Source organism: Poecilia mexicana, unplaced genomic scaffold, assembly GCF_051168715.1.
Source record: "Poecilia mexicana isolate PSO_F unplaced genomic scaffold, ASM5116871v1 scaffold_4, whole genome shotgun sequence".
Taxonomy (NCBI): domain Eukaryota; kingdom Metazoa; phylum Chordata; class Actinopteri; order Cyprinodontiformes; family Poeciliidae; genus Poecilia; species Poecilia mexicana.
This window is the reverse complement of record NW_028263373.1, coordinates 9,528,990-9,601,078: the sequence shown is the minus strand read 5'-3', so window position 1 is coordinate 9,601,078 and position 72,089 is coordinate 9,528,990. Positions and strand designations below refer to the sequence as shown.

At 39.5% G+C, this 72,089-nt stretch overlaps 4 protein-coding genes across 4 annotated transcripts; 2 read left to right on the top strand and 2 right to left on the bottom strand.

The window, feature by feature from the left end:
* Positions 1-2,236: 2,236 nt before the first annotated feature.
* Positions 2,237-4,497, bottom strand: onecut3a (one cut homeobox 3a). Its single transcript, XM_088004908.1, has one exon. It carries the CDS (start codon positions 4,367-4,369, stop codon positions 3,323-3,325), a length of 1,047 nt encoding a protein of 348 aa, XP_087861034.1. The 5' UTR covers positions 4,370-4,497; the 3' UTR covers positions 2,237-3,322.
* Positions 4,498-38,669: 34,172 nt separating this feature from the next.
* On the bottom strand, positions 38,670-40,500 carry foxq2 (forkhead box Q2). Its single transcript, XM_014983670.2, has 2 exons — positions 40,009-40,500; positions 38,670-39,296 (listed from the first exon to the last, which is right to left on the bottom strand). The coding sequence occupies exons 1-2, from the start codon at positions 40,498-40,500 to the stop codon at positions 38,916-38,918; spliced, it is 873 nt and encodes a 290-aa protein (XP_014839156.2). The 3' UTR covers positions 38,670-38,915.
* A 4,281-nt stretch (positions 40,501-44,781) lies between these two features.
* pias4a (protein inhibitor of activated STAT, 4a) lies at positions 44,782-55,920 on the top strand. Its single transcript, XM_014983675.2, has 11 exons — positions 44,782-44,865; positions 47,374-47,755; positions 47,834-47,918; positions 48,004-48,045; positions 48,184-48,274; positions 49,140-49,268; positions 50,156-50,261; positions 50,387-50,460; positions 50,556-50,716; positions 52,246-52,403; positions 52,785-55,920. The coding sequence occupies exons 1-11, from the start codon at positions 44,839-44,841 to the stop codon at positions 53,057-53,059; spliced, it is 1,530 nt and encodes a 509-aa protein (XP_014839161.2). The 5' UTR covers positions 44,782-44,838; the 3' UTR covers positions 53,060-55,920.
* Positions 55,921-58,298: 2,378 nt separating this feature from the next.
* map2k2a (mitogen-activated protein kinase kinase 2a) lies at positions 58,299-70,814 on the top strand. The gene is made up of 11 exons (XM_014983676.2): positions 58,299-59,109; positions 59,444-59,654; positions 60,927-61,073; positions 62,034-62,111; positions 62,593-62,644; positions 66,840-66,964; positions 67,558-67,771; positions 67,874-67,938; positions 68,038-68,099; positions 68,849-68,894; positions 68,983-70,814. The coding sequence occupies exons 1-11, from the start codon at positions 59,021-59,023 to the stop codon at positions 69,091-69,093; spliced, it is 1,200 nt and encodes a 399-aa protein (XP_014839162.1). The 5' UTR covers positions 58,299-59,020; the 3' UTR covers positions 69,094-70,814.
* The last annotated feature ends 1,275 nt before the right edge of the window (positions 70,815-72,089 follow it).

Below are 72,089 nucleotides of genomic sequence, written 5' to 3'. Positions count from 1 at the left end.
AAAACAACAAAAAAAAACAGCTGTCCCCTCTCCCACAACCTTTTCCAGCTCCCACCTCCCTCCTCCTCTCTCTGCTCCAGGGGAGAGACCAATGGGTGAGAGTGCTGAGGCGGGATAATTGATAGATGCACTGGCTATCCTTATCGATCAGGGCTGTATTGACCTGACCAAATACATTGAGATGGAGTGTGGAATTCAACACAGATGCAAAGACGAATTGTTTTCATCGTTAATGCGATCTTTAAACGCCTTCCAAACCTCACCTCTTCCTGTCTCTCTCTCTCTCTCTCTTACACGTACAGCTTTGCAAATAAGCTGTTTGTTTTTATGCTGTTTACACTCCAATGCTCCGAGTATTATGGAAACAGTCACACCGTTGGTATCTTTTCTAAAACTGCGAGGCACGTCTCTCCCCTCGCAGATTCAATGTGAAGGACACGAGATAAGCCCCCCAAACAGTGCCCATATCTCTGTTCTGTTTTCCTTTCAGGAGTGGATTGTCATTTGAGTGTGTGTGTGCAGACACTGGCATTTTCACATTAGCTAAGCAGGGCAGCTGTATTGATTTGTGTGACTGTGATGAATTTGGAATAGTAATTTGAATTTATTGATTGATGTGGCTGAGCGAGTATGGCCCAGCCTCACTTTCAGCAACACAACCCCGCCTCCCCCCTTCCAATCCCCACTAACTCCCACTCCCAGCCCACATGTGCTCTGAGGATAATTGTGATTTTAAATGCAGTAAGTAACATGTAGCTCCAGACATTTGCATAAGAGTCATTTGTCATTTCGCCCAACTGGAGTTTCCCTGAGATCTGCTGTGGTGGCAGGGTGATGCACAATAGGGTGTACGCTTAAAACGTGCAGCAGATCAGGAGGGAAGTTTGAGGGGAGATAATTGATTACAAGCATAGCCAGCGATCACATTAAGCTCATAGAGAAGGCCACATGTATGGAGGGTCAGATGTGCCACAATTCAGCACAAAGATATTCCACAATACTATATTAAATAACCCATTAAATAGGATATTTGTTGGATTTGGAAACAAAGACATATATGTGACATGTTTGATATGTGCTAAATTACAATTTACTTAAAAAAAACAGTATTAATTATTTAAAAGACTCCTTTTGTAGCAGATCATATACTTATTTTTTAATTGTAAGCCTTACCCATTCAGTCGATGGGCAAAATTAGCATTTGTCTAATTAAAATGATTGACCAAAAGTAGATTTGTTGGGCAGGTTAACCAGTCAATTGTTTCAATCTGTTGACAAGCAGCAGAAATTATTTAATTTCCTTCTTAGAAGACACGGGGACATCTCCTGAAAGGTTTTGCAAGGGGCAGGTAGATTGAATTGGAGAAGGGGGCACCAAAACCAAATGCCATAAAAGCTTTCAAAAATTTCAGGAGTATTTTTTATGTATGTTGCTATTGGCAGCTCATAAAATTTGGGCGCATTAAAATAAAACACTTAGTCTGTTTAGTATTTTTCCAAGTACAGTTTTTGTGTTTATGTCTTCAAGAACCTACTTATCAAAAACAAAAGAATGAATATGTTAGTGCATAATTTCTCACCTGCTACAAAAGAATTTAAAAGAGTACTGAAATTCGTAATCTCTTAAACATGTTGTTCAGGTATTATTTTAGTTGATTAATGTGAGTTGATTATTGATTGATGTTGGGGCATTTACTTAATCTTGGGGGGGAAAGGGTGGTAGCATACCCAGTTGCACACTTGGGTATATTGCAGCACAAGTGCTGTAAAGCAAACAAATGCACATTTAAATATTCACTGAAATTATGCCACACCTAACAGGGAACTTATTTATTTAGCTCCACGATCATGGCACATCTGGCCTTCCATATAGTTTGAGCAAGCAAAAGCAGGGAGGAAATATTGCTCTTACGCCTTTAAGAAGGCCTCAGTCCAACCACATTGAAATATGCAGTAGGTGTGCACTTGCACAGCTCTGTGGCTTCAGCTGAACCGGAGGTTTTATCCTGATGCCGCCAGTGGAAGATATAAAACCCCACAGCCCAATTAGCTTTAACAGCAGTGGCACTTAAAGAGACAATTGTGGAGTGTTTAAATCTTTATTTACCAGAACCCCCACTAAATACGCAAAGGAACAATTTACATGCCATTAAGCGCTTTTCAATAGGGCATTGACTGGAACTAAAATATGCCACTATATCCGCTTAATTGAACTGTTCGCTGAAATACGGCGGAGAAGAGCTGATTGACGTTTGGAGGCGTAGCTCGTCTAAACAGGGGTCTTTACACAAACATCGATGAGAAGGGGGGGACCTTTCACTCACATCTCCGTGGCTTTTTCGTTTTTCATTTATGTCCCGTTAATCAGGTGTTAAAGGGGGTTTAAAGCGAGGGCGGGGATGTGTGGGTTTCAAATCACAGTCTTAATGTGATAATCTTTGCGCAATAAAAATCGAAACGACTGATCAAGGAGTGAAATCAAAACGGCGAGGCATTCGTTTGAGCTAGTAACGAGGCCACATTGCTCCACCAAAAAGAAACAGCGGATATATTTATTGGCTGCAGAGTGACCACGCAGGCCTTTAAATCAAATTTGGAGAGTTGATGTCCCAAAAGTGCACAGGGGACACAGCGCAGGGCCAAAGAAAGACGCATCTGTTTGTGTCTCTGCCTTTCAGATCCGAATCGATCCTTTATCAGTGCGCTACACTGAAAGGGGACGCCTGGACCTGAAATATCGATCCATAAGAGGTCATGCTCCCTCTGGCTCTGGCCAGGCCTCAGACTGCACCCTTGTTGGTGACGGCTGCTAAATTATTTGAACACGTTTATTTTAGTTTATTAAAGCTTTTTTTTTTTTTTTTTTTTTAGCAGTCAAAAATCTGTATCTCAAGTTAAAATTGACATTGTTTGACCCTTTTTTCTGCGTGGGGGTTACTTATTTGAATGTGTGTGTAGAAAGGAAAGAAGGAAAATGTCACAGGCGAATAGAATGTGTTCCAGTCTGTATCCGCGCGTAAAAGTGCTGCATGTGCGCCAAACCAAACTGGTCTGCAGACTGCGGTCTCACATGATCCGATTCTTTTGTTTATCACCAAGCATGTGTTTATACAGTCGTGGATTGTGGTATCAATCAAAATATAGATCACTCCCCCACTCCTCTCCCCCCACAACATTTAACACCCCAACTGTCATGATGAAGTTTTACTCGATACGATCGACTAATAACTTCAAGTAATGTCTGTTTGAGCAGCTATTGGCAGTCTCGCCACATTGACTACAGATTGATCCCTCCACATCACTCAGGTTGGGAGCTGTCTCCTCACTCACCTGCAAGCCTGAGCGCTGACATCCGCTGGAACTCGGGCTCCTGCAGCCACTTCCACATCCTCCTGAACGTCTCCCGGCCGGATTTGAGTTTACTCCACGGTTTAGGGTTCCGCAGCAGGTCGGACAGGGTTCCCTGGGACCGACACAAGATCCTCTGTGCGAAGATGGCCTGTGGAATACTGTAGCGCTTGAGCTCCGCCGTTATCCGCTGCGCCACTTCTTTGGTGTTTATCTCCTCCACCTGTCCCGACCCGGCTCCCTGCCCTCCTCCCACCACCGTCTGCCTGTCCCGGTCCGACAACATGGATCCGTTTGCCTGAGAGTGCGGATGGCTGTGATGATGGATGCCGTTCAAGGATGTCATGAGCCCGGCCCCGTGGCCCCCGAGACCTCGGGCCAGGTGCTCCTCGCCCCGGGACAGCATGGCTGCGTGGGACTCGAATCCCCCCGATGAAAGCATCTTGTCGTTAGACAGGTGAGCTCCAGGACCGTAGGCGCTCAGGGTCTGCTGCGAGCCGTGCAAGGACCCGAGACCGTTGGAGAGAGGGGACAGGGGCTGCCCCATGCCGGACATGTCTTTGGGGTAGTGGCCGTAGAGGTTACTCATGGAGGCGAGGCTGCGGTCGTCCCTCATCAGGGTGAAGCTGCCGCTGACGTTCCCAGCCGCGAGCCGCTGGTGCGCCGGGTGATGGTGAGCATGCGGGTGAGGGTGGTGAAATTTCTCCGACACGGTGGATATGGGGGGCAGGTGCTGCAGCGGCGTCAGCGTGGTGTAGGTGCTGCTCAGGCTCATCCCGGAGTCGCAGGACATGGTCATGGCCGGGTGCAGGGGCCCGGAGAGAGCGTGGTCCGTGCGGTAGTCCCCGGCTCCCTCCAGTATGGAGGCCATGCTGGACACCATGGCTGACCGCCCGTGTGACACCAAGTTCCGATGCGACGCCGACGACTGGCGCGCGTGCGGGGCGTTCATTAAGTCGCCTGTCTGATGAGAGTGAGACACGCCGTGCAGATTTCCGATGTTCTCCATTGTAAGCTCCATCGCTGAAAGGATCTTTATTTCCACCCCTCTCTCTCGCCGCTCTCTCCCTCTCCCCGCTGTCGCTCTGTCTCACACTCCTTTCCCAATAAATTTTCAACGATTTCAAAGCCACGCCATTGATTGCAGCTGCTTTCTCTGCGGTCAATCCAGCATGGTTTTAAAAGATCGCCACACACACACACACACACACACACACACACACACACTCGCACACAAAAAGAAAACCCCGCGCCGCCAAAAGCCTCAGCTCGGTGTGTGGAATGTGTCTGCGCCTGCCCCGGATTACTCTTACTCTTCAGCACCTTCTACTATACCCAAAGCGCTGCTCTGCTCGTCTCGGCTGTGTGTATATCGACGCGCCCCTCTCGCTCCTGTTAAGTCGAGACCGAGTCTGTGCGCATGTGCGCGCCCCCGCGGGCCGTGCATCCTCGCTCTCGTCGCTCTCCGTCTGGGGGCCAATCTGACGTCACTGCCGCCCTCCTCCCCACGCCTTCTCCCGCTACCCCCTGCCCCCCCCCTCCAAACTGACTGTCATGCGTTTTGTTGTTCATGTTGCAAACTGAACCACGAATTCCCGAGAAAAGATTGCATTAGGCTTGTCAGATAAAAACACAAAAGTGCAATCTTTTGCAGAGTATGCAACATTTACACTCAGGTGGATAAGAAGGTCTCGCTCCTTGTTTTCTGCGATAAAAGGCGCCAGAAACGCATGTGATTGCTCTGTTGAAGGTTAAATATTAATTGATGATTCACACCAAGCCACGAGTGTGATGAGAAAATGGGCTCAAAAACCGTGTATTACTAAGCTGTTTCTTAAATTCAACTTCACGCCTTGGATCCCGATATTTGACCTTTTATCCCAGCGATCTCTTCCGCAAATGAAGCCCACATCTTTCCATTTAGCGCATGAGCATAACTTTTTCTCTTCCAAGTTATTTTTCTTTCCTCCGGCGAAAATTACTGCATAAAATCTACAGAGCTTTATTTCATCATAGCCTCTAGGCTTTGACCCCTCTCCTGCATCTCATGTGTGCCGGGACCGGCTGAGACCACCAAAATCAAACTGCTCGCAACAAACTTCCCACGCCCTTATTGCAAACTTCTTGCATGAAACCCGCCGCTCGCTCATGTCAATCCACTTCAGCCATCCATCAGTGTCAGAGTGCGTATGGATCAGGAGCTGCGTCGATATAGGTTGGTGCGGTGCCTATTGCAGGAGCCCCGGGTATATGGGTGCAATACAGCATCTCGCACGTCCAAGATCGAGGGATTGGATTTGGTTGTGTGGGTCGTCTTGGAGTGGAAAGTAAGAGTGTAAACTTCATTGTGGTGGTCAAAGAGTTTAGAGAACTAGCTAGAGTTGTATTTATTTATTTATTTATTTATTTGTTTGTTTGTTTGTTTGGGGGAGGGGGTTTCCATTCAATATTGCTTTTGCTTCCAGTTTATTCAAATTCAAGGCAGTAGTTCCACCAACATTCCTATGATTTATGTTATTTTCATCAAATCCAACAAATCTGAAGTTTGCATTAAAAGGATTAAAGGTTATAACCAGATAAGATTCAAAAGTGTTATTTTGATTTTAAAAAGCCCCAAAAATGACCACAATTAAACCAAAAGCAAAATAATATGCAACCATCGGCTTTGTTGAACAATTTACTAAAGTTATTACTTTTGGGTATAGGCTAACCACTGATTATTTATTTGTTTATTTTTTTATCCGTGTGTCATTTCTTAGCAGTCAAGGCGAACAGCAGAGTGGGTCTGGTTGCCTTAGTGTGTTGGGGTAGATTTGCTCTACACAAAACAGTGAAGAGAAAATGACACACCCGCCACTGCAAAATTGACTGTGTGAAATCAGCACCTCAAGAGAAAAGAATCAGGTTCAGGTAACAGGTCAAAATAAGGAGACAAAAGATTTGTCACATTTCTAATAGTGCAGTCACAATGATGATGATGATGATGATGATGATGATGATGAACAAAACAGCAAACACTTAATACAAAAATGTGCCATTTTAAATGTGCACCGTTTGTGTTTATGAAGTTGTACTAAATATCAAATCATCTACTGTGTCGGCTTGTGAACATATTAATTTACAAAAGACTAGAATCTGATGATTATTGGCTATTACAATCCATGGGTTAGGAATTAATGCTGTGTATGCCAATAACGGATTTTGCCAATTGCATGGAGTCTCATAGTAAAAACATCATATGAAAAGTGTGGATTTATACAAACTAGTGTGATTGTGGCAGTATTGACCAATACGATGACCATCACATCATTTCTAATACTGTGCAGCCCGATTCACATGTTACCAGTGAGTGGGACCACAAATGCACAGTTAAGGGGTTTGGCGGAGGTCTGACTTGGGAAGAAACAGCCACAATATGGTTAGACAGACGAGAAGGCACAATATGTAGATATGAGTGCTTTTAATATGAATTTACCAAAGGAAGTAGTTGCAACAGTCATGCATTTTTAAAATCTATTTCTTCTTTATTTGTTCATGCATATAGTTGTCTTTGTCCATAGCACACACATTTTAAATGTTCATCACTCTCTCCCATATGCTGCCACTCCACAATTGGCACCAGGTTGCACTGAGCTTTGAGCAGATTTTGATTTGTGGGCCCATTTATTTAAAACAACACTTACAAACTTAATGATGTGGCTGTAAATTAGTCTTGGAAACAAGTTTATTCCTTACACTGAATGACTTAGTGTAAGGTGTGTGGCTGATGTGCCACTTTGGAATAGAGACTCATTAAAGTCAGGAAGAAGGTGCAAAGTTCAAACAACTGTGCAAACAAGAAATCACAGATCATATTTATGCTTGACTTGATATTAATTTGCAGAGTATGGCTGAACCATTAAACTTGGCGCTGACAAAAAAGCAGAACAAATTATTTAAATGGCTGGATTAAATTATGACTGTTAGATGACTGTCAAACTATGAAAATGTTTTTCTCTGTCAGTACATTTTATATTTTAAAAGAATTAAAAAAAAGGTTCACATTAGATTTAAACGTATGTGACTTTCGGTAAATATAGCTAAAATTTGACGGTTTGAGATAAATATTTTAGGAGATGTCACGCTTTCGGAGGCTAAGCAGCATCTTATTGGTCCCTGACGCACTGAGCCAGATCTGTCGTCAAATATGAAACAAAAAAAAACAAAAAAAAACCTTCTGAAACTATTTTATGGCCACTTATGTAGTCGGTGTGACTTTATAAGTAGTCACCTCCCACGAGACCACTTCTTTGAAATATTTTCTGGACGCGTCCCAGTTGCTCTGCAAACTCAAAACACGTTGGCATTTACACCGGTGTTATGTAAAATGAACCCATTAGGATTTCGACCTGAAGCTGGGTTAAAAAGAACTACCCAAACAATCCAGGAAGTGCATCACTTATCATCTGCAAATTACATAAAACAATCCTGATCAGTGTTTACCCACTGTTAGGTCACGGCCATCCATAACCTCACTAATGAATTATGATGTCGCTGGCCTTGGCACGCAGCTCCTCTCCCACCGTGGATGACACTAAAAGTGTTCGCAGTGTTCGCTGATTGCCAACCGGGGAAAAGGTGGCTCTCTGGTTGTGGCATCCGGAGAACAGCAGTGTCCGCTTGGGTTAATGTCCCCGTATTGATCCCGGCAACCACCGCTATCGAAAATGAATTACCGAAGCCCGAGCAGCAGCGAATCCGTCATCTGTGCTCAGCCAGCCGGCCACAGCACCGTATTGGTCGCGGTGGTGATGGATGTTAACTTTCACTGCCGCCTCTTTCCTCCTAATTCATCGGACTTATAATCCCCAAAACGGCGTGCTGGAAAGTTTCAGACCTTCGCCGAAAACACGGACACTTCCTGCGCCGCCTGTGCGTCGTTTTGTAATTTCTGTCTTATGTGAGGAATCATGTCACACACACACACACACACACACACACACACACACACACACACACACACACACACACACACACACACACACACATTGCACGATCAGGGTCAAAAGGGCACGGGGGAACTGATCAGGATCCCGCGTCGATTTTAAATCAATCACTGTTGATTCCATCTACGTTCTTGATCGAATCTTTTAAAATGAAAATGAAATTTAAATGCAAAATAACCCCCGTCAAACAAACACACACATACACACATTTCCTTAAACTTTATATGCATACGCCTAGAGCTCAGTTTTAATTTGTATTTTAATGCGCTGCTTTCAGATCCAAAAGAGCATATCCTATGGCAAATACAATATAAAATATTAACTTTGTCAATATCGCCGTTGTGAGTGGGGCGACGCTGCACAGAATGGTGATTAATTTCATATTAATAGATGCGAACGAGCACCATTTTGGCATCGACTTTGCAGTGATTGCGCAGCAGACTGTGTGCGCGCTTTAGCGGCCCTGTTTATAACTCCAGGTTCTGTTCTCAAAAGTTATAATAGATTTTCTGGAAGTACATAGACGATTAACAACAAATTAATCCCTTCTAATAAGAAGATTCAAAAATCTTTTATTATTATTATTATTATTATTATTATTATTATTATTATTATTATTATTTTGTTTGATTGTTTTCGCTTTTTCTCAAAGCAGTCGATCAAGTGTAATCAATGCCGCACCGATAGTTCTGCTGTGATGACTCGATTGTGCCAAAAATATCTACTGCGCAGAAATTCCTCTATATATTTTATTTTTAATTCTTGCAGCAATTTTTGGAATAGGTTTTACTCGTGAGAGGAATGTGACAATTAATTATTTTTCAGACAGAAACGAGTGTCCTCCCAACTAAATCACAATAATAACTATAATATAAATAATCAACGGTACTGTGTGCGTATATATAATATGTGTGTGGGTGTGTGTGGGGCATGCTGCATGTGTACATCATTTTGTCTAACGCAAGTTGTGCACTTAATTTTTCATCCATTGTTTATCATTCGTCCTTTCTTATTGTCCTCCTAGAAATGCAGAAACTATTTGTCCAAAAAACACGAAAAGACAGTTAGTGGTGTCCAAATGTGGTTAAAAAAGTTGTCGAGATGAATTCTCTGTGTTTAGGCCAAAATTGGCTAAAAAAAAACAAACAAAAAAAAACATTTTCAAAGCTAAGTAGATGAAAGAACTGTGAAACGTGTCTTTTGATGTCCGATGAATGGAGAGTAGATTTAGTCCCTGAATCCATTTTTTATTTTCTTTAAAACTTTTTTATTTTTAAGTTCAATAATTTAATATCTGCACACTGTATCTGAGTGAGTGTGTCCTCCGTTAGACGAGCTTCCCCGCTAAGCTTGTCTATTTTCCCAGGAATCACTCGATAGAGACAGACTAATCTTTTCATGACTTCTTGAATGACTCCGCGGCTGATGCATCACGCCTAATGTATTCTAAAGTATATTTACTTGAATCTGGCTATTGGCAAAAGTTAAGTAGCAGTGTTTAGTAATGTCGCATTGATCAGGCCTCTGAGCAAGTCAGCGGGACGGGGGAAGCTGCTGCTCTCATCCCCAATCCACACACACTACAGCGTGGCCCTTCTGGAGATAAAACTCGCATCATCTGCCTTGTTTGCCCGTGGCTTTGCTCTAAGTAAGCGGGGGCTGGAGAGTTTTGTATGACTTAATGTGTAACATCTCGCCATAAAGTCGAGCTCCAGTTTATTCAGCGCATGCAGGAACTATTTCTGCAGCTACACTCGCTGCTTTTTATTGTAAAACATTCCTTATCACATACAGACTATGAACAACTATATATATATTTTTTTTTTTTCAATATTCGCTTAGACCTTTAACTTGCCTAAGATTTTCTCCAAAGTTTCAATAGCCCACAGGCCAAATCAATGTCACCCCGCATTTTGAATGTACCGTGTTTGTCCTGTTAAATCTTTAAACGGCAGCCTACTGTTAAACAGTTTGTTTCACAGCCAGGCCTCTGCGGCCACATATAAAAGAGCTTACATGTTGAATGGAGGGAATGGAAGAGAAAGGAGGGAGGGGGGGAGAAAGAGAGGAATCAGTTGCACATTGAATCGCTGTGTTTGTAAAGCGTTTGGCTGCAGTTTGTTAAGGAATTAGTGTGTTGCCATAGATTACTATTTAGGTGCATTTGCATTTGAAAGCGCCCCAGCAATATAGAGGACCGTGGTGATCAATAGCCCTGGTGCCATATCGATCCATCCGCAGTCTGATCGATCGGCAGGAAGAATTGGACGCGCATTTCCACCCCTCTGCTCTCTGGGTTTCGGTCAAAAATGAAAAGGAACTTGTTCGGAAATAGACGCCCCGTGCACTATAAAAATGAATTTTGGAGCGTGATAAATGTTAGTCATTTAAATTAGTTAAATTCTAATTAAGAGCACAGTTTAAGTGTAATGTTAAATAATTGTTCAAAACTAACCTCATTATCTATTTTACTTTGATAACAAATCCCACATAAACATTTTTGATTAGTATTTAATAGTGTTATCTTGTCAAATATATTTAAATAGACTGTATCATGAAATGGCCTATACATACTAACAAAGTACAAAGGGCTTCTCGAAAAACCCTTTACGATTGAATTATACAATTAATTTTGCAAGTTTAAAAACTTTTAACCAACCAAAATGTTATTTAACACAACTTTTCAAATATGCAATATATTAGCCACTAAAATGTTGCCTAGTAAACAATGAAAACACACTGCCGTAATTGGCTAATGCCCGGCAGGCAAATGAGCAGCTGAACTATTTATACTGATTCAAGATAAGTTAGGAAATTAACATGTTAAAGGACAACAATGCTGGTTTGTCTGATCAGAGTCCATATATTAGTAGGAAATCTGTGAAAACAGTTGAAAGGCAGTACACCACCTGCTAATAAAAAATACTTACAAAGGCATGACAACTAAAATGTTTGTCAAAATAGCTCATCAACAAGATGTTGAGCTTATAGCAACAAAATACCCAAAATTGTTGCTGATATCACCAAGAACTCAATCAAGTTGATGATGACATGTACTTAGCTTTATTTTTTAGCAAAAGCTTTACTTTATTGGTCTTAGAATAATAATTGTATATCTGCAGTGTGTTATACTGAAGCAGCTTAAGTTCTTTAGAAATATTGTGTTTTTTTCTGGAGGTGACAAGCTGTTTCAACTCAGATGGGCTGGCAATGATGTGATTCTTGCTTTCTTCCCGTATCAAGTAATGGCTGCTGTATTTTTAGTTGACTCAACACACATTCATGTGAAAACGAAAGTACACATTTCAGGTTCTACATGTTTATTGAAGACACCAATTGCACAACAAAGACAGTTTAAATGGAAAGCTTGTGGAAAAACTAGTTTTCCACTAGCTTGTGGAAAACTAAATAAAATTCCATAAAACAAGCAAAAATATGGGTGAATTATGTTTTCAATATAATTTCAAATATTCTCATCAGAAGTCGGAATCACTTTCTGTTGTAGTAGCTGTAATCTGATTAGATTGATTAGTTATCTTTGATGAATATGATAGTGATTATAAATTTGGGTGTTATATCTCGCTTATATAATTAAAACAGGCATCAAAGTATTTGTACCTGAGGACCCCGAGGTTTGATCCTCAGGGGCCTCATGGCTTCTGGGACTTTGATTATGAATTGACATGTCATTCAGTTAAGAACTGTCACAAGAGTGAAGGAAATTTCTTTGTGGGAGGATGAATTTATGTTCGCAATTAGCCTTTAGCAACACTGATGCTACAGTTAAACATGCATGCAAGATTATTTCTTCAGGCATGTGGGAGTTGTTGCCAAAGAATGACCAATCTGAGTTATACGGTTGTCAGGGAAACAGTTTATATGCCACCTTAGTAGAACAGATTTAGTTTTAAATTAGCACTATTTCACTAATGTTTTCGGCTGTATTTACAAGTAGAAATCTTGCTTTAATTTCTTTGACTATTTAAAGGAGAGTGCTAATTTTAAGTCAAACTTACTAGCAAGTTAATTTTCTTAATCCTTTGCAAGTTGTTGCCAGTGACTGGAACATCTTAGCTGTGGTTTTTAAGGGAAAAGACTGTTAAAATAAATATAAATTGTGTTTCCTTTTAACATGGCAGAACAAACTCGACGAGCGAAATGATCTTGATAATTAGGCAAAATATAGCTAAGAACATTTTAAAAATGGGTAGGAATTTATCTACGTTAGACTTTCTTTTCACTGTTCAAAGCTGATACTTGACTCGGTAAAACTTCTCGGGATGATCAGAATTTCCAATAGTAAGCTTCTGACAAGATCCTCCAATTAACTCCAATGTCAGACACATGCAGATTGCCCTCCTCTGGTTCCTCGTGCAACACAGAACACAGGTTAAAGTCCTGATTTGGACTTTTAATCCTCTGCCCGGCGACACACCATCATCTCTGATCTTTTCCGACTGTATGTGCACCACCAGGATTCTGAGGTCGACTGGTCAGTGCTCATTATCTGTCCCTAAATCAATGCTAAAAACTAAGGCCGCCAGAACATTTGCGTTTATGTTGCCATGGAAATCTTTGTCCTTCCTTGTATTTGTTTTGTGTTCCAGAAGCAGCGGAGGAGTGATTTCTTCACGTTGGCATTTTGAAAACGGGTAAGCATTGCATCTTATCTGATTTTGCATGAGTGTATTTTAAATTTCCTTTGCTTTTATTTCATGTCATTTATAGCTGACATATTTTACTGTTTCACTGAAACACTGTTGTGATTTTTATCTTGACAGGTTTTGTTAAAATACAATTGATGTATGACTTAAGCTGGAAAATGTTCTACTCAGAAATATTGATTATAATCCATACAGTTAAACTGATACAAATTTGAACTGTAATTCTATTCATTCAATTTTAACAATTGGTTTTTATCAGTGTGCACACAGCAGGCCTCTGTGCATGGATTGGCACTGGGAAGAAATGGGACAACAGGTGCAATCTAGAAAGGCCTCTCACAGCCTCAAAGACAAATCAATAATCCTTAAAAGTGATCAAATACTTTTGTATATTTTTTAAATTATAATAAATTTAAACTAAAATAAATATTCACATGATTTAAAAAAAAAAAAAACAATATGAATGTGTTTCCAGATTAAATAAAATTGAACTAGGATAGTTAGAGCTTTTATTTTGTAAATTCCGAAAGCGATCCCCGTGAGAATTATCCTTCAGAAACCTATCCGGGCTCAATTATCCGTCATTTGACCAAATTGGAAAAAGACAAATGCGCTCAAACAATCGCCGCCCGTCCGTCCCTGTCTTGTAATTTATCGGATAGGAAAACGCAACTGGAAACAATAACGCCGTGAAAAATGCCTACATATATTTTGTCATAAAGGTCGCGGAGGCCCTGCGGATTTATTTTGAATGTGACAAGCTGTTAGCGACCGAACCATCACTCAGGTGCGCCTCATGTGATGTCACTGCGATCAATACAGCTACTAATCACAAACACGATCAATACAGCATCGATCCGATCGGAGATGGATTACACAAAATGTTATAGGCCCGGATTAACTTCTTTGTCTTTTGGGGGCACTTTCGGCTGCTTTATTTTATTTTTATTTTTTTTATGTGAGGCCATGAAGAAGCGCTGCTGAAGCGGTCGGTGCCTGGTTTAATGTATTTGTGAGAGGGATGCATTGGGATAACATAAAGCCCATTAAAAGTGTTGCTATGCAGCGGAATTCTAACATTTTTCTGCAGACACGTCTTTTCAACAGCAAATGTATAAATGTATGAACTAAATAAGCAAGTGTACAAATTGTATTGTTTTGAAATTACACACATTACAAAGACAATTAAATATCTCTAACCTCTTTTGCTTATCTATTTAATAAGTCTACAAATAGGGGGGGGAATTAGTCTGTGATTAAGTGTGTTTATAGGTGTGTGTGTGAGAGAGTAGGTGTCATCTTCTTGCTTCTACTTGGTTTCATGTCATTTTAATTTTCAGCAGTTTCAATATTTATTCTGTTAATCAATAAATCTGTTCAGTTAATCAGAGAATAAACTGCCTTCAGAGGAATGGATGAAACTTTCCTGACTTGTTTCTGGACAGATTGAGAGTAGAAAGGCAGAACTTCACTGTCACTATTTCAAAATAAAGCAGCTAAATACCGGTCGGCACAGCAGACATGTGGTATTGACAGGGTGAAAAAGCAACAAAGAGGGAAAAAATAGAACAAAATTAAATAAAGAAAAATATGTCATTAATTTGTGTATATTGTCCCTGGATTATATTTTCAATTTTTTTTAACAAAGAAATGTTGTCTGCATTAGATTGACAGCATGTAGTCAAGCTTTAAAGGTTATAGAATTGGTTTCAGTAGCTTGGTAAGTGGTGAGCAATAACACTATATTTTCAATAAGAGCTAAAGTGCAGGCAAAATAACTCCCATATTCCAAACATGCGTACAAGCCAAGATAGCGTGCTTTTTAAAAAAAAAAAAACCTATACCACACATGCAAATAGCTATTCTTACACCCTCTAGGACTGTCTCTACAAAGCCTGTAAGGCCTGAAATGCATACATTTATTGTATTTCACAGGCTGCTGATTAAAATGAGCATAGATTATGAAATGATTATGTGTGTGTATTATCTCCCGAGCTAGTTAAGAGCATCGCTCATTGTTCTCCTTCCACTGCCTGCCTGCTTTTTAAACCACACAGCTTTTTTCTTGGCTCTTAAGTACTCCTAACGCTGGATTTATTAGGCTTAAAGCGTTGCAGACACATCTTCCTCAAAGGGGATCAGACATTAAGCGTAGATCAAAAGGATAAGGTCTTAAAAACAGAACAATACCTCTTTGCACAACATTTTTGCTCTTATTCCCTCACGCATGTTAATGCGGGGATTGTGCATCAGACCGCTTTAAGTTTCAAATTAATTTCAGGCATTCATGCGCTCCATGAATTCTCTTGCAAACAGACCTAAGGGGGGTTATTGAACCCGCCATTTTGTTGCTCACAAAACACGACGAAGAAGTCACCTTAAGAATTCCAAGTAACAGTTTCAAATATGATGATTACAAACCAAAACATGCTGGAAGTGTTTTCTTTCTACTTTTTTTTTTTGGAGACAGAAAAGCGGAGGCGTAGAGCTACGTTTTAAAATGCAGGCTCACTCTGCTATGCTTTTGTGGTTTTCACAGACAGGGCTCACTGTATGAAACAGTGACACAGCTTGAGGGGAGATGATGGACTGCTTGGCTGCATCAGTAACATTCAGATGCGCACACAAACAAAAACAAAACAAAAAAAAAACACACAAGTGATGACCTACTACTATACTAGTCATCCTGGCTCAGGCATCAAACACTTCCCCCCCTCCCCCCGTTTTGCTTCAGCTGCAACACTTTCTTTGCGAGCTGGAATTTTTCCTTCTAGTACCATTTTACCGTCTTGTGATTTGTTCCTTACATTCATCGGTGGAGTTGACGAGCCTCTGTTGCAAAGTGTCAGAGCATCACAACTGTGGAACTACGACTGACTCCTGCTCCTCGCCCCCCAAATCTGAGTCCACCTACCCATGCGTGCCCCCGACACTCCCCCAATGCCTCTCTTCAACCAACCCCTCCCCTGGTGAAACTCCCACCCTCCACACCCCATAGAGCACCCGTTGCTAAGCGACAGAGGGAGAGAGATGGATTGAGGAGACATAGTCAATCAATTCTACAGAGAGAGGGTGAGAAAGAAATGGAGGAGGTTTGGGGGGGGGGGTTAAAGAAAGAGGGAGAAACAGAGCAGAGAAAGAGAGGAGAGGAGGACAGAATGCAGAGTGATTGTAGTCGTATTAAGGCTCCAGTTGAGGCTAAAGATGCTCCTTCCAAACATCTATCTTTGTTAACTGTATCGTGCCTCTGAAAATAAATCCATCTCTGTAGCTGTCCACCCTTCCATCTTTGTCCAAGTGCTTTCCTTTAATACTTTTATCACCACAAATTACAGTCTGCACAAGCAGCCTGTGTTTAATATTCCCTCACTCAAAAGAGAGTTAATTGTATATTGCAAACGCTCTTTCTCCCCAGGCTTCCTCTCTTTCTCCATTAGTCACTGCTGCACACACTCTCACACACGCACACACACATGCATGCACACAAACATGCAGATGCCCAGCAATACCACATGCCCCTCCATGTCTATGTGTGTGTGTGAAGCTGGGTGTTGAGCGCATCGACTGAGTATCGATCCCACCACTCACCTCCCTGCAGTCAGCTCTTGTCCTACATAGCATGCCCTGTCTGATTTCTCCCTTAATGGCTTTTATCCAGCTCCAATCTTTATTTAAACTGAAAAGTAGGAATTAGCACCCACTTCTATCCTGGTCTCTCTTACCTTTTTCTTTTCAGCATCGTCCCGGAGTTTGAATCGGTGAGTATTGGTCCATTGACCCCTTCTTTCCCCCAGCTACGAATGCCTTCCCCACATGGAAATGTGCTGGACAGCATTTTATTTCCATTTCTCCTGGGTTCCCACTGTTCCTTATATGCCTCATATATAGATACAGTGCAGCATGCAGTCCTGCAACTTATGTTTTCTTCTCGTATTGATAGACCCGCCCTACGCTTTGTTGTTTCACTGTGAGTTTGGTCTTTGAACTAAAAATGTCACCATAGAAATTACAAAAGATGACCGTTGCGGCCTTAAGTCGGATGTTTTCGAGTTACTTTTTATTGAAAAGTAACTTCAATAACTTCATAATATAAAACATGTTTTCATTTCACCATAATAGTATTTTTTCTTTTACAAATCATTTCAAGTTTATGCGATGGATTTACAAAAAGAAAAATCTGAGCTGCAACAGCTTTTTTAGGACTTACACAAGACACCAAATCCAACTAAACTTCGAAAAAATTAATTAAAAACAACAATAAAAGATAAACATACAGGTAAATTGGTGCATTAGAACAAGACGCAAAATACATGCAGAAAAGTGTTAACCGACATATGCCGCATAAATTGATGTAAATTCATAGCTTTTCACCTGTTGTGCCACTGCAGGTGGTAAGCCCAGTCCTCTTGAAAGTACACAGAAAAGAAGATGGCAACTCACAAATTACGAGCAATGTAGCGGTTTGCAGCTGATTATGAAGTAGTCCTCAACTGCAGTAATGCGGGCATTTCTTCGGATTGTTGTGTTGAAGAAAGAACCGATTTACTGGTCCTCACACCTCACCTATGGTCATGAGATATAGATCATGCCTGAAAGCATGCATAGTATTACTGGATCAATTCTCTCTTTCAGCCATCAAAACATTTGCACGCATGCATACACTGAACTGCAAGTAGGTTTGCAACTTGGAGTTAAGGTCATGCCGAAGGAAGAAAACTGAACAAACAATATTCTCATCGCCAGAAGACAAACTCTTCTCTCAGAGTCAAGCTAGCAGAGCAGAGGAAGCTAATTGTGTTTGTCAACAATTTTTCTTACTTTGTTTGCAAACAGCTTGAATGTAGTAGGTGCATAAGTCAAGTTTACACATATATGTTGAATCTCTGATTTGAAGTTGTTTTCCTCACATGCTATATTTGCCAAAGGATGTCCTCTATTCTGGTACAAAATCATTCTGTTTTTAGACTCATTACTCCAAAAGTTTTGATCTTTGTCTAGAGTAGGGGTCTCAAACTCAATTTACTCAGGGGGCCGCTGGAGGCAGAGTCTGGGTGAGGCTGGGCCGCATAAAGGATTCCACAAAAAACATTTAAAAAATATCCTCAAATGTCATCAACATTTAATTATTTCTCCAATACATGAACTGTATGGAAGACCAAAACTGACATAATAAGAAATAAAAGCATAAATATATATTTAGTTTTTCCTTTTCCTTGAGTTTCTGTCAAGTAATGTATTTTCTTTTTTTATTTGCCATAAACGTGTTTTTGTCTAGAAAAATAGATATTTTTCATTGTATGTTTTGCTTCTCTCTTTTCTGCACTCTGTATTTCTGCTTGCTGTTTTTCCATTTGCTGTTTTTCTGCTGTATCGTGATATTAATGAGGAGAGCCGCCTTCTATGTCTACTATTGGCCAATAGTTTTGGAACCAACGTCACTGCGTCAGACGTTGTGGGGCGTTTAGTGGCAGTCGCTCGGTGCCATCTTTCCAGGCCACACACCAAAACAAACTTTATGAAAGAATGAGATTCAATATATGGATAAATAAATGTCCCGTATTTCGAACGGTAGAAAGCCTCAGCTTCAGTGAAATGGCGGGCTAACAACGCGGTTAGTACTCAACAGAGTAGAACGCAGCTTTACATAAAAGCTCAAATCTAACAGCATATAACGGCATAACAAACGGCTTAACAAACGGCAGTGGCACCTCTAGAAGAGGACAAACAGAAAAACATGACATTAGCATCATCTCTGTAGCTTTGTCCACGGAAGATAATTCAGTTCCAACATTAATTACCGAACACTTGGATTCTTCTCTCATGTGGCCAGAGTCGTCTTCTAAAAAAAATGTCCTTCTCTTCCGGATCAAAAAATGTCCTTCTCTTCCGTTTAACCATTTAGATATAATATAAGAGTAGACCCCGCATTGGCCGCTCCGGCGCAGGAAATACGGCGGCCATCTTGGAGCGGTATACCTTCCTACTTTGCAGAAGATGCCTCAGCACTGAGGGATATTGTTGTTCGGATCTATGGATTATTGCTGTGAGGGCTCCACAGACAACATTTCACAAGTAAGATGGACATATATTGTGATTAGAATATTACTTTACTGTATTTATGTCCACCGGCGAGATATCAGCTAATATTAGCTACAGTGCTTGGTGTAATACGGGTTCAGCCCCGCTATGAAGGCTAACTGAGATTCCGTAAATCTAAAAAAATTAATTATTCTCTAACATTGACTTAGATTATCTGACACAAGGGCCTATATTAGAAATGAAACAATATATAATAAAACTTATATTATGTGGTATAACATTCACCGGCAAAGTTTACACAGGTGGTAAAGACTATTATTTATATTCTTTCACTCTGTCAAAAGTAAGATACATCCTAAATCTTCCGTTTTTTGTTTTGAAAGTTTCCTAAAGACACGATGTGAGGAAGAAGAGGGATATATCTATAAAGAGAGACGGATTCACTGCAGCACGGATGAATCTCGCATCGGATTTTGGATTCGTCGGCTGAAAAACATATATATATATATATATATATATATATATATATATATATATATATATATATATATATATATATATATATATATATAATTCACTATTAATCATTATTTGTGCCATTATTAATCTTTATTTATTAGTGTTTGTATAGTTATATAAATATATATTGATATTACTAAATCATTTATTAAATTATGAACGGCTGTGTGCTTTGTAATATGCTCTTCATACATCGATATCAGAATATTCCATTCCTATTCTATTGTTAAAGCCACTAAGCATATTTAAATATGATGAACTATGTATTAAAAACATACTTAAAAATACAATTGTTTATAAATGTAGCTTTGATAGATGTTTGAATATGGTTTCCAGTAACAAAAAAGTGTGTTATGATCGATTAAATGCGCTGATACGTCATTGTGCCTGCTAAACACATAACGCTGAGTGGAGTGGTGTACCGCTCCAAGATGGCCGCCCTAAATCTCGTCAGCGACAATAGGCGAGAGCGGTCCATGAGGCGTCTATCCTTATTATGTCTATGGTTAGAGTGCCACGGTACATAAACAAGAAGTTTTTTCTACTTCCGTTAATTTTAGACCTCTCTGTAACAACACCACCACATGCTGACAAAAACAAGAATTACAACCAGTCGGTGAAATAAAAGCAAAACATGGTTTACAAAATACATTTGACATGTACCCATTTTTCACCTGGTTACACATAGAAGTCTTTAGCCAGCTAGCAACGTATGGAGAACGTCTCGACGCGTGACGTCATTACCGCTTCCACTTGTCACAACTGCGAGCAGCCCGGTATCAGTCGCCTTTCTCTGCGTTTGGTCGTGACATTTGTTAATGCTAGAAAGTCCCGGAATGGCTACTACAAAAAAAGGCAATTGGTACCGGACTTTTCCATCATCCGCCGCACTATTGTTACAAGCGTAGTGTGCATGAAGTCAGTGTAGCTTAGCCTAGCACCGAATGTCAGCCATGACGAGGAACGGCGGGCGGAACTTCAGAGGTCCACTCACCCTATGGGCCGCACTAATATTATACTTTCACATCACGGTGGGGGCCACGAGACATCGTCCTGCGGCCCACGAGAATGAGACCTCTGGTCTAGAGCTTTCTTCTGTAAGTGTAAGTTAAATGTCTGCGGTCTTTTCCTGATTGTACAGTCATACACTTTGACAACAGGAGTCTGCCATTACTCTGTGATGACATTTTAAGGTTTTTGGAGACTTCTTTTAACAACTTGCAGTCTACTTTTATGAACTTAAACTTTGAACAGCCAGACCTGGGCGTGTTGGCAGGGGTTTTCAATATCCTTAAAATTGTGAAAACTTTTTTTTTTTTCCACACATAGATGATTTCAGATATGTTTCAAACTTCGTTCAGATGCTACAGTCTTCTTCCTGGAGGCTTCAGGCAGCTCTTTAGGTTTTACCATGTCAGTCGCTCTCGTTTCATCCGTCAGAACAAATCCAAACTAAATGTCTGAGGTTTAAACAGGGCAAATCTCTGTCAAAAATCTGAGTGACGACTTTCTCTACATCTGCACTCAATCTGTGTGTGATTTTAGCCATATTACAAGTGAATAAGTGTTGAGTTGTTCTAATTTGTTCCTCACTAGAAGCTACATTTTTTTTTTATTAACAAAAAATCTCTAAGGTCTTTTGCTCAGATTTTATTGTTTAATGTATTACTGGAATTGTTCAGTAATGTCAAAATTCATACTATCTATATCGTCACATATGTTAGAGAAACACCCAAGCTTTTATAGGGTGTTATAAATTTTTTACATGTCGGTAAAACAAACTCAATTATGAAGAAAAATAGAACAAGAACAACATGCCTGTGGTAAAAAGCTGTAAACTGAAGCCTCTCGGCTTTCAGCCACTGAAAACGCTGCACAGCCTCTCTACCGATTTACTTTTTTTCTTTAGCATAAAAAATGTATCCACAGTGTATAATCAAGCTAACCATAACTTTTTTTATTTTTTTTATTTCAACTTTTTATATTCCGTGAGTTTTACTCTCCACTTTAACGCAGCAGTTTGCCTCTTTTGCCAAGCAGAGGCAGACCCAGGGTGGAGCAGGCCCTAGTGAGGTCAAAGTGCAGAGTATAAACCTCTGCTCCAGAAGGGTTCAGGAGTGAGGGAGAAGTCACTCTTCAGTTGTTCCCCAAACCAGGTTTCACGGCAAAATCTGGTAAACGTCTGCATTAATGCAGCTCCTAGTTCATGCACACATTTGTTTCTGTGTCCGATGTCGTCAGTCATAAGTGGGTTCATCAGCTGAGTGGAGTTAGTTAAAAGGCTTGCATTCTCACATCATGCACTGTCATGGCAACGGGGCAGACATCCTGGCCCTGGAATGAGCTGTGTTTATTCTTTATACACAACTTTTCATATTGATGGACTTCCCTTATTGTGATCAGCCAGCCACAGCCCGGGGAGGAACCCTGTGCATGCCGTCACCCCTTTTTCGATTTGATTTGATTTGTTGCTCATAGAGCGAAGTGACGGGAGACACTCTTATCTTGGCTGAGCAGAAACAAGCCATACCAAATAAGACACATCGGGCTATCTGTGCTGGCACACACAATAGGGATTAATTGATCTTCTAATACCACAGATAAATCAATCCCTTCCTTCCCCCCAGTGAGCTCTCCGGCCAATTGGACTCCCCGCCTTTTGATCCACGCGCCACATTCAGCCAATGGCAGGAGCCCGGAGCTTGACTGACAGCGACACCGGAGAGAGCCCGAAAAGAAGGTAAGGGAGAAGGAGTCCATCAGAAAGCCATTGGCAACGGGAGTGAGAGTGTGGGTAAGCAATCCGCAGAGAGCACGAACACGCACAGAGGTGGAGCGAAGCTGCAGAAAACAGGTAGAGCGTCGCTGTGATTGCTGAGCGATTTAGAGAGGAAGCGCTTGTTCTCAGGTGTGCCAAACCGACTAAAGCGTCACTTAACTGGAAACAAAAGCAAATATTAAACTGAGAGGATTTTTCTCTTGATGTTAGCGATCACATATCCTCATAAAACAAAAAAAATCCTCTCTGTAGCTGTTCTCCTGCAGGCTACTTCAAGCTCTATCACTGGCCGAGACATCAGCCATTTTCTCCCATCTTATCTCCACCTTCATTTGATCCATCTCCATTAGACCCCCCCCCCAATCCACCCTCCACCTCCCTTACACAGCCCAGCACCACCATCGTTCTCAGCCCTCTCGCTTCTTTTTGTTTCTCTCCCACCCTATCTTTGTCTTACCAGAACCTTGGCATTTCTGTCATTCCCACAAACACCGTTTTCCTCATGCAGCTCATATAATAACGGGCTAAAAATATGCCTTCTTTGTGTGTGTGTGTGTGTGTGTGTTTTTTTTTTTTTTTTCCCTTTCCAGTATTGATTTTGCCCATAGCATTGTCTATGGAGAGCAAGAGAGGAGAGAGACAGAAGGCGGGGGAGAGAAATGAAGTAGAAACAACTGGGAAAAGAATTGCTTTCTACGTATGTGGTAATGCTCTCACCTTTCCTATTTTACTTTAAGTGGGAAGCTATACCCTACTTTACCTCAGTGCAGTACCTTTCAATTAAAAGGTAACTGCGGTCAGTGTGGTCCTCTCTAGCACATCTTTACCTCTCAGCATCTCGGAGCAGCAAGACGTTTACACACTGTAGGCATTTAATAATAACCTGCTGAAATTAGAGAAACCCTACCACTGCAAATATGCTCCAGATCAGCTTTTCAGGGAAAATGGTTGGCTCTTTTGGCACTGGTGTGTAATGGGAATGGAGAGAGTTGATCAATAGGCTATTGATCGTAGCCGGCCAGAGTCTGGGGAATTGAGAGTGAGAATAGAGGAGAGTCAGGGTGGGGGGTTGGCTCCAGGTTGAATTTTTAAAAACGCTCTATTTCAGAGATGACAAATAGTCTATTTGAAAAAAGAGAGACAAAGACAGAGGGAGGGAGGGAGAGAGGGAGGAAGGGATCGTCGTGAAGACTTAGAGAATGGGTCTCTGCTTGCGGTTTCTCTCCAAGCGGAGAACTGAGACCTCCCCGTTTCCCAGAAGTTACAGTATTTTGGGCGAGAGATGCTGAACTACAAAAGACAAAGGGAGCGGGGACTTCTCAGGCTACAGCAGCAGCTTGTACTCTGGCTGGAAGAAAAGAGGAGGAGGGAGGGAGGGACGAGGTTGTTAAAAAATCCTTATGGTCTCTTGCAGGGGAAAAAAAAGAGGTTTAAGATGAAGCTGAAGAAGAATAGAATAATTCATTTTGTGGACAGCAAATTTAGTTTGCATAAATCTATATTTTGGGAGTCCTTATCTTATGTTTACACCAAGTGAATGTTCATGATTAAACCTTCCAAGTTGAGCTGTTCCCACAGAATAAAAAGTTCATGCTCTTTTGTGTAATCACATAGCCAACAGCATGTAAGACGACATTTGGGTTATGCCGGTGTTGAAGCAGAATACATAAAGCGCAAACCATGCAATCTCGATGCATTTCCCCACACCTTCTAACAGACAATGACCTGCATAAAGACTTTTGTGCATCCTTTTTTTGGAGGTTGATTGTGTACTAAACTTGATAAAGGGCCGAACATTAAAACAGCACAATAATAAATGTTGCCTCTTCGAACCATATTGGTTGCACAGAATTGAATGAAGTTGAAAGACAGTAGTAATCACAGAGATTGGGTAAGCTTTAAAAGTCTCACATCAAACCTAAAGTTATTCCTTGATTCCTGCAGAACTTAGTGGCCCTCCAAAACAATTTATATTTATTCTATTGATACCTATGGAAATTCATATCTATACAGAACTGTGAAGTAGAAGAAAAAAAAAGTCCACATTTTTATACCAAAAAATATGAGAAGTTTTTCATGTAATTGTATTCTTTAGTTTTTTTTTTTTTTACTAAAACTCCATATAACCAGTTGTTTTAGAAGCAATCTGACTTGAGGATCAACCCCACCTGTGCTATTTTAATTTTTGTATATATGCTCTGTGAAGGCTGCAGAGATTTGTTAGAGGACAGATAACACCATGAAGGCCAAGGAACATAGCAGACAGGTCAGGGAAGTAGAGTTGGGGTGTAAAACAACGCTGCATATCAAACGTGCATGTAGGAAACACAGCAAACATGCAGAAGAGCTCTGCTATGATGAAACCAAGCCCTGAGTTTTTTTGGTCTTCAGGCGTAACATGCTTGGCAGAAAAATACCACATTCTAAACCCCAGGTCCACAGTGAAACAGGGTGATGGCACCATCATGCCGTGGGGATGCTTTTATTCCACCAGGGCAAGTAAGGTCAAAAATAGGAAGACGAATTATGCAAAACTTAGTCCAATCATGGACGCAAGTTGTTTTGAGAGTAGAAAGCTGGGGTGAAGGTTCCCCTTCTGGCAAGAGACTAACACAAAGATGCCGAGAGCTACAAGGGCATGATGAACTACATGAAAACACATTAATGTCTTTTAATGGCACAGATAAAGTCAATACATAAAGCTAATTGGGAATCTGTGGCAGAACTTAATTATTAGTGTTTGGACATGCTCTCCATCCAGCCATGATGGAGAAACCCGAGTTGCAAGATGTGCAAAGCTGGTAGGACACTGACTCAGGGGTACTAAATAAAACAAATCTGATTCAGAAAAAAAAATAAGGCATGTATAATTCTGCTTTCTCTTTACAACTATACTTTGTGTCAATCTATAATATGAAATCCTAGAAAAGACATTTGTGTTTATAATTTCAATTGCTATGAACTGTCTTGCGATGCACTCTGTGTGACACACATGTATAGAGGTCGGTTAACGTGCATCAATTTTAAATGCTGCTCAACTCTGCAGGCTAAACTCCAAGCAGTTAGAGCACCAGTCTGTAAACACCCCAGAGAGGAACCTATATCTCAGTAAAAATTCAGTTGTAAATAATGTATTGAATGCAAACTTCAGGTCCACAGGGAGATATGGATAGGCTCATTACTCTTTTAGTTCTCTGGCCTTTTACGTAGTCCACCCAGCTCTCAACAATCGACTCCAGATGCACCCTCTATCTGTTTTGATTTAAAGCTGCTTTTACCTGCGGATATTGTTGTGGATATAGGTATTGTTTTTTTTTGTTTTGTTTTGTTTTTTGTGTATTTCCTACACATCGCCATGAGGTTTGAAGGCTGTTAAACTTGTGCACCCACCCACATGCTCTTGGGCCCGGCACGCGTGCGTGTGGGAGTGCGTGCTCCGTCTGTGTGCCGGTAGTGGAGGTGAATATGTGTCCGCCTGTGTCTGTGTGTCCTGTCCGGGGTGCATTGATCTCGAAGCAGGATGTCAAACATTTTAGCGCCGATCCCGTCCTTGTTATTGCCTCACACAGCCGGGTTGTTAATGCATTAAAAATCGTTTGTCCCCAGCTTTCCAAACTCATCTCACCCTACTGCCCTGAGCAACACAAGAATACCCCTCAGTTGTCGCATATGCAACGCTGCCGCCCCCCTCCCTCCCTCCCTCCACCGGTTGTTTCTATCCACATCCCTCCATCTTCTGTCTCAATCAATCTTTACGACACCCGGTTGCATCTCGCTAATGTTTCCGGACTTGACCGTATCCCCGTTCAAAAATTCTTAATTAAGCCCGTTCTGTATGTTTACTGTTGAGCAAATTGCAATCTGACAGGGATAATAAAACATTGGCGAGAGAAGGGGGCAAGAGGAGCATGTGCTACGACCCTTACCTCTTTCACCTGTCCCTATCTCCAGCCCTGCTTATCTCCCTCCATCCCCACCTCTTCATATCTCCTCTATTTTCTACTTCACAGGTTTTCAGGAGGAAAGGGAGGGGACGGCAGAGAGATACAGTCTTTTGGCACCAGCTGCTGAGAGTCTTCTCTCCACCGCTGTCAGAGTGGCTGTTTATTTTAAAATGCTCCCGTGGTGACACGTTGATACGTCTTGGCAACCCCGCTCAACCTACCCGCTTCTCAACTCTGATAATTAAGATTCATGAACCTGCCTCCATGTCAACTCTTACAGATGTGAGTCATATATCTGCGTTCACATCAGCATCTTTCTTCATTTAGATATTGACTTATATAGTGCTCTCACATTCTGCGATCTATAGCCCCGCGCAGTGTGTATTATATCTCTATTTCTGCACGGTTTTGTCTGGTCACTTGAGAGCAGCCGTTTGCTCTACGCTTCAGAGTGATGGGGACGAGGGGAGCATCGACGAGGATTGCGTTAGCCGCATGGCTTAACACCGACTGCTAAAGAGCTCCAGAAACTAAGACGGAGGCTTTAATTACTTTAACTATACCAGCAGGGATGCCAGCAAATCAGAGACGCACTGATTTTTACAAATGGAAAAAAAGCTATTCAAACCAATCTGGTTATTGAATTATGACTGTGACTTGACTGTGATTAACAGCATTGTTAAATCAATTTCACTAGTCAAATTCAAGTCTTAAAATAATAATGATATTTATTAACAAGGTCACTTAAATAGACCCTGCCTGACAACATGAAGTAGCCTAAATGCAACCAAAAAGCAACAAACATCACTGACATCTACCAGTCTGGACAGACATTTCTAAGTCTTAGGAACTCCAGTGAATTACAGAGTGAGCTTTTGTTCACAAAAGGAGAAATCATCCACTATTCTCTATTCATCCACTATGAAGCTACTTGGACACTTTTGGCTAAATAAAGCTCTCTTCCTGTTCTGCTCATACAGATGTTTTTTCGGTTCATCACTACACAGTTCCTCACTCATTATGTTGTAATTTACAGCATCATTTTTGAACATCGTAACTTTTTAGACTTGGCAACAAAGGTTTGAAATGTATATTTAAAGCATTTTCTTAATGAAAATAAAAAAATTAAAAAAAATGTTCTGATTTAGAGTGAGGAGGAGAGAAACCACCAAATCTTATTTAGTGCTGAATATAGTGAGACTGGGCAATATGGGCAACAGTTATTAACAGGTATTGACTACATTATTACAAAGGCAAAATAAATGTGCTTTGCTTGATTTTAATCTCATTCTGTTTTTTTGTTTAGCATAAATGCCTGTTTGTATTTCTAACAGGATAAATATTACACTTTATCAATTTCTAAATTGAAATGTGGAAGTAGCCTACAACAATTTGTTTGCATGCCAAAATTAAATGTTTAAAGATTAAAAGACAAAGGTTCAAATGTTAAAATAATATACTAATGCAGTTATAGACCTGGCATGCATTTATTAAAAAAAATCATACATTAAAGACTTGAAGCTTGACTATGAGTTAACTCTTAGATTTCAAACCTGACTTGGAGTTGAGACTTGACTTGGAAAAATTACCTTGTCAGAAAATGGCTACAAGATAAAAGACACACAATTAAACTCATCTATATCTACAATCAGAGAAACAATTAAACAGTTTTCAACAACTGGAATACGACAATAACCAATTTTTATCTCGTCTATACAGCAAAGATCAACAAAATCTCCTAGGCTTATTGTTAAAGAACCAAAACCTGCCATCCCATTGTGTCTCCATAGCGACAATTTGTTTTAGGGGTTTTGCTCACATTTTACCAGGGGTCCCAATTATTACACAGGGTACTATTTATATAAATTACGTTTATGCTAACATAATCAGGTTTGGGAGGCCCATGTGTTGCAATTCAAATGATCAGTAAAGGCATTGATCCTTGTTACAAGGAGATACCAAAACGAGTCTGACACCTTTTTGCATCTGCAGTGAAAACAGTCCAGATGATGAGATGCTCCGTTTGTCTTCCAGCACCGCCAACAAATGACACCATCTGAAGAAATATGGAAGAAAAATAGGAAAACAATTGTAATGTATGAACCAATTGAAAAAGCTTTATATTTCCAGATTGTCAGCTTGAAACGCTCAAGACTGTTGTGCAGTAAAGTATGCTTCTCATAAAAGAAGAACATGACACAAAAACAGCTGCATATTCTCCAATAAATATTTAATATATTGTTTTCTTGTTTTTATTTAAAATATACTGAATTCACTGCACACTAGTTAATTTACATTTTACATAACATTTCTGGAAATTGTGTTGAAATAATGAACTCAAAAACACTAGAGATACAACTGTTTTATCAGAACATTATTTAACTGCATTGCAATCCACTGTAGGTTTCACATGCAGTCTCGGACATAAAAAGGTTCAAATAAACCTGGAAGAGCTCTCGCTCAGCTGCGAAACCACAGACTGAAGGCTTTTAAAAGGGCATTGCGTGAAGCACAACACGTTGTGGAAACTGGGTCAGTTGTATCCAAAGCACAACATCAGGCAGACCAAACGCGACCACACGCTCAGAAGATCAATACATCAAGCTTTGTTTACTGAGAGACAGAGATGCAGCTTCATCACAGACACAGAAATTCCCTGGAAAAAAAAGAATGCAATCAGCGAATGCATGGCTGAAGGAAGGTTGTGTATCGGCTAGGTCAGAGGAACATAGCATCTCTGAGACGCTCACAAGGAGAAGTAACAGTGTCAAAAATGTGAGACCACAGACATGTTGACAGAGGATTTTCAGAAAAGGAGGAAAAAATCCTGACGGTGATTGGAGTTTGTATCAAAGCCCCAGTCTGAGATATTTTTTTGTCTTTGTAATCAGACTAAATATGTAATCTGCTTACTGTGACAACAAAAATAAACTTAAACACAAATAGAAGCTAAATAAGAACTGCTCAAAGTTCAAAACACAGGAATGCCTGAGTTAATATCTTATTTTAATATGCATACTCTGGTAACTCAACATATGTGAAGAAAAAGAAGGTAGGAATTAATAAATTATGATTCTGAAAGAATGTTTCTGACACATTTTGAACAAAATTGCCTTTTGTTTGATAGACCAATATAAAGCAAAACATGGGTTTGCAGTAGAAGATGATACCTTTTAATGGTTTTTTAAATATAAAATCTAGAAAGTGTGGAGTGCATTAATATTCAAACCCTCTTAATTAAATCCAGTATAATTAAATAGAAAAAAGGTTGGATATGTGTGTGATTCATTATGTGAATATATTTGGATGTTCAGGAAAAGATTCAGAGGTTTATATAATTAAACAATAGTGGAAAAAATATATACTGGAAAGTCAGTCAGAACATTTTAACAAGAACCGCAACCAAGAGGCCCACTGCAACTCTGGAGGAGCTGCAGAGATCCACAGCTCTGGAAGAAGAATTTACCTCCTGGTCAACCATTAGATGCATTCCACAAACTGGGGACATTTTCTTTACCAGGGATTATAAAGCAGGTCAGAGTTGATGGAAATATTAATGGAGCTAAATGCAGGGAAGGAAACCAGAAAACCTTGTGTAAACAGCTGCAGACTGGGATAGCATCACTTTCCAACAGAAAAGCAATCCTTACCAGAGGAGACTGATCTACAAAATCAGTCTTAGATCAAAGCAAATACATGTAAAAGAATAGACAGACCAAGTCCAATTGAGAAACTGTGGTAAGACGTCAAAATTGATGTTAACAAATCGGTATATCAAATTTGAATGATAGGGGGATATGAGTGGAAACAAATACGCCACATTCTTCTGAATTTCAAAAACCATGTAACATTGCTTAAGAATTACACACTTGTCTGACTATATGTTTATGTTTTTAAGATAGAAGCATGTCAAAAAATTTAAGGGATGCGGATACATGTGTAACTATTCTGTGAATAGTAAAGTGAATTGGTTGTATTTGTCACTTTATTTTGAATTGATTTTCCAGGTAAATTTCTAAGTAATAAACTTTCCTTTACATTTATAATAAAAACAACTGAAAAGTCCAGTTTTTCTTTACTTAATGTACTGCAGGCACATCTCCGCTTGGTTCGTGGGTAAATACTTTTAAAAAAGCTCCGATGGAGCACCTGACTGACAGGTGCAAAGCCCTGTGGGATGGCGCTGTTGTGTCTTACACTTGGCTGAACATATACAGCACATCAGAGGTGCAACAAATCCATCGCTGACTGCCAGAACCTTTCAGAGGGCTCCTGTGCCTGTGAACAACACATCTTCAGGTTTTTCCACACCTCAAACCTGATGCGTCTGACACACCGACACGCACGGATGAAATGTAGCCTCACAAACCAGCGTGTGTGACTTGTGGCAAAGAGAGTGGCAAAGTGTGTCTCTGAAATTAGTCCAGGTGTGTGTGTGTGTGTGTGTGTGTGTGTACGGTTCGGTGTGGGGCGATTGTGTCTCTATAGCGTCTTTAGAGCGGTTAATCAGAGTAGGGGTTGAGGAGAGTGCCACAGTGAAGAGTCCTTGAGCCCTCTCTCCTGTGTTGACACCTCTTAACCTCAGTCTATCATCTCTCACATTCACACACTCCACTTCTATTGACACTCGCTTCCCTGCAGCTCTCCAAAGACCCGAGGAGAATCCACTACAGTGATTGCCTGTGCAAAGGGAGAGCCTGGGAGCTTGCAGAGACCAGGGGGATTATATAATGCGCAGACATAAGGAACAATAAGCGATCGGATTTAGGAGTTGTTTGGCTCCTATAATCGGCATTTCTCAATGGACAAGCAAGGAAATCTTTCAGAGAGCATGATAGCTTCAACCTGCTTGTATTAGTTTCTAAATGGATTTCTCCTTCTGTGTTTCCGTCTCAGCAGGACGCTCGTGGAATCTGTGTCCACTACTGTCACTGGCCAATGTAAGTGGGGTCAGGAGCTGGAGGTCAACTGTGAAGAGGTCAAAGGTGGCCAAGCAGTGGGTCTTGTTAAAATACCTTTTAGCTTCCTTCAGGGATATTATGTAATGGCTCTGGGAATAGGTGGGGCTGCATGTTGGCTTTATAGTGGTGGAAGTTGGGTGATATATGCCTTCTGCTATAAGCCGGACACATATTCACGGCCCTTTAAAAAAATAAAACAATTTCAATACAGCGGAAGCGCTGACAGGTCAGCAGAGGTCAACCCTAAAAAGCTGCGTTTATGTATTTTTTGTTTTGAATGGTCAATCTTTTAAGAAGAACCCCTAAGGCCTGTCCAACAACATTTAGCAGAGATAAACTGATCAGGGTTTTAATGACTAATCTGGAACATGCAGATATTTTTTAATCACCAACTTATTTTAGTTTTGTAATTAAACACTTACCAGCAACAGAGTTTGACCGGAAGAGAAAAATGCGCTGCAGTTTTCTTGATGGAAGTGTAGAATCTAAAGGAAAACGAGTGTCACAAAGAACCAGAGGCAGTGCAGAGATTTTAATAATGACGATGGAGGCAGGAACAGGACAAAAATTCAGCATGGAATAGTGAAAAACCAGGATCTTAAAAACTGAGACAGGGGTGGGAAATGAGAAAAGAACCAGCTGAGCTAATTACAAGACTCAAAAGGATCAACAAGATAAAAGAAAAGCTTGAGACTAACATAAGAAAACAAACTGAAATGATTATATGAAGCAATAATAACAATAGAATAAATAACCAAAGAAATGAACTGATGTGGAAAAATCTTAATGACTATCATAAACAACTGAGTATGGCGATATTATTTCTAACAATAATAAACTCAGACGTAATTAGATATGAAGACAAAAGAAAACCAAAACACAAACATCCGTGGATCATGAAAATGAAGGGATTACTAGATTAACCCCTTTTATGCATCAAAAGGATACAGCAAGTATTGATTACTCAAAAAAATGTCCTTTTAAAATATTCCTATTGGTGCTTATGACTTACAATTCTCACCTTATGTTTGCAACAACTCAATGAATACACACAGACAAATTAAGCCCATAAATTAAGTCATCAAAGAAAATAAGTCCTGAACACATGAATAAAAAAAGCTGGGCAAAGGCACAAATTATTGTTCCTTGTGTCCTTCCTCTTTAGTGCTAGTTACTTCATTTCTGAATTTTATTGTTTTGATTTGTTTGTATATGTGGATTACGTGACATGTTACTGATAACTGGTGCTAAACTTTGTGTCAATATTTCTCAGAATGTTTGCAAAGTTGACCTGATTTTTACTAAGCATAGAAAAAGAACTGCATTAAGAGTTCTGTTTGTTGGTACGTTTACAGACCAAAAAAAAATCTAAGTTCACAGTTTAGATGCACTTAAAGAACAGGAGAAAAAGACAAAGAATTAAGAGGCACTGGGGGTGTCACTACTAATTTACGGATTTACTTTGTGCCACAAATTAAAAACTTTTAAGGTTTTGCAGGGTTTTTTTCTACGAGGGTTATGTCAAAAGCTCACGCCTAAGAGGTTGGCGAAAAACTAGGTTGTGCTGATCAATATATTCGAGACATTTGAATTTCAATACAACAAGAACGCCTTCTTCAATCTTAATTTTTAATAAGGTGATAATAAGTGTATTAATTTTCATAACTCCTGTTCAATATCATCAGAATATGAGCGATGGTGGCCCATTTTTGCAGGCCGAATATGCATCTCTCTCCTCTGTTTCCATTGATCAGTCCTTAGCTGTTTCTCGACCTCCCTCTCTCTCGCTTTGTCCTCCAGTCTCTGCCTCCTTCCTCACCCTCGCAACCTTGCAGTGTAAAATTCATCCTTATTCTCTGGTTTAGCAGCCTAACTGCACGCACTACCTTTTATCAGTCCAGAACTGTTAAATTAATAAATTGATATTGACGAGCTATCAGCCGCGGGGATAAATTATTTGGAAGCGGGAGGCTTGGGTCACATGACTTTTAGTACCTACGATTCTGTAATTATTCCCCTCGAGAAGATCTGTAGAGTGGTGCAACGCCGCAGAAATAAACCTGCACAGACGCTCACACACACATGCATGCACACCGTCATATAAAGACCTGTAAATATCCTTCCATCTGAGGGTTGGTGGGTTGCAAGGGCCATGGGAATACTGAAGATCATTACTGTTATTATAACCACCATGATACAGGGTGCTACCCTGCTGCTAATTGGATTTTAGCATAACCATTTACACAAAACTGAGGTGAGAAACCAAAAACTCACACACAATGTGCAGCTGGATGCAAATTGTACAATATTGAGCCTTATGTTGCCGTGAGCACAAAGCAGCCTACCTGCAGATGTGCAGAGTAAACCAGCAGGATGAAACTCCTGAAGCTGATAGTCCTGCTTTCTGTATCAAATGCAAACGAGATTTTGCAAATACGGGAGGCGAGCCCTGCAGAGAGGAGTGCGGCAGCAAGCGCGTCAGAGGGCCAATCACGGAAGTGCTCTTGCTGCCCTCTGGCCATCGCTGACCTCTTGACCCTGGCCGTGGCCTAAATGTCAGAGGTTACCAATCAGGGTCACTGGGGATCACCAAAGGACCCTGGCCGTGGATGCATCGCCATGGCAACGCTGAGCCGGCCATAAAAGGTGAGATGGGGGGGTGGGGGGGTGTTATGCGTTCTGTATGCTAAAATCATGTGAAAACACACACACATGTATGCATGTGAAGTTCAGCACGTTTGTTTGTTTGTTTTTCTGGTCAACAGAGAGTCAAGCTGCCCTCAAACAGCTTCATGAAAGCCAGCAGAGAGCTGGGAGGGTTCCACCAAAGCCTGGCATGAACACTGAGAAAACTTGTTCACTTTTCACCCTGACAGTCCCTGAGCTGGGAGCGGGCAGTTCGAGTTTGATAAAACTCAAAGGTTTTGGTAACAGTAATTGTTCTATTGCTACTCTGTCCCATCTTTTTTAAACAGATGGTGTTTTGTGACTTTCGATCAAGCAAAATGTGATTGTTTGCTTTGTCCTAATCATTAACTAATGAATGAAGAACTTTATTCAGACAGGTGGCAAAGGGGCGCATGTTAACTCTGGAGGACCAGCAGAGATTCACGGCTCAGGTGGGAGAATCAGATAGGCACCAAGGTTTATGGTCACCATGTGACAAAATATAAAAAGTCACAGAGTGAAAACACAGTGTTACATGTTCGTCAGACTGTTTGGGGTTTTTTTTATCCCTTTTGAGCAGATCTTCCCAACACATGTTAAACTATAGCGGACTGATTTCATGTGTAAATGTTTTTAAGGTGGAAATTGTAAGAAAAAAATAGCCTAAAGGGGTTATAGATCCCTGGACCTGTGTTATCTGATATTCACATGTCTGCTTTATGGATCCATTTCAAGTTAAGATCCAATGTGAGTGCGGATCTCACTGGAATAAAGATATATTTCTGATTTTTTTTTCTTCTTTTTTTTATGAATGAAGACCGGGATAAATATATACATTGACAGGAAATTTATAACAAGATAAGTGCGACATTAATTATTCGCGGCTACACAAAGCCATTAGCTGTTAGTGAACGGAAATTGTGATCGAGGGGTCCAGTAAATAAATACTACTGCTATTAAAATGTTGCAATCGGTTGCATTACTAGCTGAAAAGCCGCTGCCAAGAAACATTTGCTTGCACCTTGCGTCATCTAGTGGTCGGTCGCACCTCTTCCTCCTCCTCTTCCTCCTCCGCCTCCTGCTCCTCGGGTGTTACAGCTCGGCTCTTCGGCGCTGTGGAAGACGGGGGATGAAGAAGGTGGAGAAAAAAAACCCAGCTAGTCTGCTTTTGTCTCCGGGGAGCTGCGGGTCGATGCCTCGTCCCACCATATGTCTGATCGCAGCTGCCAATCAACAGGTCAACGCGACCCCGGGGAGGCACGCACTGGTGGGGAGGAAAAGGAGGGGGTGAGATCAAACAGTGGACCTCAGGGATGACAGATGCAGATGAAAAAAAAAGAAAAGGCAATAAAACATTGCTTCAAAGATGGCAACGGTGCACTGGGAGGCAAATTATTGTTAACAGTAATCTGCAGAACAGCGCCTCGCATTCTGATCGATTCACTATTATGGAGCCTTTGAAGCCGAGGTAGCGCCGGGCTTTTGTTCATAGTGGGACACAAGCAGAAAATGGGCTCTGGTTTGGGTTCAGCCGCAGCGCTTCTTTAAGCCCTTAAATGCTGCTTACTTCTATGCAATCATGTTTTTTTTTTTTTTCTAATAGTGCAGCAATTTGAGCTCCGCCAGGCTTCGGAGGCTTTTCAGAGTTATTCAGCTGCAGGAACAAACTTCTGAGGCTAATCATGGAGTGAATGGAGATCTGCTAACGCTGTTCCACGTAATTCATGATTGCTATTAACAAGTTATTGGCTTGGTTTGTTTTTAAAATTAGCTAGCATCCGAACAAAAGCATTTTGGTTCTAAATTATAGCATAATGTCACATTCTTATACATTTTACCTAAACCATTCCATGAGGCTCTAGCTGTTGTTTAAGTGTTTCTCGTCTCTAACGAGGTTTTCCTTTATTTTCTATCATCACTGACCAACTTCCCTACCCCTACTGGAGACAGCCGTCCCACAGCATGAGGCTGCCATCACCATGTTTCACCAAGTGGATGTCATGTGCAGGTGCAATGTTACTTTAGTGTTACCATGTAAAAGGTTTGACTTTGGTCTGACACTGACAAAAAATAGCTTCTTACAAATATGTGATGTGTAATTTTTGTGTCCCTATACCAAACAGCACCTCTGTTTTTTTTTTCTTGCCACTCTTCTATATTAGCTAGTTTTGTGGCATGCACAGCTACTAGTTCTGTGAATTGATTCACCTGCCTGAACTGTAGATCTCTCCCACTCCTCCCTGCAGTCTAAAGATATGCATTTTTGGTTAATTATCCACTCTGAATTGCTATTAGATTTGAGTGTGTTTGGTTTGTTCTGTCCTGCACATGTTCATAGCCTTACGGAGATGCAGTACAAAAGGAGCTTTGGACGGTATTAGCCATTGAAACCTTTTAAATTTTCATCAGACATGTCAGTGTGTAAATATATCGATCAGTAAAAAATGATTAAATTAGCGAATCCTACTTTAACCTGGGTAAATTCTAAACAATAAGATTAGGATTTAGATATTAAAGTTAGTAAATGTTTTTTTTTTTTTTTTAATCTGTTACATTTGAGTAATTTATATCCCAAAGTGTTGATTCATTTACAAACAACTGAAATATATGCAAGCTGTTATTGGTTAGGTTTCAACAAATAGTTTTATCCGTCAGTCCGTCAGGATTAAGCGAGTAAATTCATGGATGAATATTAACTCCCTCCTTTGAAATATTTAAACGCCTTGAATTTCTAATTACAAGCACACACCTGATTTCAAGCTGAAAATCACCTTTACTGAAGTGAAGCTAACCTTTCAAGCAGCTCCCCTCGATCTATCACTACGTATAGATTTATCCTGAATGATCTGTTGTATGTTGGTCAAATCGCCGAGTTACACATGAGTTAAAGGGAATCAGCTTTGGAATGCTGCTGTAAACAGAGTGTATTAAAACACGGCCTTAATGTTTCCTCGCCGTCTCAGCAGGGCTGATCTTCTTAGCTCACTCTCTGCTAATCAGCAAAAAAAAAAAAAAAATCTTTGGGCTTTAATCTACGGCCCCCAGCACGCCACCACCCATCTCATTAGATTAACAAAATAACATGCACATATGCATGCACACACAGACACACACAGCTCAATCTGACCTCAATGGGATTCGGAGTAACAATGTGGTTAATTATAATTTAGTGTGTCTATCAACTTTGCAACACTTTTTGCAGGAGAAAACTGTTTAAAAATTTTCCGAATATCTTACACAATGCTTCACTTTGCAGTGTGTTTGCTTATGCAGAAAACAGCAGTGTGTGTTGAACATTATATGCGTGTGTGTGTGTGTGTGTAAGTGTGCATAGCAAACATATGCAACCAAATTAAAGCCGCAAAGCTGGTGAATTGAAGAGGATTTCATGCAGAGACTTGTTCATGGGAATTAAGCAAATTAGTTCTCCAATTAGCTGCTGACAATGAATAGGAAGATTTGGAGAACAAAAATTAATTAGATGGATTTGTCATTTTTTAATGAACATCGCCAGAAACTAAGTGTGATGAGTAACACCTGCTCTCCCAGCTCCTGATCCCTCTGACATATTGTTTGTCTGTTCAGAATCTAATTTAATGTCAAATACTGGTGTATTCAAATATTCAATATTTTGCAAATAGGAAGCCCACATGAGCGGAGAGCAAACAAACTTTAGAAAAGTCAATGCATGATCTAATCCTCCTAGGCTGAAGAACTGTGGATGTAAATGCCAACCTTTGCAAGTCAGAAAGGAATTTAACTATTGACGTGAGAAAAGCAGGTAAAAATTAACTTGATACTTATTTCCATGGCAGTATTTTTGGCGTAATCTCAGAAAAAAAAAGCTGTAATCTGGATTTTTTAAAGACAGAGGTCAATCATAAGTACTGCTCAGTTTGGTGAATATTTGCTTTCATTGTGTAAGCTTCTTTAAATTAAAATTTTTTGTCCATCTATGGAAGTTACTTATTCTAGTAATTTAAAGCAGTATTTTTATTTCCGTTTTATCACTAGGTCAGAAAAAGGCATTTCTGTAATACTCAAGATAAGCCAAATTATCCAGATTAATTTTCCATCTACGTTTTAACATTTTACAGAATAATTTCTAATTTCAAGTAAAGATTTGTAATAATGCCACCTTCTATTTCTTATTTTTTTATAATCTAGGAAAGTTCTTTCCCAGTTTTTATACATCCCATTATAAAATGTACGTGCCATACTGACATCTTCCTTGTTTCTATTTTTGCCTCCAATTAAACTAAAGAATTAGATACAAGATATGCTGTCCTTGGATTTTTCTTCAGTAACTCATTGCTTCTTCCCTCTTCCTTCCCTTTTCTCTGCTTCCTACATCCAAGACCACCCATTGTCCCCCAACCCTCATTTTAGAGTTGCGGCTGCGGATTACACAGTGTGATAAGCTTCCTAGTTCTTGAAACTATTTGGGATTGCTGGGATTATCTGGCCTCATTTCCTTAGGAGTCGTCTTTGGAAAGCCCGATTTTAGTCTCTTAGGGCTCAGGATTTTGCATCCCGACAGCTTTGACTAATTAGCATGTAGCAACGGGTGGTGTCCTATTAGGAGGCTCACTTTTAGTATACTTTTAACAAAATCTGTGCACACACACACACACAGAGATACAAACAGTCTAGTACATATGTCTTTTGGGGAACTATGTTCATCATTGGGTTGTTTATGCTAGCTTTTCCTATCACATAAAAAAGATGGATTCTAAATAAAGCTGTAAATAAAAACACAATGAGAAATTTTACATCATTTAATGAAGTTATAGCACAACTTTCTAATACTAGAATACAAGGGAGTGAAATGCAGAAAATATTGAAACTTTTTCATTTAACTTCTCATATTTTTAAAATTAAGGCTATAATGTAAACCGGAATCATCTAAAGACATGAATAACATCAAATCAAATTCTAGAGTTTTCCCTTTTACCACATAGTAAGAACACGACATCCAAAACTGCAAATACAGAAGGAGTCAAATCCTTTCAGGGTACAGAGGGATTGAGACCCAGGTGGAGACCCACTTGCGGGTGCATGCTGGACCATGGCCAGTAGAGCCTGGGAGCCAAACAGGACAGAGGAAGTGTCGGGATCTGAGGGCAGCACCAACAGGTCGTTCTGTGAGGGAGGGCAAGAGTGGCGGCAGGGTGGTAGGGGGACATTAGGGAAGAAAGACGAATCTGAGCTGCCACCCTGCGCACCCTTCTCCGTGCCCTCCGGCAATGGTAGTCGCCTTTTGAAAAATCTTGGTAGTTTGCAGGGTGAATCGCCCAGAAGTGGCCTTTGCCATTGTCGCTTCGACCTGCTTTGATGAAGCAATCATTGAGGGACAAGTTGTGGCGCACGCTGTTTCTCCAGTTTTTATCCTGTTGGAATATATGTAGAGTGGGGAAAAAAATGTGATCAGAACAAAATTTGCTTGACAGCAAGCAAGAGTAAAACAATGGCTGTTCGCAACTGGAACATAACTAACGAGGCCGTTAAGTACCAGTGATCCACTTTAGTCCTGCTGCTGGCAAGCAGGCGCCATTGTGTGTCGAGAGCCTGTATGATCGCAGTAACACACAACACCCCAAGTTACCTTTTTAGCACGTCGACTAGCGATCAACTTTAATCCATTGGCCTGCATCCAATCTGCTGTCGCACCTGGTGAAGGCAGTGACAGTTTGCGACCTAGCAACAGGATTACTTTATTTGCGAATTTGCCAACAAGAAGCTCATCTACTGTCCCTGTGAGCACCTAATTGCTTAACCACACAGACAGATTACCTTAGCCAACTAGGTCGCTTTGCTTAAGAAAATGGTTCTTAGACCATGTTTCTGTGACTGAACTGAACACAAGCAGTAATTTGCAAAAACATTCATCCCCGTTTTATTTATTTTTTTATTTGGGACTCACTTGAAATGCATTTGTCTCAACATATCATAGAGAGACATTTTCAGAGTACTCAGTTTACTTCAAGTTAACACCCAAGTTTGACTTCTTGCCTTCACAACTACACTACCTTATTGGAGTTTCATAAACACACAGTTTTTTCTTTAACATTTAAGCATAAAAACAGATTAACATGAATGTACCTTACTCTTGAAGTAAGGATAGTGGTCCATGATCCACTGGTAGATGTCACACAGCAGCAGTTTCTTTTCCTCAGACGCCAGAATTGCCTTTGAGATGAGCGCAATGTACGACTGGTTTGGTTTGTCTGAAGATTTGTCAGAACTACAGCTTGTGGTGGTCATTTCCTCCTCTCCCTCCTTGTGTTGTTCTTTGTTCCACTCCTCTTCGCTGGTTTTACTTTTTCCGGTGTCTAGGTCTGGATCCTGTGGGAGCGTCCCCTTTACATTGCGACGAATCTCCACCTCTTTTAGTTCAGGATTCTGGTCATTTAGCATATTGTTCTCCGTCTGCTCCGTTGCGCTACTTGCCGACACTTCTCCTTTCGAACCTTTGACTCCGCTATTGAACAGAAGGTAGTCAATAGTGAAGCTCAGTCCAAGCCTGTCGCTGCTTCCGTTGTGGCTGTTCCTGCTCTCCATCATCAGTTCCAAGTTGGGTTCTTCTGAACTCATCGTAAATGTTTTAATGGTTTCACGCTAAACGTACAGTAGATTTTTAAGTCATGAATGAAAAGTGAATCTTTAAAAAGATCTTCTCAGAGTTGTTATTTGAGATTCAAAGCCACTTTTAAAATAGAGCCCCTCATAAAGCGATTGCCTCTGTGCCAACGGATTCTTTCGCCAAAGTCTTACAGTTGACAAGATCACGGATAAAGATGAGCCTTTCAACTGTTGTGAACCTCGATGCGTTAATACCTGACACAATCGCCACCCGTGGAAATGACGTCAGCAGCTTTGTTAGCCGAAGAAAACTATTAACTTTTGTGTTTCACACAATAAACTGCAGCTAAAAACTTCTCTCCAGCTTCAAATTTTCCGAGTCAAAAAGGAATGCTCCCATTTGTGAAATGAAGTTGTGTCTCTGTTTATATAACTGTGATTTTATCCCTCACAGAAAGGGGCAAAGAAGGCACAGGGGAGGTCCAGGTAGGGGGTCTCAAATGAGGAGGATTATTATTATTAATCTAAGCAAATCTTTGTAATTACGAGAGATTAAACTCTCAAGATTTAGCCGGACGTGGAGTGCTAAAAAAAAAATGGCTATAAAAAGCTTTTAGCTTGTTTTTAACGAGATGTTGTCCAAAGAATTGCTTCAACAACCACAGGGCAACAGTTAATAGGCAAAGCTCAGTGCTTTTGAGTTTAGGCATTTCATTTTACTAGAGAGAGCACATAGTGTTGTGCTGCAATATACCAGAGAGTGGTATAAGATGATGAACTATTTTCTGTTATTGATGTGAACTATGTTCTAATTTTTAGCAGGAAGCATTTTTATAAACAGAACACTTTTGCTTATATTATTTTTTCATTTGAACATAATTATGATGACTAATTACTGTTAAATATAATTAAAACTGCAGTTCTCTGGAAAATATATTTTTATATAATACTTCATGGTCATGATATCTTACTAGCAACTTTTTAAGCTTTGAGAAAAGCACTTTTTCATTACTGTCTTTCAATAATGCATTAACTTTTTCAACTCCAATTAACCTTTAAAATTGTGCTTTTTCTTTATTACTATCCATTGTTATCAAAGAAATTAATGCATAAAGAATTCCAGGTTGACTGTATAGAGATAAATACTTTGTATTTGTAAATACAAAGTAAATCATTACTGTTTAAACTTTACCTTTAATAACATAAAGTTACCTAATTTTTAAAGTGCAATCAGTAATACTTTTATAACAAATTTATATCAGTAATGATTTCTTGGTTAATGTCAAGTTATCATAACAAAGACATTTTGAATAATGTCATCTTTGTATTAAAAGTGTCAATTTACCGAATGACGCTTTATGACAACAGTCATAAATATTCATGAAGGCTTATTCATGTTCATGACAGCTGTTATGTCATGTTTATGACAGTGTCATGTCAGTCTTATTCAACCCCCTTCAAATAAAGTGTTACCAACATTTGTTATAATGGTGAGTTGTGAATTACAGTTCTCAGTTAAAAACTTATTTCAGACTATTTAAACTCCAAGAAAAGTGGAGATCATGCATTCGTTTTGCAAATTAACATTCGTCGTTTCATATTTTATATTCTAGTTGTATTGATTCTAAAGTAGACAGATTTATTTAAACATATCGTTGCATAAACAGATAGTATTGATCAAATTAAGTGTAGATGTCTGCTTTGTTCTATATGTCCAACAAACAAGATAATTCAAATCAGACTCACTTTAAATCATGGACCATGTTGCCCTCTTCTGTTTATATAATGAAACAAGATGCACAATGTGGATCACTAATTTAAATGTTTTTGTACTATCGCAAGCCAGATAAATTTGTTTTGATGTGAATGTTCCACCAATCGGACAAATACAGATGTGGCGAGATGTTAGCACACACTGACTCTTAATGTCAATAATTGGTGGCTTTTAAATGTTTACTAGGAATTACTCTTTTGGCAGGGTTGAATTATCTTTAAAAAAAGAGAATTTGATTTGTAAAAACAATAATTAGATGCACAGTTTGTTTTATTTTGTTGTTATTTTGAGTCATAAGTACACATACAGGCTCAAATAAATATACCACAGCATTGCTCATATTCAATTACACATAATCTATACTGTTATTGTTGCCAATAGTACACTTCTGGCATAAATCTGGCTGTATACTCTTCCTGAGAGAATTATAATGGGTCATTGTAACTGGTTGGTTTTCTTGTATAAAACATTTTTTGACCCTATGATATGGATCTGGCATGTATTAGAGAAAATTGAAAGCCTGCACCTCAGTTGAATCATTGACAGATCAAAGTTAATGGGAAATTAATGGCTATATTTAGCAGGGTGGCTTGGTGTTTCTCTTTTATAAGCATGGTATTTTGAATTAGTTGCAATTCAAAATTCAGCACTGCAACAATTTATAAGGCCATTTACAGGACAATCTGCTGAGGTTCACATTAAATTATGACAAATTCAGTATAAGTTATTACATCTGTTATACTTCACTCGAGCAAAGGTTAGAAAGTTGCAGTCAAATGAGAAAAAAAGCTCCTGTTACATTCTCAGTCTTTTGAAAGTTTTGCTTTTCTAAACCTCTGATAAGAACTGCAAACTGTCTAATGTTGCCACATGTAAACACAGACGTAGGAAGTACTGCAAGTCAATATTTAATGTTGACTCAGCTTTGTTACATATGCAGCCGACAATTTGGCATTACTCATTGTATAAGTACTGTTAGACAAAAAAATTACATTTATTTTGTCAAGTTTTTACATTATAAAAATTAAGTTACATTAAGTTGATTTAACTTAAGATTTTATGTTTTATTAAGTTGATTTAGCTTAAGATTAATTACATTGATTTAATTTAAGATTTTATGTTTTTATAATAGTAGTTAAAAAGTCACAAACTCATTTTAAAATGTTCTAACAAATGTTGAGCAAGTTTTGTCAAAACGGAATACTCAATTTGGAATTCATTTCTAAAGTAATAAAATTGATTCTTACGTGTTTATTCATTTATTTATTTATTACTAAATATGCATTGCTTTACAACTGTAAAATTCTAATTCTATTACAAACTAAGTTACAATCGTCTTGCGAAGCAACTTACTTTTATTAACAAAATTTTGTTCAAGTGAAAATTACACAAAAAAACATTCGTATTTTCCTCTTTTTGAAAAATGTTTAGTAAGCGCTTTTTAGATGTTCAGACATTGTAGAAAAAAGGCACTGAACAAGCTAGCTACTTAAAAGTTCCACCTAAATATAGCATTAAGTATGAAATTAAGACATTTGACAAACTTTCAAAGCAAGAATGTGGGTATATCAAACAGTGTGACAAAAAAAACAAACCCTAAAAAGTATTGAAGTGCTTACTGTGGGAAGATGAGAATTCATGACCATGTTGTCACATCGTGGCACATGCGTGTTATGTTAATCACAGCTGCAACTTGTTTTCTTAATTATAGAGAATGGATTATTTCCAGTTGGTCTTTCTCTTTTTAAATTGACGTTCTAACACATTTTAATAGGTTAAGTGAGATAATGTGTACAGTTAACTTGATTACATCAGTCCAGCTGATTAGAATCCTTTTTTTTATATAGTATAGATAAAATATATTACAATACGATCACTAACTTCATAACGTCCTATGGTGCAGTTTCACAGATTGAAGAGCTACTGGAAAATCAGGACTGGATTATCAGGATTATGTTCACTGATTTTTTTTATAAGTGTACATTTCCAAACATACACTTGTAAGAAAATGCTTGAACTATTTGCTGCAATATAAGTATTCATGCTTTAAATTGAATTTAACTGTTTTGTACAGTAATGCATGTTCACTTTGTTTAATTAGTCGTTTTTGTGTAATTGTAACCATGCCTCACACAAAGCTTCACCTTCACTTCCCATGACTGGTTACAAAACCCGAAACGGATTTTTTTGCTCGGACGGGATTTCAAAGGACCATGCTACCCCATCCACTTTGACAGCCAGTGCTCTACTTTCAGCTTGAATTTCAACAGTACCAGAGACATGGGTTCGAAATTTTTCAACATTATAAAACTGGAACATATTATATTGACACCTATTTTGAAGCCCATTGAAATTCATTGATACTGAGGCCTAATGTAGAAAAAGAGACCTGCCTCTGAGTATTTTTTTAAAGGTGTACCATATCTTTAAAAGACTGTAATCCCGCCTATTTTAAGTGTCACTCTTTTGTTTCGCATTCTTATTGGTCAAAACGTCACCTCTGTCAAAAAGGTTTGGCCTTTCATTGGTGGAGGACTTGTCGTCATTTGTGACTCTCGCGGTACTGCAACGCGAAGATGGCGGCCGAACTGGTGGAAGCGATGGTAGGTAAAGCTTGGTGGCTTTCGCTTGATGGGGAAACGGACGCGGGAATATGACCTGAAAGTCACACCGGCTGTGGATTAACATGGGCTCGTTTATCGATATTTTAAATATGGAAATTTCTACGAATTTGACATATTTAAATCACGACGAAAAGAACTAGCCTGTGGGGCTAACAAAGCTAGCCTGCTAGGTTATGTTAACCAGGCAAGTGCTTGGTTTAGTTAGCATCATGCTGTGTCTGAGGGAAGACACCGATAATGAATGAGACCACATATCAAAGATGTACACAATTCATCCGACTTCATTTGTTATACAAATAGTTTAGGTATTTATTTATTAGTTAGCTTCTTTGTGTTTAGAGTCGGCCATCTGTCAAAATGATTGAATACTGACAGGCTAGTCTCTAGAGAGGCAAGCCTCCTGATTGCTACCTTATTGATGCTGAGCATTTTGCTTTCTAAACAAAAAGAACAGAATTGTGCGATTTTCAATCTAGATATAAAGCATCTGTCCACTTGTATCCAAGAGAACACCGGCAGACAAAGTAGCAACATGTCAGGTCAAAAACATTGTTTCAATCGCTCTAGTTGCTAATTTGAACAGACGTCCTCTCTTAGGCTACTTGTTTTTGTCTAGTGTACCTTGTTCTCTGCTGAAATGTTCCTCTTATGAGATCAGCAAACGAGTTCTTTACATATGAGTAAACATGACCTCAGATATTTATGTAGTCATGGGAATATATTTTGTAGCATTGATTGTCAAAACAAAATACTTATAAATTGAAAATCATACACGAACTTATGCTTCTGATCTTGAACCACCAACAGGTTTAATTTGAAACGTTTAACAAGTTATATTTAAATGTTTTGACTTTTTAATAGTCAAAAATGACAGTTAATTAATTTGTAATACACCTTTTTATTCAATTTCCTTTATGCAGAATAGTATGTATTCCTTTATGTATTTGTATTGAGAAGTAAAACATGTAGATGGAATACGCTGTCATGAAACACACAAGTAATAGGCTTGGATTATTTTTCATTAAAATCATAATTAAAATATAATACTAATATAGAAAAAGTACATGTCCATAATTCTATATGGAAATTGTACATTTATTCAGGCTAATATTATTCAGAATATGCTATGGTATATATCTATTTACATAGTTAATTTGTTATTAACTATCTAAATAGTTAATAACAAATTAATTAGTTGAGCTCTTCAGGTAAATCTGGCCATGTTGGTCCTAACGTAAACAGTAAGCCTTGTCTGTTTTGCTAATTGGAATAATAAAAATAAAAAAGATAACAAATTATATTTTGTTATATAATTGACAATATGTCAATGTTGAGAAGACGGCACAGCCAAAAGCATAATTCCCAGTCGATAGAGTGGAGTGAAAAGAAACTGCATACTTGCTTATAGAAAACACACGTGAACATCCACTCATCGATTATACCAGCTTTTTCTGGGAGGGTCGCATTGGGCCTGGTGCCTGTCCCCAGCAGTCGTTGGGGGAGTGGCAGAGTACGCCCTGGTCAGTTGGACAATCCATCATAGAGCAACACAGAGACACACAGGACATACACCCATCCACACGCACATACTCGTATCTGCTGGCCATTAGAGTAGACAGTCATGTTTTTGGGAATGCTGGAGTACCCGGAGAGAACCCGTGCTTACATGGGGAGAACATTCGTTGAGAAAGACCCCAAGTTGTGGGTTTGGACCAGGATCTTCTCACTGCAACACGAGGAAACAGCGCTACCAACTGTACTACCATGAAAACCCTGAAACGATATGCTTAAGAAAACACTTTTGCCAGAGCTGAACGATACATTTTATCCTTTTTTTAAATGAGAAATGTCATTTCTCATTATAAGTGGCATTTATCAGTCAGTATATACACAGATATACTCCGTAGATGTTTTTATTTTTACCCTTATTGTTAGTGCTATGTGCACCTTCTGTGAAATTTCATTCTGCTAGTTAAACAAAAAAAAAAACCTTGCAAATATACAAGGATTGTACTGCAAATTGTACAAGGATGGCTTTTTTTAGTCCATCTTATAAACCAGAAATTGTGTGAAGTATTTTGACATTTCAAAAAAAGTAATCCTGTAATCCTACCTGAGATCAAGAAAAACTACTGCCACTCAACAAGGCTGCTTCAAGCTGTAAGATGTAAGCTTTGCACAGAAACACTAAGTTTCCAGTATACATTATGTTAAACCACTTTGGCTGTTACAAAAGTCAGTGTGCAGGATGCATTGATATGATATAGTGATGTATATATTCACTTTTGAAATGAACATTTATGATCAAAGTGACGTAGTGTGTAACAACGTGGTTACACAGGTCTAGTTTTGAGATATTCCATCTGCTTGGTTAGAAACTTGGTGTTCAAAGTGTAAGATGTTTTATTTTGTTAAGTTTTCAGTTTACAGGCTTAAAGTTTTCTCCCATGAAGTCTTTCTTACGGTTTTGCTTTGTCCTCCCTTCAGAACATGGTGAAAAGTTTCCGGGTCTCAGACCTACAGACGCTGCTGGCCTCGATGGGTCGCAGCAAAAGTGGTCTGAAGCAGGACCTGGTGGGGCGTGCGCTGAGGCTAGTGCAGACCGAGTACAGTCCAGAACTCTTGAAGAACGTCCGGCAGCTTTACGAGTCGCGTTTCCCCAAGTCAGCCGCGTGGCTCCCGGCGCGGCGTCCAGAGGGCGTCCCGGTGGCGTATTCATCGCTCAGCTCCTCCCCATCGTTGACCTCACAGGGCACAGACTACCTCAACGGGATCTCCAAACCGCTCCACACACCTGCGACCGAGGTCAGGCTGGTCCCTCTGCCCTTCTACCAAACCTTAGAGACGCTTCTGGCGCCAACAGAGCTGGGTAAGTGCAAACCAAGTTCATATACTAAGGTTGTATTTTTTTGTTTTTGTTGACTTCTGCCTACTTTTGTCTCTGTAGTTGCCCACAACAGTGAAAAATTACAGGACAGTCACTGCGTCTTCGAATTAACACCAAGCCAAGCAGACCAGGTCCGGAATGCAAGGTAATAACTCAGGAGTTTTGTGTTTTTCTAAACTGCCTGTTTTTATAACGCTAAAGTACATGTTTAATTTAAACTGTCTATCCAGTGAGCTTCGTGCTGGGATCCGATCAGTCCAAGTGGTTCTTAGGTGAGTTTCGAAATGCTTATCCAGGTTGTCTAGAATCCATTTTTCTATTTGATAGATGCATCGTTTATGTTAGATCCTTTTAAAACCCTGATTATCACAGATGATCGTTCATGCTGCTGTGCTTCCTCTGTCATGCAGAATCTGTTACTCAGACCCTATTGGTGTTCAGGAGGACCAGTATCCCCCCAACATTGCTGTCAAAGTCAACCAGTCCTATTGTCATGTTCCGGTAGGTTGATTCACTCTGATATATGCTGATGTTTCAGGAAAGCAGGTTAACCTTTTATTGTTATTTGCTGGCTAATTGTTAGACTTTAATATTACGAAAGGACAGGTTTGACTCCAGCCTGGGTTAGCATCGTTTTGTGTCAGCATATTTTCTCTTTGTTCTGATCATTTTTCTCTAAACTAGAGAGTTGGTTGTGTGAGAGAAAACCAGCCTATCAATCGCAGAGCTGCACAACATGTTGAATTGAAATATTCATTGCATTTATAAGTTTTGGATCATATTTGGGAAGGATGTCATTTTTCAAGTGTCATGGATTTAGACGCCATGCAGAGTCTAAATCCATGCAGATTTAGACTCTGCATGGCGATAATACATTTGCCTGTTAACTCTCAGCTGCTGTTGATGCCAACATCAGATGTATATTTGAAAAGGCGGAGACTTTAGAGTTCAGAAATTGTGTTTAAATCATATTTGATTATTGTCATATGATTAATAGTATCTCAGAGCCATGTGCCTTGATCGATACTTATTGAAATCCTCTGACCAGCCCATCTGGCACGAGCAACTGTGTGACATTCAAAATGCTTTGAATCCCAATTCTTCCCCGTTCTGATGCCATCTGATTGGCTGATTCACTGAATAAGTGTACATAATAAACTGACCAGTTGGAGATCAAAATGCTTTCTTAAGAGGGATTTAAACTTCATTAGCATTTAAGAAATTTTCATTTTGGTTATAATCTGATTAAGATTTGCTGTGTTTAATTAAGATCAAGTTTCTATTAAGATCCTTTGTTTTGTTTGAACTGAATTTAAACATGTTACTTTGTGTGTGTGTGTGTGTGTGTGCACACGTGTGTTTACAGGGATATTACCCCTCCAATAAGCCTGGAGTTGAGCCTCGGCGTCCTTGTCGTCCCATAAACATCACCCCCTGGTTGCATCTCTCCAGCGTCCCCAACAGAGTCACCATCACCTGGGGGAACTTTGGCAAGGTCAGGCTCAGATGCTGCAACTCTTAGCTGCATGTCAGAGCAGCAGGAGAGCAAATCTAAGAGAATCCACCAAGGCATGCTGGGACTCGTAGGTTTTTAAGTGTTTTGTAGGTTAAACTGAGCCTGGTTTCATAAAACTCTTCAGATGTGTGGATGAGAACTACTACAGAGGCTGAAAGGGAATAATATGAAAAAAAAAGGAATTTGTGTTTGAGAAAAAAAAAAGAACAAAAAAGAAATGTGTTGATAATTGGTTAAAAGCTTAAATAGAATTTTAAAGAGGGGGAAAAAAATCCAAATCAGTCATTGGGTTTTGCCCAAAGATTGTGAAATCTTTTTGGTGTACTTTGTATTACTTTCTTAAATTCATGCTGGTATCAAAGTATCTTTTGAAGAACCTGGAAAATGCTGACTAACTTTAACGCTTTAGTTAAACAAAACGGCAACAACCTAATCTATAACTTTCAAATCCATTTCCCCTCTTAAGTGGAATAAATGGTGAAACTGCTCCATTAACTTCAGACTGCCTTGTTTTGTTTAAAAGCCGCCGTCCATTTTGCTTTCGTCCTAAACCTTCGATTGCACAACCCGCTCAGTAAGCCTGAGTACAGAGTTTTGTTTTCCCAGAAGAGGAGTTTCTGAGCAGTTTCTGCAGATTATACCGACGGCTTTTTTTGTGTTTGTTTTTCTGCACTAGTGGAATGTGCTAGTTGGATTCTTTTTACTTTTTTTTTTTTTACAATGTCCCTAATATTATGATTTAGAATCGTATGCACAAAAATATGGAGAAGTAAATTCATGCTTCCAAAAATAAAACTCCTCTTGTCTCAATCTGTGTAGCAGTTGATTAAAACTTGACAGCTCAGGTTGTAAATCTGTCTTTCCAGCGTTACTCTGTGGCGGTGTACTTAGTGAGGGTCTTCACAGCAGCAGACCTCTTCAACCGGCTGAAGCTCTGCTCAGTTGAGAGTGCAGAACGCTGTCGTGAACGCAGTAAGTCAAGATTTCAGAACAAAAATAACGGTGATCATCATCGTCATCTTGTTTTTGTTTTTTAAAATGCCCTCTCACCTCCCCCTTTGCTGCATTTCAAATATATTTCTACTATTTACCACCAGTCCAAGATAAGCTTCGCTTTGATCCAGAGAGTGAAATTGCAACCACAGGCCTCAGAGTTTCTTTAATCTGTCCAGTAAGTACAACAAAATACATTTTTGAGAGTTGTAGATTTCAAAAGGTTGTTTAATTTGCAACACCTGCCCCCCCTCCATCATCCTCTCGTCCCAGCTGGTGAAGATGCGACTCGGTGTGCCATGCCGAGTTTTAACCTGCGCCCATCTTCAGTGCTTCGACGCGGTTTTCTTCCTGCAGATGAATGAGAAGAAGCCCACATGGACTTGCCCCGTGTGCGACAAACCTGCTCCATTTGAACTGCTTACAATCGATGGGTAGGAGACTTTCCTCTCCGGCCTAATCTCCTTTTTCTCTGTCAATGTACAAACATTTAGACCTCTCTGTGTTAAATTCACTCTGTTGTTGTTATTATTAAAATCTGCCGTTTCACTTATTTTCTGTTTATACCAACTGTTCAGTTTCCCCGAGTCAGAAAATTACAGTAGATTTAAAGATTTATTGAAATCTTGTTAGGATCACTAAGTGTGATTTCTTATAAGTCTAGATCTCCTAAACCACGGGTCTGCAACCACAGAGTCTCATGCCACTTAATTTAGGCTGTTAATTTCAAACAGAAATAAAATAGAAATTAAATGCTTTGATCAAGAATGCAGTTCCTTTATGGTTCTATTCAACAAAATGACTTACTACAAGGGTTTTCTTTTCACTTCTTCTCTGCAAACTGTGCGGTTTGCTTTGTAAGGAGATAATTTTTCCCCAATTAGCATAAATATAAAAGGACATTATTAGTCTCCTTAATCTCTTGTAAAACCTTTTTTTTTCTTTGTTCTTTAAAAATAGAACAAAAACAATGTAATTCATTAATTGCATAGTTTACCAAAGTTCTATATCACATATATTTCGTAAAGTAAAGATGTCACCAGATGTTTGTACCAGTGCACAGACTCACAGGGGTCTCACTTTTCAAGAAACTCTCGGACGCCAGGCGTTTCAAAGAGCATCTCCTACCTGCTATTCTCACTAGTAGCGGCGTTGTTAAATTCTGCTTTCTACGTCTCTTTGGATAAAATCGTCTGCAGAATCCATGAACAAACATTTTAGTTTGTGAATGATTCCTTTTAGGATTCTTGTTTCGCTGCCAATCCTGCTGGTGAGCTGTGTTTTGTTCTTTTTCCTAATTCTTAACGACTTTATTTTGGAGAGAAAAAACATTTGTAGGTATGGTGGAAAAAGTAGCACCTTGGTTGCGAGAATTACCTAATATTGTGAGAAGAAATTGTTTGGCGTGTTGGGATGAATGCAGAGATCAGTTGGCACTACAATCATGTCGATCCGGCAGTAGTGTTTCCAAATTCTTCCAAAATTTTAAATGTCAAGGTATCAATTTATTGTAAGATGATAGAAAAGAATAAGCACAGTTCGAACTCGTCTACAGTTTTTGGGCGTGTAATGTCCTGCAGAGTCTCGACTCCAAACTCTGCGGCATTCCTTTAATTTCTCAAAGACTGAAAGCATTGTACTACATGTTGGCTGTGAGGTCTATTTGCATTGTTTAGAAGAAAGCTGGTGTGGAAAGTCCCCAACTTTTAACTTCTCTGTAATTTTTTTTTCCAACAGTTTTCACTGTTGAAATTTCCCATCAGCAGATAAATCATTTAGATTTATTGTAGCTTGTTTTTATGGTAGGATGGATAGATTTTTAAATGCTTGCTGAATATAGAGAGACAGAAGATTTGAACCTTGGTGCTTTGATGTGAGTTGGAGTTTTTTTCTGTTTCGTATGTTGTGTGTTTTCTTTTTTTTTTCTTTATGAGGTCCCTCAAACCTGCGCCGTCTGTTTTAGGTTATTATCCGAGATTCTCAAAGAGACGAGTGAAGACATTGAGGAGATCGAGTACCTAACAGACGGTTCCTGGCGACCAATCAGAGATGAGAAGGAAAAGGACAGAGACAGGGAAAGGGAACGAAGCAACACACCAGAGTACCCTGTTGTTGATATATGTACGTAACTAACCCTGTGCCCTCTTGCTCTAAATGTTTACATACAGTGCCTTGTAACACTATGAGCTACCACTTCAGTGTATTTTATTGGGATGTTATGTGATGACAGCACAAAGTGGCCAAATATTTTAAAGGAATTACAATTGGTTTGTAGTTTGTAGTCGTTTTCATCTCCTTTTAATCTGAAAATTATTTCATGTCTCTGAAAATTCAAAAATTGTAAGTCATAATCAGTAACATTACAAGAATTTCATTTGTCAAAAATAAAGATCACTCCTCGTCCCCTCAACTTTACAGTGGTGAACTATTTTGTATTGGTTTATAATATAAAATCTCAACAAAATGAATTTGTTTTGTATAACATGGGGACTTTTTCTTCAGGCATTCCTGAAGCAAACGGACATTCGCCGGCCCACAGCAGCACCAGTCTGTCGGGTCGGTCCGGAAGCGGTTCCGTGGGGACGTCCGCAGCCGCGGGAGGACCTGCAGCGGCGCCGGGCGGAGGAGTGGTGGTAGATCTGACTCTGGACTCCTCCTCTGAGGAGGAAGGGGGCGGGGCAGGGGGGGACAGCGACGACACAGATGACAGCAACGACAGCCCCGCCCCCAAAAGGGGGCGGTACAACTACGACAAGGACCTGGTCACCGCATACTGACCCTGCAGCTCTGTCCCTCCTCACAGACTGACGCGCGGAGGCAGGGCGGCGGGCGGGGCTTAAAATGTGAGGACAGGAACACGGTAACCCTCTAGATGCACCGACGCTCTCATCTCCCGAGCATCAGAGCCTTTTTAGCAGCTCTGGTTCGATTTCAGACGAAACAAACACACACGCTCAAACTTGTTCCGTCAGTGACTCTTCAGCTTGCAGTGAGCAGGAGTCCTGTTTGCTCTGCACATCTGTGGAAGCAAGTCCATTTTCCCCGGCGCCACCCTGCAGTGAGTATCCGTACCGTCCGGCCTCTACTGCAGACACCGACTGGACCGAGCACCCCACCTCCACCTCTGTCTGTTTTCCCTCTCTCTTTTCAGTCTCCTCCCTTCTCACCATCTCTTTGTATAGACTCCAAATTACTGGCTCTTTTAGCCATGGGCGTTCAATGTTTGCATCTGGTTTTTGTCACATTGCTTAGGAACTGGCAATTTGAAAACAGAGGCTGCTCAGTAGCTTTTTGGATGAAAAACAAATAAAATAAGGCATGAAAATGTTTGAAGGACAAGGCAACAATCTTTTGAGAACCCTGGGAATCTTTTGACAGATTGATTTAAAGCTTGAGCTCTCACTCTCGGCAATTCATCCATTTTGGATACGTCTTCAGCTTTCAATTTTTATTGTCCTAAAGAGAACCTACCTCAGTCATTTAACACTTAGCAGATTGGCCCGGAAGTTGGTTTGAAAGAAGTGGGTGAATGAGAATATCTGAATCCAATTTTACACTGGAGTTTTTTTTTCTTGCCTTTATTCTTTTTCTCTTTTTTTTCCCCCTTGTTCTGTGCAGCTGTGTTCCCTCTGCAGCAACAAAGAAACCCAGTTGAAAAGTAGTAGGTGTGTGGATTACCAGCTTCTGAACGAAGCAAAGACTTGCGCCTCTCTGCGAAAACAAACGGCTACTATTAGGCATTTGTTGAAATAAGTTATTACGCGGGCAGGCTATACATCAAAATTACTGTACTGGTACTGGCCCAAAGCAGAAATGGTCGCTGGCAGGAGCTGGTTATGGAGTTTTGGTGCCTTTTTTTTTTTTTTTTTTTTTTAAGTGGTTGAAATTTGATTTCAGTATTTTAAGATTATCTGAGGATGTCACGAAGTGAGGTTTCAGTTTCGTGTGTTTATGTTTTTTGGTTGATTCATACTGAAGGTTTTGAATCAAACAAATTACCAGAACAGGCTGTTGAAGTGCTGATGCCATTTTGGGGTTTCAATTATTTATTTAGTATATGTTTTTATTTTTTATTTTGCAGTTGTTCCTGGTCAGTTGCACAACATCTAGCTTCAGATGTTACTTGCAATGGCATCTCCACTTGCATGGGATTTTGCTGTTTGCAACCAAGTACCTTCAAGGTTGGTGGCTCTACTTCTTTAGGTATAGAAGACGAGCTGGATCAAAGATTCAAGGCTTTCAGTGCATTTTCTGCTGCATAAAATCCTCACCTACCTGACCAGGTCACAAAGGATCCTGTTTAAAAATGATAGCGGCTTTCTACTGCACCAACTCTCTCTCTCTCTCTCTCTCTCTCTCTCTCTCTGTGTGTCTCTCACTCTCAGGCTCTTAGCATTCTAGATGAGGTTTTATCTATTAGCTGGAGTAAAATCAGATCTTATTTGCTGCATTCTCAAGACTCTAATATATCCTCTGCACCTGCACTAGTGTAAATATTTGATGTCTGCCTCCCAGATAAAGATGCTCAGTCTACAAATGCAGGCTTCAGATATATTTCATGTATTAAGATGTTGCTAGAGATCTGCGTTCATGTAACGCTTTCAGATGTTTTTCTTAGTTTGAAAGACTCTTTGGTGTGGCAAGTATTGAACAGGGACTCTTGAACCAGTTCTCACATGCTATCACTCTAGGAATCCAGTAAAGGAGCCTTCAGCAGCTGCAGTCCTGCTCCACTGTGTGTCGGTTTGGTTCGGCTAGGTCCAGTTCTGCAGGGTGTGCTTTCCGAGTTGCAGTTTTAGCAGATTGGTTTTTATTTTCCCTCGCTCAGGTTCACAGTAATTTACACGACAATTCGGGGCGTGTCTGATGAAAGGAATTACTTTAGATGATCTCGTCTTCCATGTTTCCCTCTTTACCTTAACAGCATATGACATGGATATGAAGGGAGGAGGGGATAGTTTGGTGAGCCACCCAAAAACCAATGCCTGCAAAACTGAACAGGATAAATCCAGAAAGGATACCTTGAGGCAAAATGGAGAAATCTTAATACCGGTCTTTAACTTTAGAAGCTGTCAGTAATTTATGCACACATACTTTTTTTTTTTTTTTTCTTTTAATTTGTTGCTGTGAGGGGATCTCTGACTTCTCGTGGGCTTCTGGTCAAAGATGAGGTGGTGCGGGTTGTTACTGTGGAACTGAGCCACTGAGTGCTTTTAGTTTGAAAGCTAGAGACAGCTGAGGCTCTTTTTTTTTTTTTCTTTGTAGTGGCATCTATTCTTTTAAAAATTCATATTGGTAGCACAGGCAGAGGCTTACAATCCATGATGTAAATGTTTTTTTTTTATATGTTCCTATTAAGACAATAAAATTAAATAATATTTTATTAAGCCTTGATTTGCCTTCAGTTCTTCTAGGCAAGTAGACAATAAGAAGCTGAGTGCAGCGCCACTGGACTCTTAATGCCACTGAGAACTGAGAGGGCTGATTAAGGTGGGTTTTGTTTTTCTCTGTACCAAATGCACAGATGTGGAGACACGTTTGTTGCCTGTCGAGGATGAAACTGTAAAATTGGAAACGATCGTATTCTAACAGCTGTTATTGATGTGTTGAATTAATTAAAATCAGTTCTTAAAAAAAAGTGTGGTTTTCATTGTGAGATGTGCGCGAGTGTATTTTTGATATCCATAACTAATGAGCGTTCACTTCCTCCGTACCTTTGTTCCTCTGTGCTCTCTTGTCTTTGTGACCTCTGAGAACAGCTGCATTTATATTTTGCTTTATATTTAATTTCTTACAAATTCTTGAAACGCTTTCCAGATGTTTGTAAATGTCGGAAACCATTTTCCAACCCCATCATTGTCCAGAGGAGTTTATATAGTCAGCAGTAATGTACTAACTTGTCCTTTTTTCTATGTTAGTCTCCATTATAGGTACTAAGCAATATTGTGTACATAATATTGTATGCAATAGGCTTTTTAATGAGAAAAAAATGCTTTGCGAGAAAGCCTGAATGTATTTATTATATTAGTCTGAAAGGAAAAGGTGTTCAACATTACATCTTTTAACATTTATACTTTCCAGAAGACCAATCTTTAAAAAAAAAAAGACAAGAAAAAAAAACACGCCCCAAATTTTAGTTTTACATTTTATTGTCTATGGAGTTTCAATGTAAAAACTTAATTTCCTGTTGCTGCCACGCGGTGGCAGTAATGTGCCTTAATTGTTCCAACTAAAGTGATGGGAATTCCGGCTCCTTTCCGCAATCCGACTTCTTTGTGTCAGGCCATTAACGAGCCATCTTTTGGGGCTTTTTTCAGACTACGCTACGTGATGTTGAAAATTACTGTTTGTGCCTCGGATTCAGTAAAACTTTTAGATTAGAACATTTGACCAAAATCGTGTTTGTCCAGAATAACAGCTTTGCATGTTAAAATAGCTATCAAAATATCTAGCTGGGATCTTGGTTCCTCTGCCAATGGCTCATCCAGAAACACCACAATGAAGCACAGAACGACCTCTAAAGAGCTGCAGGCCTCACTTTCCTCCATTAAGGTGAGGTTCACAATTCGACAGTAAGAGACTCCGTGCCATCCATTGGAGAGATCCCAGACCAAAACCACTGCTAACCAACAAGAACACCAAGGCCCGTCTCTCAGTTCCTAAACACGCACACAAAAGTATTTGGTGATCCTTATTCAGTGGACAGACGAGACCGAAGCAGAACTTTTTGTCTGCATCTGTTTTATGACTAGTAGTATTTAAGGAAAAGAACATTTTACCAATGTTGGTATGAGCTTCTGTGGCCTTGGGTGACTTGATGAAGCCTTGATTTCTGTTAACTGGCAGGAAATGGTAAAGGAAATGATTGCACAAACGTAAACGTCTGACCGTAAACTCAAGTCCATTTGTGTTATGCAGCAGGACAGTGATCCAATTAGCCATTTGAATGGCAGAAATAAAAACACAAAAAAATAAAATGTTTTGGACAGCCTGTGGGTGTACCTTAAACACCCCATAATGCTTGAAACCCTTCCTCTACAAAGAGGAGTGGGCCAAGACTTCATCCATGGTGTGGTAAAAACTCATATCCAGTCATTGAAGTTGTTGCCACAAAGAGCAACACAACCAGTTACTAGATTAGGCGAGCAGGTTTGTTTAAAAGCTTTTTTTAATTGGCCCAGACGCCCTTTAATCTCTATAGATATGTTGTTTGTCTGAGATTTGTAACAAGCTGACAGCATATAGCTGAAACGCATCCTATTTTTGCCCTTATTGTTTCAGTGCTGGTTATCCATATTTTTAGAATAACTTTGTTCCCTTAATAAATTAAGTCATTTTAAAACAGCATTTTGTTTTTACTCAGCTTATGTGATATTAAATTTGTAAATACTTATAATGGAATACCACTCATAAGTAAGTGCAGTAAGATTTAACTGTGCATGTCTTGGTCTTTTAGACGATTAAGAATGACCTTATTTTGTACAGTCCCTGTTTCTGAACTGACTTAAAGACACTAAGGTAATTGTTAAGATACATATTATTGGAAGTCCTTCTGATTTGCCTCAAGTTAAATGACTGTGCAACCAGACACATAAGGGCAAATTACAATACAATGATTTGGCATGAAAAGGACAAGCTCTCATCCATTTTGACTGCTACAAAAAGCACAAGCCTTAACCATCAGCAGACTGAAGTACAGTCAACAGTAAAAAAAAAAAACATGAGTGTGGGTGTTTGACCTGAATTTAAACCAACAAAAAGCTCAAATGCTGACAGTTAATGTCGAGGCCATTTGTTTTCTTTTTCTGCATAGTCTACATGTCAGGTTTGTTCCAAATATTAGAAGCAAGGAGAAGTCATGTCGCTCTTTAGAAAATGAACTTGCACTAAAGAACTGGCTTTCATCGTTCAAGCAAAGGAGCCGGCATTTCGAGTCGGCTCGTTCACGACCGACACACAACCACTACATTAAACGCTTTAGAAAGCACAGAAACGAGTGAACGTGGTTTGTTCGTTGCTGAATCAATTAATCACGAGTGTCAAAAGCTGCACGGGGTTTTTCTTGCGTGTCCTTTGAACTTGCCTGACAGGATGTTCGCGCTATTTATGCGGGACTCTCCCAGTGGGTGTCACAAACACACCGAGGTCTGATGCTGCAGGCAACTCACTGCTGCTGCTTCCTGTATTGAGGCACCAGCGGTCAGCGCGCTGAACAACTGTACGTTTCAGAGCCCCGCACCCCCCGAGTTTAAACACCGAGGGAGTACTACCGGAGACCCCGGGGTGTCCGTATCCTGCTGTGGCTGGACGGAAGCTCAGAGAGGAGGACTGCTGTTCATTTCGGCTCACAGACGCAGAGCACGATTTTGACTGGAACTGGTGCTAGCTAGTAGCGGCTAGGTGGCTAATGGCTAATAGCAGCAGGTAGATTATAGACAAGTAGCCGAAGAAAACAAACCTGTCACATTTTCAACCTATAGATGAGACCGAAAACCAGCCGACTTTTGAAGGGCATATCGGTATGACACGGTTTACCAATTTAGCGAACTGACATGCTCCGAAAAGTGCATTAACTCTGCTAACGTTAACTAGCCAAGTCACTAGCCACTTAGAGCGAATCCTGTTGCTTTTTTCCCCAGGTAGATCTCTGATTAGGGGCAAGGTTAGATCAGCCGCTGCCCGCCTCGTTGCACTATAGTATTTTACTGAGAACGTCGTTTAGTTTAGTTAAAATAGAAATGGCTCCTAAAAGAAGACCCGTTCCCCTGAACATTACGCCCATTGGGGAGGGACAGGCCACCTCAAACACCATCGATGCTGCATCTGAGTAAGTACATTTTTGTCAAGTTTAAATCAACTCTGACGGGGAACATGTGCTACTTACTCCTCTATTATATGACGCGTTTCTACATATATGTTAATGCTTGATGCATTTGTATTGTGGTAGCAATGTAAAATCACCAAAAATCTATGTTACTATATCATAAAAATAGATAAATTGTGGAATTATGTTTCTTTTGAGTTTTCCCAGTTTTTAATTGCAGAGTTGCTGTAAAGCAATCCAGTTTCTACGCAATTCCCTTTAAAAGAAATGTGTTTTCTCTGTAATAGTACCTCATGTATGAACTGTTATCCTTCCTGCTTGCGTGTTCTCCGCACAGAGCCAACCTTGAGGCCTTACAGAAGAAACTGGGTGAGCTGGACCTCGATGAACAACAGAGGAAACGCCTGGAGGCCTTCCTCACCCAGAAGGCTCAGGTTGGTGAGCTGAAGGATGAAGATTTTGACCCAATATGCGAGTTGGGGGCCGGAAACGGAGGAGTGGTCAACAAGGTCCAACACAAACCTTCTCGTTTGGTCATGGCTCGAAAGGTGAATGCTGACGATTTTATTTACTTTTTTTTTGCATCAGGTGAAGCAGAGATGCTTTTTTTCTGCTTTTTATTTTTTGTTTTCTTCCAATTCTTTCATGGTTTGACAGGTTCTGAGTTAAATAAGAATCAGATAAAGCTTAGAGACACATGCTTTAACACGTACATAGTGATAGTTACATAATTTTTTTTTTTTCTTTTTATGTTGGGCTCAAACCTGCTACCACAATCCAAAGAACGTTCAATTCTTAGGAAAAATAGGTCTGAGGTCAAACGTCAATGAGAACCTGGAAATGTTATCTGATGAACTTTGTGCAGCAGTATTTCTCATAACTTTTAGAATTCAACTTATTTAACTTTATCTCAATAGCCTACCACGTAAATCTTAAACGGTATTGTTCTGAGTAAATGGTTTGGAAATTATGCGAAAGTTGGGTTACTTGCCAACAATACCTCATTTTCAGAAAATATTGGAAACTAGGGGAAGTTAAATTGATGGACCTAAGTTTGTGGAGGTTCACAATTTTTTTTTTTTATTTCAATAATCTTAAGTGTTACTATTTAAAAAGTCTGAAAAACTCAGATTTCCCATGCAAGATCTATGACCACATTTAGTTATGCTACAAATGTGTAGGTCTGTTTGTTCATCACTTTTTCTGTCTGATTTATTTCAGACATTCAAACTACCCAGCAAATGTTTGAAAGAATTTTGCTGCTAAAATTAACCTTTTGCATTTAACTCAATAAAAATCAAAACAAGATGTGATTTTATTAATCAAAATAAGCTAACTAGTTGCTGGTAGTTATCCACTTTAGTTGCTAAAGTTGTATTTGGCTCACTTAGGTTAAGTAGAAGCTATTTGGCAAGTAAGCTAACAAGTGGAATTAAGCATGTTGGATTTATTTATTTACTTTGTGAATCGTGTATGCCATAAATTGAAATCGTAATGATCTTTTAATAAGTGTTGAATTTGAACCTGCAGAGGCCCTCGTTCAGATTCTGAAGCTGCAGCTCTGGCATGCTCAAGCTTGTGGGCTGTTTTAACTTGCCGGTATAGTTTCCAAGAAAAAGTTCAGAACCACTTGGTAGCAACTTGAAAGTGTATTGTGTTTCCAATTTCAGCAAGGCATTCCAGTTGTATGAGAAGTGATCCGTGTCTTTTCGGGTCATTAAATCCGCACGGTGTTGTAGTTGTAAGTCGACATGTCACCTTGGTCTGTTAAAGGCTGTTACTTCAACATCAGTAGAAGCTCTCAACTTCTCTTTTCCCAGCTAATTCACCTGGAAATCAAGCCCGCCATCAGAAACCAGATCATCCGAGAGCTGCAGGTGCTGCACGAGTGCAACTCTCCCTACATAGTGGGCTTCTACGGAGCTTTTTACAGCGATGGAGAGATCAGCATCTGCATGGAGCACATGGTGAGTGACTCTTACTGATGGTTGTCTCCTGAGCTTGTTGCATGAGGTGAATAAAAGTAGACAAGATTAACTAAAGTGTAGTTTTCCTTCTATTGAGTTTTAGAGACTTTGGAGACTTTATTATGAGGAAAAACATGATTATTGTATTGAGAAAACACTGGAGGGCGAGTTTGAGTTCCTCCGGAAAGCTGATCATGTGTCAAAGTTAATTCATGTTTAAGTTTGCATATGCTTTAAATGTGACCTAATCTGTGTTTCCTAAAACATAAATAGCACCAGACCAGGGCTGAAATTATTCATTGGATTAATTGGGATGAATCTATTATTGAAATAATCTTCAACTAATTTAGTAATTGATTAATTGTTAACTGAAGTATACAGACTCTAAAAAAAAAGTCTATTTGCTGGAAGATTAATAAACTCAGAGCAATAAATAAAACAAAACTGTACTATATATATATATATATATATATATATTTATTTTGCATTTAAGATTAAAAAAATCTCTTAGCACCTGTTGTTGACCAATTATTAAATATTAAGTTGAGCAGAAAGGACTGACCTTCTCACATGATGTTAAAAGTATATATTTTTTTATTCATCCTTTGCTACAAATGATCAAATGCTGTTGTTGCGTTTTGGGATATCATTGTTTTTCTTATTTAAAAAAAGGAATTAAATAATGTATTTGCATGTTGTAATGCATTTCTAATATACTAAAAAGGACTAAGTGAAAAATCAGCAGACTGTGCCTTTTTTTTATCCAGTTAATTAGCAGAACAATCGATTATTAAAATAATCATTAGTTGCAACCAGAGTGGTCATTTAGACATGTCCCTTGTTAAATCAGTTCATTCTTTTGATTAATGGGAAACAGAGGCGTGTTTACACGCATGTCTGTAGATGTGATTTATTTATTTTTTACTTTAATTTGTCTTAATATAAATGTTTTCTCAACAGGACGGTGGATCATTGGACCAGGTTCTGAAGGAAGCCAGAAGAATCCCTGAAGAAATCCTGGGAAAAGTTAGCATAGCTGTATGTATCGTATTTGGATTCCTTTTTTTTTTTTTTTTTTCTTTTTTCCTTTTACGGTTTTTTTTATGCATGGTCATTTATACTTTTAAGTTTTTAACTTGCCAGTACAGAACATCTAACATTCAACCTTAGCAGTCAATTAAAACTTTTGCAGGATGTTTATTAACATGTTCAGTATAAATAGCAGAACTCCACCCAGATTTTACTGTGGAAAGTGACTCAAAATCACTCATGTATAACTCACCTATTCACGGAATTTTTATTTTATTTTTTTTTTTTGATCATTTGGAGCTAAATTTGAAATTGAACGATGGGTTCTTTTCATTCTTTACTAAGACTGTCACAAATCGTTCCGAACAGCCTTGAATTTGATCCTGAGTGGATATCTGGGAAGAAATCAGGACATCTTAATTCCCTCTGCAAAAAAATAAAAAAATGTTGCAAGTATATGCTTTAATAGTGCTTAATCTCTTACTTACAGGTCTTAAGGGGATTAGCTTATCTGCGAGAGAAGCATCAGATCATGCACAGAGGTAAAGACACACCCTGCAGTTTAACAACAGAATGACATTTGATTATGAAGTCTGATTAGAGGCTGCCACAATCGGACTGTTTTCACAATAACAAATTTTGCTTTATTTAGAAAACTATCAGCAATTACTAAGCATGCATTAGTCTCAAACCAGCCTTCATTTACTTATGCTGCAGATTTGGTTCACTTTTAAAATCTTGGCATTCCAGACTGTCAGTATCTTTCAAGGTTTCTTTCGTTTTCTGAGAAGTGAAGTTGTTGCACCACAGCACCCTTGTCATTGCAAAAGCTAGAGGAAGCTCAGCGAGCGACGACTAAAACAAGAAATGGGAGGCAATGCTTGATGTGCAGTTGTAAGGAGATGGATAATAGATGAAGGCATGAAATGCATAATTGTTTAGCTGTGCTATTTGTATACAGAACAGGGTTTTTGCCGATTCTTGGTGTTAAGTTTATTCGTTGAATTTTAGGCATTAAAGACCAATTATTCTGCGATTTTCTGCATTAGGTTTTAATTACATTTAGTAATTTGCTAAACTTGTGCAATATGCTGTTTCCGTTGCTTCTTTCATTCATTTTATTTGTCTTTGTTTTAAGAAATTGCTTCATTCCCAGTTTTGTCTGAACAGTTCAAGTTATGCTGCCCTTTGACATAACTACAAACAAAAATGGTCAAAGTCAAAGCGTTTTTGTGACCATCTACTGCTCTCTTTTTTTTTTTCTTTCCATTTTTCCTCCTTCATGGGAAAGTATATTTACTACACACTGTTTCAAGGGGAATTAGTGTGTAGTTGCTGGAATTCACTTGAGTCTCGTGCTGGAGCCAAAACACTCCAAGTTCAGTTAACAAAATTACTTTTACTTGGATAACTTGCAAAGTAAGTTTATTTAATTTTAAAATGCAATTGTGCTAAAAAGATTAATCTACTGAAAATTGCAGTAACCCGGCAAGAAGTATTTTTATAGCTGTTTATTTATACGAAGAGTATAAAGTATAATATAATCAAATGTCCAGTCCAGACTTGGTGCCTGATAACTAGATAATGTCAAAAAACCAACACAAAACTTTAAGAGCTTCTGATACAAACTTCTGTGAAGATTACTAAGAAGTACGGTTGGGCAATTATTGTGTCCTTATTTATGGTAAGAATTTCGATTTATTTTTAAATCGGACGCGACAATGCTCAAAAAATCACTGTCTTCTGAACACAACTTTCAGGTTGGACGACTGAAGCTTCTGAACTTTCACTGGTTGTGTAGTAAACATTTGTTGATCATATCGTTAAAGATATGATCTGACAGGTATGGTCTTGTTTTCATGGAAGAGCCTCAGTATGAGACCCGAGCAGTTGGAACATTATAACTGTATACACCAGCTTGTCTGGGTCCACTCTTCCTCCAGCTTGTTTAGATTTGTGGGAAACTTGCATTCCTTACATGTTCACTGGTGATACACGGTGCAGCATCTGTGTCGATTCAGCCAACTGCACAGCTTTTAAAAACCTCTTCATATCCATCCGTCGTCTCAAGTTGCCTTCATTAGATGAGATTTAAATTGATAAGGCCTCTTCTTTTTTGCGGATGTTGGATTTTTTTCCCCCCATTTTCCTTCCAAGAACAACAGATCCTTAAGTCGGGATTCTGACTAAGGTTGAAGCTTACCGAACAATCCGGAGTTTTGTCTCCTATAAATAAGTGTGTGTGTGTGTGTGTGTCTATATATATATATATATATATATATATACATACATATATATTTTTTTTTTACATGCATAAAATGGAGGACTGTATCATTTGCATGTATTGGTAATGATTATCTACAAAGCAAATCCCACTGTTTTAACGGCTTGCCGTTTAAACGCTCAAGTTTAACTAGAAAAACACAAAATCTTACCAAGTATTTTTGATCTGGTTTCTAGTGCAAATATCTTAATACACTTGCAACAAGACAAAACTAACTTATAGGTAACTCTTCAGCGAGACACAGGATCTTGTTTTAAGTCTATAATTCTGTAATATTGATCAAACAGAACTAGTTATAAGCGAAATAATCTGCCAGAGAAACAAGACATTTTCCCCGTATAAGTTAAAATGTCTTGTTCCTCCGGCAAATTATTTCACATATAATAAGTACTTTTTCATCAATATTAAGGAATTATTGACTCCTGCGTCATGCTGAAAAGTGTTGTCATAGTTCTGTCTTATTTCGAGTGGACCAAGCCATTTTGCACTAGAAACTAGACTAAAAATACTTGGTAAGATTTTGTTTTTGCGGTGGTGACGCCCTTACCCTCTCCAAGCTGTGACTGAGACAACTCAAATGTAGCAAGACTTCACAAAACTTGGAGTTTCTTTTTTTCTTTTTATTTTTTTTGCTGTCGTTTCTGCTCGTTTTAGGTCTTTACCAAAACCACTTTTTTTTTTGATCATTTGCTGTGATTCGTGAACATATTTTCTTTTGTCACCCATCCCCCCTCCCCCCCTCCTCCCCGTTCCTGTTGTCGGTGTCATTCCCTCGTGACACTCGGCCCTGCTTAAATCTTTTGACAAAAGTTATCACAACTAGCGCTCTCTTAATGATTCAAGACAGATTTTGTTCAAAAATCTGATATCCAGACGATTAACTCTATAATTACTGGTGACACAGATTCAGATGAGGAAAAGTGTTTACACGCCGCTTAAATGTTTCCGAGACATTTATTACTCGCGCCGCATTATAAAGTCTTATCTGGGAATGTGATCGATTTAGATTTATGGTGTAAAACGAGCGCTGCTTCCACATCGCACCAGTGAGAAATCGCGGCTGTCCTGTTAAGAGTTTACGGCTGGAGGACTGCAGCGATGTTTTCTCTCTGTCTTCAGGGTCGGTGGTACTCCAGGATGGAGTTGTCTGTGAGCTCAGGCGGTAATTACAGCCTCTCGGATGTGATTAGAGAGCAGACGCGCCCTGTTGACCCTCCCTCCCTGTGTCCCTCCATCGTTCTCCTGCTCTTTCATGCCACCTCTTTCTCAGTCATTGCTCACATGTCCCATGGCCTCTGCTAAAAGGCACCATTATTTTTTGCAGGCTGTATTTCTGTGCAGACTTTTAACTGGGCTTGTGTGACGTTTGTTGTGAAAGTTGAGCCGTCAGCCACTCAACTGGCCAACCTGCTAATTTTTTGTGTGTGTGTCAAGAGGATTTTCACTTGTTTTGTTTTTCCTCTCCATCAGAAACCACTGCTTATGCACAATGCCACTGCGCTCATGCACAGCTACTCCTTTCCATGAACCTTTCCACTTTTTGCATAAGAAAACCAAAAATACTTTAATGTGTTTTATTTGGCCTCATGTGATGGACCAACACAAAGTAGTGTATAATTGTGAAGTGGAAGGAAATGTGTGTAATTGGTCCTTAGATTTCATCCGCGACCCGAGTCAAAACATCGTAGGCTGCAGATGTTACATCTAGTGACTGAGGCTTTTGTCCCGTTTCTTTTGTCTGTGTTCCTTACATGACTTGTGGCAAACTTTAAACGCTTCTCATACATTTCATTTGATGATGCCACGCTCACAGATTTATGGAGTGCAAGACTAATAGTGTTCCTGTTAACAATTTCCTTTAACTGAGCTGTTGATCTCCGTAGCGCTTCTAGAGTTACCATAGGCCTTTGGCTACATCCTTGATTTCTGCTCTCCTTGCCACATTTGTTCATTTAAGAGTCCAGTCACGGTTTAGTTTATCTGCGATAAGTCCGTGGCGATAAATCAATTAATCACACAATTTAAAACGAGTGATGATTTCAATTTCCACGATTAGTTTTTTCTTATTTGTCTTTCTACCAAAGACTGAGTGAGCAGATGAGTCGATTTTGTTCTTAGAAAACGTGGAAAGCAGAATGTAATTTTCCTTCTATTTGACAAGTATGTTGTACTTTGTGCTTCTCTATCACCCAAAACCTCAGCAAAGTAGGGGGGAGGAGTCGAGGGGTATAAAAACTTTTGCGAGGCACTCGATGTACTTTGGAAAAAGAAGAAAAAAAACTGTCTAAAAGCTTTAAGGTGTTCTATAATATGACAACAAAGCAGTAATCCGTGTTTGCGTAAGATTTTTATTTATTTTTTTTGTTTTGGTGTATTTGTGCACAGTGCTCGTCATAACCCTGAATATGTAACGTACATTTGTTTGTTTTGTTTGTCTGTCCCTTCTGCCGCAGACGTGAAGCCCTCCAACATCCTGGTCAACTCCCGTGGGGAGATCAAGCTGTGTGACTTTGGTGTGAGCGGCCAGCTCATAGATTCCATGGCCAACTCCTTTGTTGGAACGCGCTCCTACATGTCGGTGAGTCAGCTCTGCACGCCTGCGCCCCCACCCCTTTTTTCCTCTGGCCCTATCCCCACTTTCCCTCTCCATTCCTCTCGCACGGCTCTTGCTCAGCCAGACCCGCCCTCTGCCTTCCCCTCACTCCCCCCACCCCTTGCCAAGAGGCGAGGGCTGTGCCCAGGAAAGAGCTCAAACGAGTGTTTGCTCTTTCTTGTCCTCCTACCCCCTCAGTCTGAGACGCCTGGGGTCAAGCGTCCCAGTGTACTTGGAGTTTCCGAGCACAAAGTTGTTCCTAAGCAGCATTATGGACGGTACAGGTCGTTGCCCTTTGGGTGTCATTTTCGTCACACACCTGAGCTTGGACACACGTCCAACTCAAACATTGTAAAGCTGTTTTTCCCCTTCCTGCCAAACCCTCTCTCTCTTTGTCTTCTTTTCCAAATCACACCCCACCCGTTCTTGCCTCTCTATCCCCTCAGCCTCTTCCCTTCCCTCCCCTCTCTTCTCCTCCGCTTCCTGCCTCTCCCCAGCCCCTTGCCCAACCCTCTTGCATTCCCCTGGCATCTTGGCTGTACCTGGTCCCTCTGACGTAGTTGTGCGTTTCTCAACAGCCGGAGAGACTGCAGGGCACCCACTACTCTGTTCAGTCTGACGTGTGGAGCATGGGCCTGTCCCTGGTGGAGCTGGCGATCGGCCGCTACCCTATACCGCCACCAGACGCCAGGGAACTGGAAGCCATCTTTGGACGCTCCATCATGGACGGGGCAGAGGGAGAGCCTCGCTCCAACATGGCTAGACCGAGGCCACCGGGCAGGCCTGTGAGCGGTACGAAATCAAACGTTTTTGTTTTTTTTTAAACAAAAGTTCTCATTGTGATCTTATACAAATCCCAAGAAGTTATGATCATTATTTTGGTTTCCTCCGCAGGACATGGGATGGACAGTAGACCTGCCATGGCTATCTTTGAGCTTTTGGACTACATTGTGAATGAGGTCTGAAAAATAACTGATCGATTTAGCTGCGATATTGTTTTTTTTTTTTTGTTTTTTTTTTCTCAGCTGTTCTTCTGATGATGATGTTTTTTTCCACAGCCACCGCCTAAGCTACCACAGGGTGTCTTCAGCAGTGACTTCCAGGACTTTGTGACAAAATGGTGAGCGCCACAGAATGAGGAGTGCTATTTATTTGGACACTTGTATATGGCTGGAAAACTGTCATTTGTTTCTAATTAAATTTTTTCCACTTGGTGACTGAAAATGTTGCATTACGTAGATAGTCTGGCGATGTGGTGTGCCTTGTAAAAGTTGCTGTACCCCTTAAAATTATTCATATTTTGTCACATCACAGCCAGAAACTTCATTTTTGAGGTCTTGCCACAGATTGTCGAGTGGATTTATGTCTGGGATTTGACTTGATTGTTTTAACTCACAAGCACAGTTGACCTAAACCATTCCACATTACACACACAAGTTGACCCAAGTCGTTCCATTGTGGCTCTGGCTGTATGTCTGGACTAATCCTGTTTGAAAGTGAACAATCTTATCAGTCTAGAGTAATTTACAGCTACTAACCTGTTTTTTTTTCTTCAGGATGATTGTGTATTTAGCTCCATCCGAGGGTAGACATGTAATATGAATGACTATTGTTCTGCCAGCAGATTCGTCCACCTGCAGATTTCTGCAGTTCTCATAGTTACCATGGTTTCCTGACCTGCTTCTTATCATTTAGTGTCAACTTCACAATTATGTACAACTTTGTTGGTCTGTTTCTTAAAATCGCAATAAAATACCACAAAGTTTGTGGTTGTCATGGGAGGAAAATGTGAAAGGGTTCGATGGTTATGGGGAATTTTGGTGCAAAACATGAACATTTATAAATGTCAACTTTCTTTTGTGTCTGCAGCTTGATTAAAAACCCAGCCGAGAGGGCGGACCTGAAGATGTTGATGGTGCGTATGCAGTCTTTGCTGACCTTTGTTGTTTTTGATCTCTGGGTAAGAGTAAATGTTGCAAACTAAAGTTTCTCTTTGTTTTCAGAATCACACATTTATCAAGCGATCAGAAGTGGAGGAAGTGGACTTTGCCGGATGGTTGTGCAAAACCATGAACCTCCACCAGCCCAGTACTCCCACTCGCACCGCCGAGTGATCAAGCAGCCTCCACACAAAAGAAAAAAAAAAAGAAAATAAAACCTCGTCTGTCCCTGCTCTGACACATTTCTGGGGTCTCTCTGCATTCATGTACACAATCCACCACACATGCTGGCACTTTTTTTTGTTGTTTTTTTGTCCATCTTGCTTTTGGGTAAAACATTTGTAGTTTCCCTTTGTTTATTTCGTCATCAGCAGCAGAGCCTGTTGAGTCACTATTGTACTGTAAGACCACAGCTTCACCATGGCGGTGTCGAGAGCAGCCGCCGTTGACGTTTTCACACCGCTGCAGAGGATGTAAAGCACTGAAGGGCTGCCGTAGTGTCATCAGAATTCCCAGTGGCAAACTTCTTTTGTATTGTTGAATATTCTGTATTAATCTTTTCTATGGTGGCTTGTGGGGCTGTATTTTATTAACCTGCTGTAAAAGAAGGAATCACGTCGTACTGAAAGTTTAAAGGAAATGTAACCTGCAATCATCTTGCAGACTTTATTGCTAATTGATGGGAAAATGCCTCAATTACGGTTGAACTTTTTTTTTTTTTTTTTTTTTTTTTTTCTTCCCACATTTGGTTACTAGCGGTTTCTGGCAGATCCCCCAGTTTAATAATCAAAAAGAGTGCATTGCAAGCAAAACATGCACCCACAGGAGTCATTTTCACTTTTTGGCATGCAAGCAATCTTTTAAAGGATCATTTTGTGAACACTTTCCCAAACCAAAGAGGGTACTCATGACTACTTCTTTTGCTTTAGTGGCTGGTTGTCTTTAAATTCTTGAGCAGTAAATCAGTGTAATTAGGTAATCTCATTTCCTTTCAATAATTTACACGTTTTTTTTTTCTCTCCATTTATTTCTTTTACATCTCTTGTACGTCTCACAAGGGATGAGGTATATTCCTCCAGAAGCTCAGCATTTGCCAGGATGTCTATCTAGACATTGCAAAAATTAGGACAAAGGCGTTTTCATGAGTTGATATAGCATGGTTTATCTTTCTAATGACTGTATGTGTACTTAAGATCATGACAGGAATGAGCTGACGTTTTTAATCAAGCCTCAGTTTCTGCTATGACGGTGCAAGTTTTCAGTCGCAATGAATTATCTTTTTTTTTGTTTTCTTTTTTCCTCTTTATTGAATACCTTCTACCCAAAGTGTGTTTGGTTAATTTTCCATTGTACTGCTACATGTGACGCTCCAAGTTTCAACTTGGGACAAGACTTATTTAAAGCCTTGCTTGTGGAATAGACTTGGGTTAAAATGCTACTTAATCACACACTTTTTTTTTGTCTTTTCTTGCAACTTTGGTTTAAAAACGACACAAATACAGCCTTGCAGTGTATCGTGAGACCTGACAAAGGGTACAAGGGGTCTGACTCGAGATTTTTAACCCAGGTCAGTTTTGGTCATTTGGTGGTGTTACCTGCTAGCCCGCTGTCTTGCTAGAGCTCTTGTATTCTCTCTCTGCTTATGGCTGCTCTTTCTACTCCCCCTACCCCTCTGAAATGTGCATTCTTCAAAAGTAAATGGATGCATATTCACCTGTATGTGTACAAAGCTATCAACAAAAATTACAGGAGTACTATTTTGCAGTCTTAATATACAAATTTTTGATTTTATGTAAATGACAAGAAGAGTCATTTTATTATAATATAAAAATGTGTTGGAAATGGTTATAATGTATAAAAAATTGAAATAAAACTTATTTGTGAATGTAAATGCATATGCTTGCCTTTAGTCAAATAATTGAGCATTATAAAATGTGGTGGCTTCAGGGTCAAGATGGTGTTTTTGTTAATCCGCAATGTAAATATTACTAATCGGTTAGAATAAAATGTAAAACTAAGTAAGCGTTCGAAAATAAGACACCAGAAATGGAGATGATTTAAAACCAAAAGTTGTAAAATACAAATCAGCTGTATTATCTTTTAAGAATATAAAGATAAAACATTAACTTTAATGTTAATGTTAAAGGAAATGTAACCTGCAATCATCCTGCAAATTCTGAATTATGATTATTTAAGGCATTAAAATCAAAATAAAAATGGAACAAAATAACCTAAAACATTTGATGAAAAAAAAGATATGAAAAATGACAATTTGATATTGAAATACATATTTAATGAAGGTTATAACCTTACTACTAATGTTTTCAAGGTAATTTGAAAAATTATTTTAGCTGCAGTAGAGATAAATGTTGCCATTTGTGTTATAGTTTATTAGATCATATCTATAGTGTGAAATTAGTTGTATAGTGAGTATGATAGCTAAGACTAATAAGTGTAAATTAGGGCTCATTATTAATCGCTAATATTAATTATTTGGTCAATTTATTATTGTTGTTTTGGTGTCTTGTCACAGAGGCTTGCCCGAGTCTTTGTAAATCTGTGCTACGGCTCTGACAACAGGAGCGTCAAGCTGACTTACTCTGAGCGTTTGAGTTTTAAAGACTCGACTGAAAAAAAAACCATATATATATATATATATATATATATATATATATCTGTAATATGTCTGGAAAGCCAGTACTTAACCTTCGACCTTAGCGCGTAACCACAGCGACAGAACGTTCCCAAGAACTAGCTAACTTTGAAAAAAGCTTTTGGTTAATTTGGGAGACATAACAAGCGTGCAGGGTGAAAATGGTGCTGGTTTTTGAAACGGTAAGTGTTCCCTTTTCATTTCCCAGTATTTATTTTTATTTATTTATTTGGTATAAACACAACTGCATTTCCACCTTCAATGAGCTTTTATTTATATGACCGTGCCAGACTTAAATTTTGCGTCTGAAAAGCTTGGACTTGCAAAGAGCGCTATAGTTTTCAGTGAAAACTAATTACGAACAAGACTGGCTACGAACACAGTGTCTCTCTGGTTCGGGTGGTTGTATTTAACGATGATAAACTACATAAATAAGCTACAGAGAAACCTAGAACCTTACCAAGGAACACTTAACAAAACCTGGAAATTACTGATAACACCGCATTTACTCAAGTGG

Coding starts and splice junctions, on each gene's coding strand:
- onecut3a (XM_088004908.1), bottom strand. CDS start 4,369: ATGGAGCTTACAATGGAGAACATCGGAAATCTGCACGGCGTGTCTCAC.
- foxq2 (XM_014983670.2), bottom strand. CDS start 40,500: ATGAGTTCAGAAGAACCCAACTTGGAACTGATGATGGAGAGCAGGAAC. Junction 39,297..40,008: donor ATCCTTACTTCAAGAGTAAG/GTACATTCATGT, acceptor ATATTCCAACAG/GATAAAAACTGGAGAAACAG.
- pias4a (XM_014983675.2), top strand. CDS start 44,839: ATGGCGGCCGAACTGGTGGAAGCGATG. Junction 48,275..49,139: donor AGTCCTATTGTCATGTTCCG/GTAGGTTGATTC, acceptor GTGTGTTTACAG/GGATATTACCCCTCCAATAA. Junction 52,404..52,784: donor GTACCCTGTTGTTGATATAT/GTACGTAACTAA, acceptor CTTTTTCTTCAG/GCATTCCTGAAGCAAACGGA.
- map2k2a (XM_014983676.2), top strand. CDS start 59,021: ATGGCTCCTAAAAGAAGACCCGTTCCCCTGAACATTACGCCCATTGGG. Junction 67,772..67,873: donor ACCGGGCAGGCCTGTGAGCG/GTACGAAATCAA, acceptor TTTCCTCCGCAG/GACATGGGATGGACAGTAGA. Junction 67,939..68,037: donor TGGACTACATTGTGAATGAG/GTCTGAAAAATA, acceptor TTTTTTCCACAG/CCACCGCCTAAGCTACCACA.